This window comes from Phocoena sinus, chromosome 15, assembly GCF_008692025.1.
Source record: "Phocoena sinus isolate mPhoSin1 chromosome 15, mPhoSin1.pri, whole genome shotgun sequence".
In the NCBI taxonomy this organism is placed as follows: domain Eukaryota; kingdom Metazoa; phylum Chordata; class Mammalia; order Artiodactyla; family Phocoenidae; genus Phocoena; species Phocoena sinus.
In genome coordinates, this window is record NC_045777.1 from 6233795 (window position 1) to 6295166 (window position 61372).

At 46.2% G+C, this 61372-nt stretch overlaps 2 protein-coding genes across 5 annotated transcripts; one reads left to right on the top strand and one right to left on the bottom strand.

The window, feature by feature from the left end:
• Positions 1 to 14791: 14791 nt before the first annotated feature.
• LOC116740116 (replication termination factor 2) lies at positions 14792 to 59333 on the bottom strand. 4 transcript variants are annotated; one of them, XM_032605364.1, is made up of 9 exons: positions 59159 to 59333; positions 55368 to 55462; positions 54436 to 54529; positions 52569 to 52708; positions 48825 to 48903; positions 23204 to 23317; positions 20364 to 20418; positions 20161 to 20256; positions 18967 to 19350 (listed from the first exon to the last, which is right to left on the bottom strand). In XM_032605364.1, exons 1-9 carry the CDS (start codon positions 59225 to 59227, stop codon positions 19172 to 19174), a joined length of 921 nt encoding a protein of 306 aa, XP_032461255.1. In that variant the 5' UTR covers positions 59228 to 59333; the 3' UTR covers positions 18967 to 19171. The 4 variants fall into 4 exon arrangements, with proteins under 4 accessions (XP_032461258.1, XP_032461259.1, XP_032461255.1 ...); XM_032605366.1 differs by having other exon boundaries at positions 18967 to 19347; positions 59159 to 59328; XM_032605367.1 differs by lacking the exons at positions 18967 to 19350; positions 20161 to 20256; positions 20364 to 20418 and adding an exon at positions 14792 to 15145 and having other exon boundaries at positions 59159 to 59318.
• LOC116740117 (beta-1,3-galactosyl-O-glycosyl-glycoprotein beta-1,6-N-acetylglucosaminyltransferase 7) lies at positions 33385 to 42215 on the top strand. Its single transcript, XM_032605369.1, has 3 exons — positions 33385 to 35067; positions 36000 to 36095; positions 39902 to 42215. Exons 1-3 carry the CDS (start codon positions 34098 to 34100, stop codon positions 40123 to 40125), a joined length of 1290 nt encoding a protein of 429 aa, XP_032461260.1. The 5' UTR covers positions 33385 to 34097; the 3' UTR covers positions 40126 to 42215.
• Positions 59334 to 61372: the final 2039 nt, after the last annotated feature.

Genomic DNA, 61372 nt, shown 5'->3' on the forward strand with positions numbered 1-61372 from the left:
GAGGTTCCATTATGTAGGTACGATTGAGTAAATCATTGGCAGCCAGCTAGTAACTTCCAGCCCCCCTCCCTTCCCCAAAGGTCAGTGGGTGGAGCTGGAAGTTCCATCCCTCTAAGCAGGTGGTTGGTTCCCCTTGGCAACCAACCCCACCCGAGCCTCCCATCCTGAGGCTACCCAGGAGCCCCAGTCACCAGCCATCTCATTAGCATACAAAAAGACATTTTTCACTCCCGAGATTCCAAGGGTTTTAGGAGCTTTGTGCCTGGAAATGGGGGGCAGAGACAAAATATGTATTTCTTATTATGTCACAGCATCTTAAAATGAGTAAGGAGGTATTTGGAATAATCGTTTATTTACCCAGAATTCTCTGGCAGGGGGGCATATTGGGGTTCTCTCTCCTTGTCTCTTCCATGTGACCCAAGCTGAGCCAATCAGAGCGCTTCCCTGGGATTTTTCAACTTGAACTCTTGTAGTTCCTCCCTCCTACCCTTCAGGGAGGAAGACTTACAAATTTAATAGGGTCAAATTCTAAGACGCTTGAGTATGATTTACTAATGGGCCAGGTCACTGTCACTTAAAACAGCAGCTCCTGACCCCAGCAGTTCTAGCTTTCAAGTTCTACATCCTTGTTTCTCATCCCTTGGTGTGATTCACCCCCGGTGGCCAGGTGAAGTTGACTGGTAGTTGGCAGGAGATGAAAGGCTATCCTCTTTCTCCATCTTCACATCTAAGCCAAGAGGTACCCCCCTATTTATCAACAATTAGAGTACATTTTATCACCAGAGTTCTGCCAGAAGTCCAGTTAATAATAATGAAGCTGGTCTTCCCTGGCAGTCCAGTGGTTAAGACTTCATGTTTCCACTGTAGGGGGTATGGGTTCTATCCCTGGTCAGGAAACTAAGATCCCACATGCCACGCAGCACCGGCCAAAATAATAATAATAAAGCTGACTTTTAATTTGCTTTTGCCTCTTGTAGTGGGTGGACCTTAAGGGGAAGGAGTGGATTGGGCTAAAACAAGATTTAGGCGTTCCTGGAATGACATGCCCAGTAGGGGCCCTTGCCACTTCCTTTGGGGAAACACTTCTCCTTGAATCTGTCGTATGATTCAGCATTGCTGTCAATCACAATAGCCCATCCTCTTGGCCATGGAGAAGGGCATAAGTCCCAGATCTGGCCAATCACAGTGTCTCATTTCACTAGCCATAGTGGTTTGTCCAGGAGTGGGACATGTGACCCAAGCAGAGTCAATCAGATTCTTTGAAACTGGGGAAGGAGATTTGACTTTGAGGTAGACACTAAAAGGATGGTGAGAAAGGATGTTGACACTCCATACTGATTATCCTCAGTCCTGGCTGTATATAAGAATTACCTCATGGGCCTGTTTAGAAACACAGGTTCCCAGGTGAGATCAACTGAATCTGAATCTCAGGTGAGGAAGGAGGTGGGAATCTATATTTTTTCATCAGCAACCTAGGTGACTTTTATGTAGCCCTCCTGGGCTAACCTCAGAATTAGGAATCATTGATTTATGATGCAAAGAAGCCTAGCTATAAAATGAAGAATTCCATCACCTGCCAGAATATCTTTCTTATAAGGTACCAATCACCCATAGAGTCCAGGATTGGCCGAATTTCCCTCTGGATCTCTTTTTGTTGGACAATTACTTTTAAAATGGTTGCATGGGGGTTGCGTTACATGTGTATTTCTCCACATACCTGTTGTAACGACAAGCAACAATATTCCTGTTTTTCATTTCTCTTGAAAGACTCTGTCTTTGAACACCACACTGCATGGAGAATGCATGATACGGGGCCCAAGTTCGTCCTACACGGTTATTCATGTTTACCTCCTTGACCGTGGGCTGGTGGCTATGTTTGTTTTTTTGCCCAGTCTAAGATTTCCTGATTCTATAATGACCATGCATCATTTTACAACCACAGGAAAAAAAAAAAGTTTAAAATGAATTTTAAACACACTCCAAAGCCCCCCAAACATTTTTTTAAAAGGCAAAAATGCTGTAAGTCTGAAAAATGATTATAATGATTGCCTCTTACTTCTTTCTGGCTTTTCCAATCCATCTAAAAGTTGATTGGGAGATGACACCTGCAATTGGGATGTCTGACATGATAAATGCAGGGGTATAGCCAGGCTTGAGAGTTTGGGCTTTTCAAACACCACTGTTGGTACAAGAAACACTCTCCTGGCTCAGGAGGGGAAAGGCTTATCTTTTTCAGGTGAAAATGCTATGAGGAAACTTGGCAGAAATCCAAGGTTATAGGACCCAAAGACTCTAATTCCTCTTTTATGAAAAAAAGAAATGCCTAAGAGGCAACACTTCCCAAACAATTAACTTGCCCGTGGGCCCCTGAGGGATCCTGGATGACAAAGAGCCCCATGTTCTCTGCAAATCCAGGTAACGTTTCTACCTAAGAAAAGTAAACCCAGAGGAGAATCTGGAGGGTGCCTGGGAACTAGAAAAACTGGTTCAAGCTTCTGTCTTGAATCCACCTCCTTGATTCAACAAGAAGACCCCTGCCCAGCTTGATGTATCATGACCCTAAGCAAGCAAGTGATTCTTTAGCACAGCTTAAACTGTAATTAAGGGGGAAATTTTTCAAGGAGCTCCTTGTAAACAGCTTGATGTGGTTGGGACCAGGTTGCAGGGACCAGCGGGGACTGTCCTGTACTATCAGGACAGGGCCAGTGGGGTTCCTGAGTAGGTGGCCCACTTTATGGGTTTGCAAAGTTGCAAGTTCTTGAGTCAGGAGACGGACCTGAGAAAATGTCCGTTTTTCAGCCCTTCAGAGCTTAGAGACCAGGGCTGGGCCGGGAGAGAAGTCAGGCGGGGCTTTGGGGACACTTGTCCCACTGCTTCTCAAATTCAGGTGTCTTCCTTAACAAACTCATTTTTGAGAACATTTGCCAGGGAAATAAAGGTCCTCAGCAGAGCAGCTTTGGAAAAGTCTATGGAAGGGAAGCAAAATGCAGTCACTAAACATGGTGGTGAGGAAGGGTGTTTACTCCCTTGGAAGACGTTCCTAGTATATGACAGGGTTGGCAAACACTTTCTGTAAAGGGCTAGATAGGAATTTTAGGCTCTGCGGTACATATTGTCTCAAAAGCAGCCACAGGCAGTATGCGAATAATATGGCTGCTGTCACTACAACAGTGAAGTTGAGCAGATGTGACAGAGACCAGATGGCCCTCAGAGCCCCAGATATTTACTATTTCTGGCCAATTACACAAAAAGTGTGTGGACCTCTGAGTATACTGGGTGGATTACAAGTCAATGAAGGAAGGAACTCAGAAGAAGCAGCATTTCATCGTTGTCAAGATGGAAGAATTGACTCAAAGATGGAAACCATTGGCCACCATCACCCCCTGAGCCAGGCAGCTCACGGATGAGACTTGCTGTCTCCGGGATGCTGGCTCACATCCTCCACACCTCCCCACCCCCGCCCCCTGCATCTAAGCTGCAAGCACCTCCCTTTGGGCCCTCTCTGATCTGGCCCCAGCTATCCCTGAGTACGAACCCCACCACGCCAGGCTTTCACTTTACATTCTCATAAAGACGGTATTCGGTGTCCCTTCCGCATTTTCCATCCAACCTTCCTCTGGAAACAAGTGCCCCCGCTTTCCTCCATGCCTCTGCCCCCAGTCCACATGTCTCCCCAAGTTGAGCATCCAGGCCGAGGATGGGGCTTGTGACCTAGGCCTAAGCCAATCAGCACTCTGCTTTCACCTCAGCCATTGCGATTGGTCGGGGATGGGCAGATGATCTAGAAAGAGCCAATGAGAGGCCATGAGACGTTTGAAAAGGAAGCCAAAGGAAAGATCTCCACGGCGGTGGCCTCAGGAGCTCCTGGCAGCCTTTTCGCAAGCACGGGGGAAGGCTGGTCTGAGAATGAAGTCGAGATAATAGAAATTGGGCTTCTCTGGTGGTGCGGTGGTCAAGAATCCGCCTGCCAACGCAGGGAACACGGGTTCGAGCCCTGGTCCGGGAAGATCCCACATGCCACGGAGCAACGAAGCCCGTAAGCCACAACTACTGAGCCCGCGTGCCACAACTACTGAAGCCTGAGTGCCTAGAGCCCGTGCTCCGCAACGAGAAGCCACTGCAATGAGAAGCCCACACACCACAACGAAGAGTAGCCCCCGCTCACCGCAACTAGAGAAAGCCTGCACGCAGCAACAAAGACCCAATGCAGCCAAAAATAAATAAATAAAATACATTTATTTTTTAAAAAAGGAAATAAAAATTTCCTTTTCCTGGAAAGAGGGTATATTTGGCAAATTTCCCCCAAACTACAAAAATAAAATAAAATAAATGCTGAGCAGAGGGGATTATCAGCATCCTCATCTGGGCTAGGACAGCTGATCACAGGTGGGAACCTCCCTCCATGGGGTAACTGTCGAAACCACTGCATGGTTGGTGTCTCGGCAGAACCAGCAAGTTTCAGGAATCGGTGCCCAGAAGATAGGGGCCCCGCCCACCCCAGTGGCCCCGCCCACCCCAACTACCCCCACCCCGCTCCCCCCAGCGCACCCGTTTCCACCACTTGTCCCAACACCTCCCCTTTACGTGAAAGGTTCAGAGGAAGATAAAGTTGATGGTGCAGACTCTCAAAGCAGAGGTCGCGGTGGCCAAGAGAAAAGCAGCGTCTCCAGGCCACACCTGGAAACTATGAGAACTTTCTTCTCCCTGACCTCATGACGCCCTCACTTCCCAGAGGCCTGACTCGGTGGGAGCAGGCCCAATTCCAATCACTCATTTATCGTTGTGGGCCAGGCACCCAGCAGTGATTCAGACAAAACTCGGTGCCTGCTTGGAGCTTCAGTGCCGTGAGGGAGGGAGAAAACAAACAGATATGGGTAGACAAGTAGGATGATGGTGTAATAACGATGAAGGAGGTAAGGTGATATGATTAAGAATGAGAGAGCTAATAGCCCAAAGGTGCAAACAACCCAAATGTGGTCCATCCGTGCAATGGAATATTATTCAGCCATGAGAAGGAACATGATACATGCTACAGACACAAAAGGCTGTACGTGTGTGACTCAGTTTATGAGAAATGTCCAGAAGAGGCCAATCCAGAAAGACAGAAAGTAGACTAGTGGTTATCAGTGGCGGGGCGGGATGGAGAGTGAGTGCTAATGGGTGTGAGGCTGTTTTTTTTATTTGTTTGTTTGTTTTTTTGCGGTACGCGGGCCTCTCCCTGTTGCGGCCTCTCCCGTTGCGGAGCACAGGCTCCGGACGCGCAGGCCCAGCGGCCATGGCTCACGGGCCCAGCCGCTCCGCGGCATGTGGGATCTTCCCGGACCGGGGCACGAACCCGTGTCCCCTGCATCGGCAGGCGGACTCCCAACCACTGCCACCAGGGAAGCCCCTGTCTGCCTTTTTGATGACAGACATCCTAGGGCGTACAAAGTGGTGTCTCGCTGTGGTTTTGATTTGCATTTCCCTGATGACTGATGATGAGCACCTTTTCACATACTTATTGGCCATTTGTACATTTCTTTGAAGAAATGTCTCTTTGAGTCCTTTGCCCATTTTCAGTTGGGTTTTTTTCTTTTCACTGTTGAGTTGTGAGCTCTTCATATATGCTTAATACTAGATCCTTGTCAAATATATAATTTACAAATATTTTCTCCCATTCTCTGAGTTGTCTTTTCACTTTCTTATAGTTTCCTTTGGAGCGCAAAAGCTTTTAATTTTGATGAAGTCTAACTTATCTATTTTTCTTTGGTTACTTGTGCTTTGGGTTGCATTGCCTATGTAATCAAAAAAAAAAAGGAAACATTTTTTACAAAAATAGGCCCAGACATTATGCAGGTTATTTAGGTGACAGCATTCTTGTCCTCAAGGAGCTAACACTCGGCTGACATTCCTTGGGACTCACTGTCAGTGGTTAAAAAGCGCTGGGTCTTCATCTTGGGTTCTTTTCCAGGTTGCTGGGCAGAGTCTTTCATATTCTGATGAACCAGATGGCCCTTTAAACAGCTCAGAATTTAAGTGGGATGAGTCACCACTTAACTGTGCTTAGAAATTCTAAAATAAGTCACGTGTAAAAAGCCACTGCAGGGTTTTTGTTTTCAGTGCCTTGGCTGGCTGCGCTTTCTGTGTTTGCTGACTGTGGAATAAACCCAAACACTGGCAGATGGCGGTTGTATGGCCTGAAGTGGGAAGCATCAAATCCTGCCCGATCTAGGGAAATAGGTACCATATGTGTTCGTAATAAGAAAACACTGGAGAGCACCCAGACATCCACCAGTAGGGAACTGGTTAAATTATGGTACATCCAAACTCTAGAATAAGAAGAGCCAAAATCTATTAAAAATAGAGAATTTAAAATGTTGGGGAGAAAAAAAAAGAAAACTGAAAAAAAAAATAATTTTTAAAAAGACAAAAAAGTGTTGGGGAGGAAAGCTTTTCCTCTACTCTCTTATGCTCAGTAAATAGGGGTTTATGAATTAAACTAATAAAAGGTGAACAGAAGACAATTTTTACTGTTTGTGTACACAGGAGTTCACAGAAAAGAAGTGACAATCAAAGAAGCAGGTAGACTCAGGGGCTTATATACCATTTTAACAAAGGAAAGAGGGTTTAGGGTTCAAGAGACAGACTGTGGGCAAGTGACTAGGAAATACATGGGGGAAACTAATGGAAAACAGGACTGTTCTAGTCAGGTCTGTTTACGCAAATGCATCTCAGTTTCGACTTCTAGTCTTTGATGATAAGAGTCACTGTTCTCCCCCTGGTGTGCGGGGAAGGGGGGCACCTTCCTCAGTGCGAAATTTATGTCCTGCTTTTAGGCAGAAAAGGGGAGGGTGGAGAACTCTTCCTGCCTCAGCTGCCTTCAGCTCAAAATAATCCTTATGCCAAAGTGGCACATTTGGGGACAGCATATCCGTTAAGGACCCAATGACAACACAAATGAAGGTATAATTAAGGATGGAGGTCAGCCCTCGAAGGAAGGGGTGGGTTTCTAGGAGAACCTCAGGGCCTTTGCACTTGCTTTTCCCATCACTGGGTCCTCACCTCCCACAGGTTTGTTCAAAGTGTCCTCTGGAAGGTCTTCCCTGACCATCTGGCACAAGAGACCCCTCCTCTGGAGTATTTTTCTTCACAGCACTTACCCACTCCTGAATGCTGTTGTATATTTTTATGTGTTTGTAGCCACTGTCTGTTTTTCCTAATTGTCTGACAGCCCCCAATAATACTGTAGGATTTGATTACCTTTGCATTCCTGGTGCCCAGAGGGTGCTTGGCCTTTTTGAAGCCGAATAATACTCAACGCATGTATAAGACACATTTTGTTCATCCATTCGTCCATCCATGGACACTGAGGTTGCTTCTACTTCTTGGCTGTTGTGAACAACACTGCTGTGAGCCTGGGTGTGCAAACATCTCTTCCAGATCCTGCTTTTAATTTTCGGGGTTTTATACCCACAAGAGGATTTGCTGGATCATATGGAAATTCTATTTTTAAGTGTTTGGGGAACTTCCATGCCGTTCTTCACAGTGGCTGCACCATTTTACAGTCTCTTTCTCGAGAGCGGCCTCTAAGGTGTGTGAGGCGGGTCTCCTTGTGGTCCACGTTCGCTCATCCCTGTATCCTCAGCACCCACTGCCGTGTCCGCACAGTGAGATGCTCCTGAGTCCTGGCTGAATGATGGGCAGATAAATGACGGAAGGAAGGATGAGTGAGTGGAGGGGAGAGGGTGTTTCTGGAAGAACGAAGTGGCCGGAAGGCACTGGTCCGAGTGAGAGGCAAAGCTCCTGCAGCGTCTGCCTGATGTCTAAGTCCACACACGCCGGGGAGGGAAACGTACTGAGCAGACTCGCGGGCTCTTCAAGTTAAAGGAACCCGGAGGTTTGCCCAGTAAAGGCAGGCGCTTTCCTGAGGGCGCCAGGAGTGACCTCAGGGCTGGGGAGGCCTCCCTCTCGCCTGCACGGGCAGCGAGGGTCTGCTGGGAGGAGCGGGGGGTGCTCAGGGTGAGACCAGGCTCTGCCCTCAGGAGCTTAGAGCCTCCCCTTTGCCTCCAGGGTGCTGCATCTCCCGGGTCACCACCCTCGGGCAGGTCCCCGCTGGGCCCCCTCCCCTGGGTGTCCCTGACACCTAGAGAATGGAAGACAGGAGAGCCTGGGCCGCAGCGGGTCCTCCCACAGCCACTGCCCCCTCCTCTCCATCACATTTCCTTTTTATGGGTTTTCAAAATGGAAGGGAATCTAATTTCTTCCCCTCCTGGGGTAACGTGCTAGAGGTGCCTTCAAGTCCACACCATGGCTGAGAAGGGCTCAGGGCACCGGGAAAGGGAACTTTTGAAGGGGCAGACTCACGACTCATGCAATATAAGACGATCATGTGTCAAAAATGTGACTCAACTCATTGGTTAAGGCGGGGCCGGTAGGACAGTACAGCAGGTTCAGAGGAGGCTTCAAAGGACCGGAAGCCGACGGGAGGACAGACAGACAGAGAGCTGCACAACTAACGTCCCTTACATGAGCTCCACCTGCATTTTGATAAACACCCGAGGCTTCGTGTATTACCCATTTTCTACAGTTTATAGAATTGTTAAGTGGCCCAAAGACAATGGAAGGCAGAGGTCACACAGCAGGGCCCCTGAAAGGTGGTCGTCTCCCACAGGAAGCCTCATCTCCCCCCACCTGTCGTCCCCATATCCCCCACCCCCAAGGGCCCCTGAGAACAGAGACCAACAAAGCCCACATCAGGTGTGGCTGGGGCTGGGCAGTTTGGAGACACCTGGGGGATGGGTGCATCTCTGTCTGGGGAGTGGGGGAAGGAGGGTTTCCACAGTCTCCCCACAGCCCTCATCTCTCTAGGAGGGAAACTCGAGTCCTGCCGGTGGCCTGGGAGGCACCCACTCCTTGTGTCCCACCTCATCTCCTCCCTCACTCGGCCCCAAGCACGGGACCCCCAGCAGCTCGCCTTGAGGCCTGGCGCTCCTGCCTCAGGGCCTTTGCACTTCCTCTTCCCACGTCTTCTTCATCTCCTCGTGGGTCCTCAGGGCTGACTCCCTCCAGTAAGGGCTTCTCAGCAACCCTTCCCCGACCACACTAAGATCCTAAACAACCATTCACTCACTGACCCCCAAACCCTGCTCCCTTTCCTTGTTTTACCTTTCTCTGTAGTTCATGGGCCCACCTGACAGCCTACATGTTGGACTCTGTACGTGTTTCTTGTCTCTCCCCCAGTGGAATGCAAGCTCTGTGCCTGCAAGATGTTTGTTTCTTTTTATCGCCTCATGCCCAGAGCCTGGAACAGTGCATAGAACAAATACTTGAATGAATGAGTGACTAATCAAACGACAAATGTTCATTGTTAACACAAAGTAATGTTTTCATTACTACCAGTACAATGAATGCTAGTTGCTAACTGGGATACAAGTGTTATGACAGCTACTACTTCAACTCACACGTGACTGTTATCGAGGGCCCTTGGAAACGAAATCTTCGGGAAGCTAGAGCGCTCTTCCCTGTGACAGGCTTTGTCTGCCACCTAGTGGAAATCTTCAGTAACTGCAAGCCATGCAAAGCGTTCTAAGACCGGCGTTTCGGGCAGCTGAAACGCTGTGTTGGCATCCCTGATGAGAACGCGACTCGGCACCGCCCTTCTGGAGGGAAATTTAGCAATGCCTAACAAAACCACACATGCGTTCACCCTTCTCCCCACCAAACCCACTCCTAGGAACCTACCCTGAAGATACATCTCCAACACCATAGCATAAGGTTATTCACTGCATCATTATTTGTCATTTCAAACTCCTGGAAGCTACCTGAATGTCCGCATATAAGACAGGGGCTGAACAAACACAATGGCGCACTCTGCAGCGGGAAAAAAGAATGAGAAAGACCCCCTAAGAGCCACTTCGAAGGGATTTCCAAGAATCTTCTGTTAAGTGGGAAAAGCAAAGCCCCAAAGAATTTGGAAAGCTTGCTGTCCTTCACGTCGGAAAGAAGGGGTATAAGAAAATACACACGCATCTGTTCGTTTGTGCAAGAGAAAGGAAGGACAAAACAGAAACTAAGAGGCTGATCACATCACTACAGGGCTTCGTGGAGGGCGGGAGGGTGTGGGATCCGGGTAGCCGGGATGAGGAAAGAGCGGCAGTTCCCTGGGTGTATCTTCTTCTAAATCTTTGACTCTTAGTGGAAGCCAAAACATGCATTTCCCATGTGACCCAGCGACCGCAACCCGGGGCATTTATACCAGAAAGATGAAAATGCGTGTTCATGTAAAAACCTGCACACGATTCTTTGTAGCAGCTCTGTAATTATAACCGAAACCTACAAGAGACCAAAACTTCCCCCACACGGCAGGCAGAGGGTTCCATGGACTCAGCAGCAGACAGGCACGAAGTGCTGGCACATGAGACTCTACCTGGATAGATCTGAAGGGCCTTATGTCGGGTGAAAGAAGCCAGCCTCACAGGTCACACACTGTAGGGGACTTCCCTGGTGGTCCAGTGGTTAAGACTCTGAGCTCCCAATGTAGGGGGCTCGGGTTCAATCCCTGGTCGGGGAACTAGATAGATCCTGCACGCCGCAAAACTAGGCCAAGCGTCTAAGGAGATACTCTGCTACTTTTGCAACTTCCTGTGAATCTACAAATTTCAAAATAAAATGTTAGAGAATATGATTATGGGCGAAACAAACATGCTGTGGTGGGGGGAGGTTTGGTCCCTGAGCCAACACTTTGAAACCTCTGGTTTCCAGGAGCAGGGTAGCCCTGTTCGTGACCCTCTGCCAGTATTTCCTTTGGTCCCATTCCCCTGGTTCAGAGGCTGGTGACTAGGCCAGAGGGAGCGTGGATGTGTCATCCAAAGCATCAGAAAGAGCAGATGGAAAGAGTGTGTGTGTCCTGTATTGATTTTCTACTGCTGTGTTGTAAACTACCACAAAGCCACTTAGTGGCGTCACACTACACACATTTATTACCTCACAGTTTCTGTGGGTTGGGAGTCTATGTTCTGGTAGGTGGGCTCATATACTCAGGGTCTCACCAGACTGGGATCCCCTCTGACTCGGGGGCCTCTTCCAGGTTACTGGTTGCTGGTAGAGCCCATGTCCTTGCAGTTGTATGGCTGAGATTCCGGGTTTCTTTTCTAGCTGTTGACTGGGGACCATTCTTGGATCCTGAAGGCTGCCCTCACGTCTCCGCCCCGCGACCCATCACCTCGCGTATGGCAGTGGCCTCTTCAGGCCCCCAGGAGAGGGGTCTTGTCTACGAATTCTGCCAACCACCCGAGTGAACCTCCTCTGACAGAGACAGCAGGTGCAGACAACTACAGCGATCCAGCGGCTACGATTTGCTGAGTCACTGTGGAGTGTGGTAACAGTGGGGTTTGAGCTGACCCTGGAACAACAGAGCCGAGCAGCTTTGTGGAGCTCTGGCTTCTCCATCTATATCTAATGCATTTTTGCCTGAAAATATTGCATGAAATGGACTGGGGTGAGGAAACACTGTTTTCCAGGCAACACCGAGGTCTGCAAAGCTCTGTGTTAGGGCGAGGCAAAGACCCGGGACGCTATTTTATGGGAATTGCTAAATCCAATTGTACAGCAGATTTCGTTCTCATTTATGTCCTCGATCGACTTGCTATGAGGCATTTTGATGTTCTGCTCTTAGGATTCCCATCATTAGCTGGTAGGGACCTGGACAAAAGTAGACACAAAAATATGATACGAAATTACATTTTTGCCCATCAAAGAGGGGCTGCTTGTGAAGGTTATTGAATACACTGGTTCTCGATGAACACCTTTTCTGGTTGTTAACATATAAATAAGATTAGCATAAACTAGGATTGGCAAACTTTTCCTGTAAAGGGCTAGTTAGTAAATATTTTCAGCTTTGGGACCAAAATGGTTTCTGGGCAGTAATTCAACTCTGCCACAGAGCACAAAAGCAACCATAGGCAATATGTAAATGGGTACAGCTGTGTTCCAATAAAAATTTATTTATGGTCACTGAAATGTGAATTTCATGTAATTTTTCGGTTTTTTTTTTTTTTGGCCTCACCCCGTGGCTTGCCGATCTTAGTTCCCTGACCAGGGATCGAACCCAGGCCCTCGGCAGTGAAAGTGCAGAGTCCTAACCACTGGACCGCCAGGGAATTCCCGAATTTCATGTAATTTTCATGTCATGAAATACAATTCATCATTTGATTTTTTTCAACCATTTAAAAGTATAAAAACCATTATTAGCTCATGGGCTGTACAAAAACCGGCAGTGGGCTGATCTGGCCTGTGAGCCATGGTTTGGCAACCTTTACATTATCTCTATTCTAATCTAAAATGTGCCCCATGTTGACATCACAGGTTAAAACCAAAGTCTTTTTTCCTTATCTGCATTTCTTCAGAATGTGCTGTGAAAATAACTCACATAGTCCCATTTGCTTGAAAACACCCAGAAAGAGAACAGAAGGCACAAAGGAGGCGTCTCAGCTCCTTCCAGTTTTTCCACATCCTGGAAGTTGAAGTTTCGGCAAAAACTAAAGGGCTCAGGGACCACTTTTCAAAGGTAGCGTCACAGTTACGAGAGGGGAAGAGATGGCCGGCTCTGATCTGAGGTCTCTTCCTGAACACGTATGTGCGACTGACCCTGAGGACTGTGCTCCGACGATGAAGGATGAACTCTTTGTGGCTGGGAAGGGAGGTGATGGAGAGTCAAGCCCACTTTAATTTGGACTGAAGTGGAAAGAAGGGAATTTCCATGGTCTCGCATAGCTGACGTCTCTGCCCAGGCCTGCACCTGCAGGTCTTTTTTTTTTTTTAAGATTTTTTTTGATGTGGACCATTTTTTTTAAAGCCTTTATTGAATGTGTTACAATATTGCTTCTGTTTTATGTTTTGTTTTTTTGCCACTAGGCGCATGTGGGATCTTAGCTCCCTGACCAGGGATCAAACCCGTACCCCCTGCATTGGAGGGCGAAGTCTTAACCCCTGGACTGCCAGGGAAGTCCCTGCATGTCTCTAAACTACTAGATTAGGGGTCATGAGCTAACAGAACAGCCTGGAGTAAGTGTAGTTTCCATTAGCCATACAAACATGCCCAAATACCCATGTTTTAAATAAGTATTATAAAGAATATTCATACTGACCAATTTGGGAACCCCTGGTTAGCTCATCTATATCTGAATTACATTAAAAACATGGTTTGATTCTCCATTTCTCTGAATCCACTTAGACACATGTAACTGTTAGTTTTGTAGTAGAAAAGTCAATGCATGGGACCCATGAGACAGAATGAATAAGATGACTTTTCTGGTGGTAAGAAAATGAAATGATTCTAGAATCCACCATCCCCTTGACACACACACCTCCTAACAATAATTTTTTATTTTATTTCATTTTAAAACCTATAAAGTTGTCCTTTGTAATATAATAAATCATAAAGATAAAAAAAGGTTCTGTCTTTTGCAAAAATAGCTACTGTAAAGACAGTTATTAAGAAAATAATATCAGCATCTTACCCCAAATTTCCCAAAAGCCTTATTCTACAAGGGCCATGGCACAGTGGCCAAGAATGTCACCCTACACTAATGCCACTGTCCATGCACTTCTCACCACCCTCAGCTCTAGAGGAAGTGAGGAAGGCAAAAACAATAACTGCTGTAAATGCTGGAGAGGGTGTGGAGGAAAGGGAACCCTCTTGCACTGTTGGTGGGAATGTAAATTGATACAGCCACTATGGAGAACAGTATGGAGGTTCCTTAAAAAACTAAAAGTAGAACTACCATACGACCCTGCAATCCCACTACTGGGCATATACCCAGAGAAAACCATAATTCAAAAAGAGTCATGTACCAAAATGTTCATTGCAGCTCTATTTACAATAGCCCGGAGATGGAGACAACCTGAGTGCCCATCATCGGATGAATGGATAAAGACGATGTGGCACATATATACAATGGAATATTACTCAGCCATAAAAATAAATGAAAATGAGCTATTTGTTGTTGTTTTTTTTTTTTTTTGCGGTACGCCGGCCTCTCGCTGTTGTGGCCTCTCCCGTTGTGGAGCACAGGCTCCGGATGCGCAGGCTCAGTGGCCATGGCTCACGGGCCCAGCCGCTCCGCGGCATGTGGGATCTTCCTGGACCGGGACACGAACCCGTGTCCCCTGCATCGGCAGGCGGACTCTCAACCACTGCACCACCAGGGAAGCTCGAAATTGAGCTATTTGTAATGAGGTGGATAGACCTAGAGTCTGTCATAGAGTCTGTGAAGTAAGTCAGAAAGAGAAAGACAAATACCGTATGGTAACACATATATATGGAATTTAAGGGGAAAAAAATGTCATGAAGAACCTAGGAGTAAGACAGGAATAAAGACACAGACCTACTAGAGAATGGACTTGAAGATATGGGGAGGAAGAAGGGTAAGCTGGGACAAAGCGAGAGAGTGGCATGGACATATATACACTACCAAACGTAAAATAGATAGCTAGTGGGGAGCAGCTGCATAGCACAGGGAGATCAGCTCGGTGCTTTGTGACCGCCTAGAGGGGTGGGATAGGGAGGGTGGGAGGGAGGGAGACGCAAGAGGGAAGAGATATGGGAACATATGTATATGTATAACTGATTCACTTTGTTATACAGCAGAAACTAACACACCATTGTAAAGCAATTATACTCCAATAAAGATGTAAAAACAAACAAACAAACAAAAAACAACAGTTAAACAAAACAATAACTGCTATGGCTAATGGCCTCACACTTTTTTCAAGCTTAAAAAAAGAGAAAGGAAAAAGGCCCCAAATTCGAGAGTTCTTTTTCTTCAGAATAGTTTTACTAGTTTGCCTACGGTTTGTAAACACTCAAATTTTTCTCTCCTACTCTGACACACAAGTCCACTCACTCGGAGTCTTCTTCTCCCCATATCTCATATATTGTAATATTACTGTGTGGGGCTGCAGGCGTCTCTGAGTTGAGAAGCTTGAGGTTACTGCCTGTTGCCATGGCGGCTTTCAGATTCTGCACCTTGGACATGAATTTCACAAGGTCCATCTCGAGCTGGGTTAGGATATTGAAGGCATGGTCTTCGCTGGGGGAAGCATTTTGGTTTTTCTTTGTTGGAGAGCGTAATGAACAGCCTCGAAGGGCCGGAGGATTCTTCTGCTCCTGTCAAGAAAGATATTTGGGGTGAATAATACTGTTGATGTTGCTGGTTTTGACACAATTCTAAGAGAGCTAGGCTCACCTAAGAGAAGTTGGCTCTAGCATTGATCTAGCCCAGGGATTGGCAAACGATGGCCAAATCTGGCCCACCAGCTTTCCTTGTTAATAAAGTCTTACTGGAACACAGCCAGGCTCGTTCATTTGCATACCGTCTATGGCTGCTTTCATGCTCAAACAGCAGAGTTGAGTCCTTGCAACACAGACTGAATGGGCTGCACAGCTGAAAATATCAACTATCTGGCCTTTTACGGAAAAGGTCTGCCAACCCCTGCTCCCATCAGTTTGGACACAGAATCCTGAAGCGGTGGGTTTGTCCAGGAGCAAACATGCTGCCGTATTTCTCTCCCTTCCTCTTCTCAGAGCTGTTCAGCCACTTTATGGACAGGCTGTTACCTCTTTACACCTCTGACGCTTTACGACAGGTCTTTTCCTTTACCTGGGAAATGATACCATTTCCATTCAGTTCAGCAACTTGTAATGATTCAAACGCTAGGGAAATTAAAAATCAGGGGCAGTGAGTCTGCCTCCATAAATAATGTTGACCTGAAACACGCCAAGTACTTGAATCTATCCTCAATTTGAAACATCTGATTTAACAGGATAAATATTGAGCCAAGGTTTTAGTTGCCCAGTAAACAGAAGGTGGTCTTCAACTATGAGTCCCCACCTCTGTGAATTAAGATCTCCCATCCTCCCTAAGGACACGTTGGGAAATGAGTTAGCCAACGTTTCTCAGGACCAGAAGTAGGTACTCTGTATTGAATCTCGTTGTACTTAACCGTCTTGCCTGTAACAACCAGAGTACGTGTTCCTCTGAGTCTAAGCTTTCTGAGGTGGAATCAATGTGGTGTGAAAAACGGAGCCATCCTTACCTTACCCGTCTCACTATCTCCTCGAAACTTTAGCATCATATACAGCATGACAACAAAAAAAGGCCAGAGCCACTTGCTTCCAAGCCAGCCTTGGGCATGGTCTGGGAGATTCTGCCGAATTCGAAAGTGCCCTCCGCAAGGCACCTTCTCCTGGGGTTCTCTGGCTTTATCTCTCAGAGAAGAAAACGTAAAGGCATAGCCGCAGGAGAGGCACAGAGGAAAGAACAAGAACCATTTCAGTGTCTGCATGGTGAGCAGAGATGGGGGACAAAGTGGCTCATGGTGGGTTGGTCTGCCCTTGCACCCGGAGACTGGGAACCAGGGCTGGGCTGGGCGGTTGGTGATGTCACAGAGGCCCTGAGCCAGAACCAGCTCTGGCCAATGTGATGACTTCAGGGCAGAGGATAAAGAGGCTCGCAGGGGTTGCCTGGGAGTAGGGCTTAAAGGGAAATAGCGAAATTTCCAGAGGGCGATAAAAAGAGAGGCGGGGGAGTGATAGAAGGCCATCTCCTTGCCACTATGTTCTTTCTGACCCTCATGCTCTACTGGGAGAGTCCATCTATTTTTGTTTTTCTATTTGTTGACTGCAGACGCTGTGGTGAGCAGAGCAGCCCAGGCATGTGTCCCTGTGGAGCTGAGAGTCTAGTGGGAAAGATATTAAACCAGAGGCTAAAAAAAATCCAACCAAAGAAACAGAGGCTACAGACTAGGAGCCACTGATGTATTTTGGCCTACATTGTTTCTGAAAATGATTATTTGCCAATATTTAAATGTCGGTGGGGGGAGGGCTTCATTTAAAAAGGCCAGATTTCAAAGGAAACTAAGTTTCCTTTGAAAAGTATGGACCATCTGGTAACACGGGGGCCCCTCTCTGCTGGAGCTGAGTAGCAACCGCCCCTCTAGGTGGCCATGTTTTCTCCACAGTCCCCACCACTCCCTATCGCCTCACAGTTACGCTCACTGCCTTCACCTGAGTGTGCAATGCCTGAGTTAATTAAGAGTTTCATTTATTTCATTAAAATTGTGATAAGGCTGGGCTTCCCTGGTAGCGCAGTGGTTGAGAGTCCGCCTGCCGATGCAGGGGACACGGGTTCGTGTCCCGGTCCGGGAAGATCCCACATGCCGCAGAGTGGCTGGGCCCGTGAGCCATGGCCGCTGAGCCTGCGCGTCTGGAGCCTGTGCTCCGCGACGGGAGAGGCCACAACAGTGAGAGGCCCGCATACCGCAAAAAAAAAAAAAAAAAAAGTTGTGATAAGGGGACTTCCCTAGTGGTCCAGTGGTTAAGACTGCACGCTCCCAATACAGAAGGCACGGGTTCAATCCCCGGTTGGGGAACTAAGATCCTGCATGCTGCACAGTGTGGCCAAAAAGAAAAAAATAACATTTGTGATAAGAACAGAGAGCTTTAAGAGAACACAAGGGGGCAGCTCTAGGCTGGTTCAGGCAGGAAGGCTTTTCTGAAAAAGACATTCAGGTGGAACGTGTGGGATGATCAGGAGCTGGCTGGGTAAGATGGGGAGGTGGCTGACGTCCAGGCAGGTGTGAAGACTCTGAGGCGAGAGGGACACAGCCTGCAGGACAACAGAGGCCGCTGCCAGGAGTACAGCCAGGGCTCAACGGCCAGTGCACTTGAAACCATCAGTTTCTAAAAATGACATGAAACAAAAAGTCCCGACTAATGGAACACAGGGCTTCTTATACCTGTTCCGCTGTCACCTGATTCACACTTATTCCCGGGGAATAAAGCCTTCTGCTGGATATAACCAAGGGTCCACTGGGTGCCTCCCCTGTGCCTCTAACTGTGTTGAGTGATGAAGTTCTGTGAGATGGTTTGAAACCAGGAGGAGAGACGGAGAGTGGGATCCGGTGGCACAGACTGCCCTTGCAGTCTGCACATGCTCCCCCAGCTTGGGGTGGGGACGTGGGGCTCCCTGCCAAGAGCATCTGTGCAGGGCTTACGGAGGCACGAGGCCCAAGAATTGATTAGGAAATAGGCACGGCTATTATAACCAGACTTACCTGTATGTAAAGGTATATAAATGCTGATCTGGGAAAGAAAATAGATAATTTTCAGGTTTGTTCTGGAAAAGTCCACAACAGAAATTCACTGATGTTAGTGTCATTCTGATAAAACTCCTCTATATTCACAATGTCAACACGTGCTCAGGTCCAACTTCTCACCCCACTGAGGCACAGGACCCGGGACGGAGCAGGCTGCGCTCGGCTCTCCGCCCCCTCCCCAGAATCCTCCCTCTCTGAGGCTGCTCCCTCCCGCCTCCGACCTTCCTTGCCCAGCTCCTTTGCCTGCTTTGTCATGGAAACCAGGGCCCTGGATCTGGTATAAAGAACCATCTGAATGATACAACTGTCTCCAGAAAGGCAGTGTTGAACCTGGATGTTCCTGATTCTTAGTCTCAGAGGAGAATTTCATTAATTATTCACTTCAATATACTTTATGGATAAGATACACCAATTTTATGCACAATTTCCCCCTTTTATAATCTTCTGCTGAGAGAGAAAGTGGAATTGACATGATGTCATAGAACTACAATCGCTATCAGTGCAATGGCTGCAATTCTCTTACTCAACGTTCGGGGAAGAAAGGAGAAAAATACAGAGATGAGAACAAGAGCAGACTTTAGACTTACTTTATTTTCGTACGAAATCATCGGGTGCCAACTAAACCTCCTCTCTCATCAAGGCGATCAGCAAGGAAGCCCCCTCAGTCCCCTCCCTGGCGCCGAGACGACCCCTCCTACAGCCCACAGCCCTGCAGGCGGAATGCACTTCAAACTCGCCCTTCCTCAAGTTCGGTTTCACTTGGCTTGTTTAATTAATTAACCACCGCGAGCAAAACCGTGAGAGTCTGAGTCAAAATGAGCCAACCACATACCCGTGAGGAATCTGGCATCTTTAATTATTTTAAGCATAAATAGTGCGGCCAGCGTGCTTTCGGCCGTGGGCGGGTCCACGCACACTGGGGGAGTAGGTGAGTGGAGAGGGTGACGGGGTGGGGCCGGCAGGGTCACCGAGCCCCCGTCTTGCCCTGCCACGCCGGCTCCGAGCTGTGGGGTGCGCCGAGGCCGCGCCCCGGGCCTCAGAAGCAGTAGGATGTGTGGGTGACCCAGTGGGCCGACTCCTCCTTGGAGCGCTTGGCAGAGCTGTGGGTCGTGAAAAGGGACTTGTAAGCTTCTGACTCTCCGCTGTCGGCGATGGACCTCTTCATGGCTCCACACGGAGGCTTCCCGGCTTTTCCGGAAGAGCTCCCCTGTGCTGCTGGAAAAATGAAAAGCCCAAAACTTTAAAGCTGGGACTACAGATCATTCCAGACGTCACATCCTCAAAAATTCATTAATCCCAGGAATTTCCCTCCTGCTTTCTGGGGCTGAATGTTGAAATACGTTATCTCAATCGCCAAGTCCTAAAGACAAATGAAGCTACTGTATTTAAAACCACACTCATCACGACCTGCTATATATTCTCGGCACTGGTCCCAGCTCCGGGCATGACGTACATCAAATCCCGAGGCCAGGTGGCTGAGATGTGTGTCGGGGTACTGGAACCCATGAACACTCTGGAGGGCGATTACACCACAGGATTACACACTCCTTTATTTACCTCTTCAATCTGTGCTTTTCTTCTTTGTGAAATACTATTTTCTTTGCTAAAGGTAGTGAGTTTCCGGAGAAAGGCACTGAATTCTGGACTATGCACCAAATGGAATGGCTCTCGGTCAAGAGCAGGTGGAGGAAGGCCGGCTCGAGTGCACACGTGGTGCACAGCGAGCCCCAGCCTTAAATTAGGGAACGCCTGAGTCAGGCCTTGGCGCCCCTTGTTAGCCTGGCACCAAGTGCAGACTCCACAGGAAAACTGGCATTTGTGCCCGCACCCCTTCCATCCCGAGAGGGCTCCTGCTCTAAGGTGAATCAACTGTTTCTTAGTTACCCGCCAAGAGAGCTCAGTCAACTATTCAGAGACACCATTAGGACGAGCTTGAGTTCTCGAATTTGTGCCAGGAAAACCGTGACGCACGCACGCAGGTTCCCAGCTGTCTAAGTGGCCCACTGCCATCTCAATAGGACCCACCTGCACTTCTGGGAGGCAAGGTGGTTTTCTTCTCTTGAGAATCAAGGCTGGTTTCTTCGGGCTTCCCTGTCTTCATTTTTGATGGTCCTGGGGCTCCTGTGAAAGAACAAAGTAAGCAAAACAAAACAACATCAGGAACTTATTTAGGAAACAGGCCTATGGCCTTATTTTTGCTAAAATAAGGACCTCTTTGAGCATCTTACCTTCACTGCCATCTGATTTTGAGAGAGACTCTGCCACCTTGGGTTTCTTTGTTTTCTGTGAAAAGAAAGGGGGTGGGGGGGCGGACACGTGCTCAGATGCACTGATTTCGGTGTCAGTGTGGCTCCCGCCAGTCCGGGAGCCCAATGAGAGGCCAGCACAGGTCACTCAGGGCAGGCCTCCCGCTGAAGAGGACTCTGATCCTCTGCCGTAAACCTCGGGCCTCCCCACGTGTTTCCAGTTGTGCACTCTGGCCCCACATGACATATATCCGCAGAGATCTGCTCAGCTGTACAGTTACATTCCAAAACCACATCCTCAAAAAATCTAAATGAGGAGGACAGGTTTCAGTGGTAACAGTCAGTGTTAATGGTGACGACTGCACACAAAAGAGCAGTTACCTGGATGATAACATAAGTCCAGCCAGTACCGAATCTCAACCTTTCCAGGAAGACTTCTTCAAAGTTGTCCAACTGCTTTGACACTTGTGTATTTAACTATAAGGACTTGAGGCCTGTACTAAAGAACACTTTAGCCAATTCTCCTCAGCTCTGGATCACTTCTGTTAGAATTCTGTCGCTCGTAATAGTTAAATTGGTCAGCAAAAATTTAAGAAATGAAACAAACCGTTCTAAAACCACACAGCTGATTCAATCACAGAAAGGACAAACAGGACTTATGTTCACTCAGAGAATTTACTTTACACGTGCCGTTTTCCTAAGCATGCAAAAGGTGGCATTAAAGATACGCAGCCTAAACGTTTCTGAAGGCTCCCATCACTAGAAAACATCAAAGACCTTGCTCAGGCAGTGGCCCTGAACCTGTAATATGTATATGCTACGTGATCTGTAACACTTGCATAAAACATAAACACATCCTGTTCATTTCACACATGCAAGACATGCATTCACATTTGTGAGGGTAACACGTCATCCTTCAAAAAAAAAATGCAGAAAGCTGCTTATTTCTAAGCCCTCCATTCAGAGCTAAGGTTATCTGAAAAGCACGAGCAATGAGGCCTTAGACAGGAAATGCTATGCCCTGTCTCCAGCTGCGGGTATACTGGGGAAATATTTTGGTTTCCTGGTAGCCGTCTCTAGGAAGCATTCCCAGAAGGTCTGGGAAGTATCCTGCCTCCGGAGAGGGGTGTGTTAGTTCCACCGGGCTTTGAACAACTTGGCAGGAAGCCTGGGACAGAGGAGACAGCTCACTAAAGTAAGAAGAAGGCGAATGACCATTTCAATGTCTCTAGGAGTTTCCATTAAAATACAATTTTCCCTTTTGTGCTTCTTAAAAACTGAACTTGATCAATAGTAGCAACAAAGAACACGTTGGTAAATGTCGTCAAAAATACCTCAAACTTCTATTCGCTTCTAAACCCGAACTCACCCCTTTAAATGACAGAGCGTCTCTTTCTTTCTCATGAATATTGCAATAACCTCGTACAAGACTGTTTCACGGAGCACTTCTACTGGTATTTGATCACAAAAGCTGGGCACAATTCCTTGTACTATAGAACCATCCACACATATTATCTATTTGCTACCTAGGTGAAGCTATCAAAGGAGGAAATGCCAGTGGTTTGGCTCTGAGAATTCTGGGCCCACACACAATAACGATACTGCTATCATATTCTCAGCTTTTTAAAGCCTCATGACCATGAATTATATATTATTCCAGGGTGATACGGTCTTGCACTTTCCTCTATTATGATTTTAAAACCTGAAAAATTTTTAGTTGTTGCATCACTGGTAAATGCACGCCAGTAGCACAAAACCAGGCAGGCTACTTCTCTTCACAATGTTATGTCCTCAGGATACTGAAACTCATTTCCTAATACTTTAGGCATTCTTTTGCCTTAGTTCTGATGGCATGAAGTTTCTCCCACATTTACCCTGAACCTTTTTTTTTTTTTTTTTTAAAGAAAGAGAAAAAGACCATGGCTATCATCTGTAAGTACTCAAGAAGTAACAAAATTTACTACTGGATCCGGAATCAATGACACATTGAATGATTTCTTAGCTGATCCACTGTTTTGAGCCTGCTCATCACATCAGATCATTAAGCACGGATTCCACTGCTTATGGAAGGTGGTTCTAAACCTGGGGTGCAAAGCAAAGCCTTCACCCCAGCACCCCTGACCCAGAGCGCCGGGCGTCAGCAAGCAGCGCCGGGGCGCCACTCAAGACCGCGGCCAGGGGAGGCTCCGGACGGCCAGGCGGCTTCCACGGGGGGAAGGCTGCTTGTCTCCTCGCTCCAGGGAGTGCAGGGAGGGGGTGTGCGTGCGTGTGTGTGTGTGTGTGTGCATGCACGCGTGTGCGTGTGTGGCTGCACGCGTGTGCGTGTCTGCATCTGCAGTCCCAGGGGTGGGTGGGAAGCACAGGCCCCGGGTTCCCCCCACATCTCTAGGACGTTCAAACCTGGGCCGCACAGGCTCTGCAGAGGTGCTGCGGGTGGTGTCTTTCACTCCTCCTCAGTTTTACAAGGTGCGACACCAAGCCTCTTACACTCAGTGCCCGCGCAGCAATCGTGGTGGCCGCCTTGCCCTCCGGACGCACTTCACAGGCCTGAGCTTTTCTACCCTCCTGCCCACACCCGCCCCCCTTCACCGATGAGGCAGCCGAGCGCAGAGCAGACCACTGAGCTTGACCCAGCGAGGCCGCCTGGAATCTTCTAGAGCCCAGGCCCGCCTGGTCATAAAAAACACCTCGATCGCAGAGAACCCCGAACCAGCACCAGCAGCACAGCTGGCGGGTTTGCAACGGGCTCTGGAGCAGAACCTGCAGACTTGACCTGCGCCCAGACTCGGGAAGGTGAGGAACTGAGCCTAGGACTCCGGTACCTTTCCCAGCTTGGATCGCAGCCTCCTCCCCTCCATCCTTCTCTTCAGCGTTTCCACGTCCTCCTTGGTGCCATTGAGCACGATGACGTCGTCCTCCTGGAAGGCAGCCCCACACTGAAGAGGACGAAAGAGAAGACGACAGATTCCGTCACCACGCGGAAAGCAGCTACCCTCAGGCCCTCACTCTTAGCCCAACCACTGGTCCTCAAGCTCTTGGGAAATTCCTGTTGTTTCCCCACCTGCACCTTGGCTTGGCCAGTTTTTGACCCCGAGCCCTGCTTGGGAAAGTTTCTGTGTACAGGGTAGCATAGCAGGCCTGCCTGCCAGACTGGCCCTGGCTGGTGTCTAGGAACTTCGATTTCTGCAGGGTTCCTCCCACTTCCTAATTGTGTTGGGTTTCTCTGCTTACAGGCCTCCCCACTGGACCCGACCTCCAGGGGCCCCATGCAAAGACCCAAGCACAGGGTGGACGTTTAGGAAATGCCTGTTTAAGGAATCATTAGCAATACTTATTGAGCACCTACTGCTGGCTCATCTCATGAGGACTGACTTAATAAGAGCCTGTGAGACTCACACACAGCCGAGCCAAGGCTAAAAGCAAGAGGCCGGGGGATCTCACATTCCAGACAGAGGTTTGCAACCTTGACCTTACATCAGCATCTCCAGGGAGATCCCCGAGACCCAGGCCGGTTTCTGATTCAGGAGTTCTAGGGTGGGACCCGGTAATTTGCATTTCTAATGTTTTCTCAGGTCATGCAGATGCTGCCTGTGGGGGAACCAGGCTTTGAGAACCACGGTTCTAGAGTTTAGGAAGTTGGCCAATTAGGGTAAATGGGCTAAATCCCAGCAGGAGAGGGGAAGGACCATTCGGGAGGCACAGCCTGCATTTCGGCTCTTTCCTGGGCTGCAGCTGCCCACAGGGGATCTGCATTTTCAATTGCTCCCTGGGGAGCCGGCCCTGCTGGGGACAGTGTTTGGGCCAGCACCCATTTCGGGGGTTTGTTTCCCTCTTCCTGTGGGTTCTCCAGAGTCCCTCTGCCTAGACCTTGGCCTCAGTTACCGCATCTGTTAAATGGGGATAAACTGAACTCCCAGCATGACCGGGTTGGGGCAAGAATTAAGGGTAACGCCGTAGGGAACGGAGCCCAGAGCTGGGCACTGAACACTCAACCATCACAAGTTTTGCATTTTCCTAACACAGATGGAGCTCCAAGTTCCAGCCCTCAGCATCGTGTCTCTAACTAGCTTCCCTAGGCAGAAGCATCGCATAACCTGAGTTCCTCATCCATGGATTCAACCAACTTCAGACAGAAAATATTTTGGAAGAAAATATTTTCCAGAAAGTTCCAAAAAGCAACACTTGAATACTATATAAATAGCTGCCACGTACCAGTGCAGGTCCTGGCAACTATTTACGTAACATTTACACCGTATTTACAACCATTTACATAGAATTTACATTGTATTAGGTATTATAAGTAACTTGAAGATGACTTAAAGTAAACGGGAAGATGGGTGTCGGTTATACGCAAACGCTACACCACTTTATATAAGGGGCTTGAGCACGTGCGGATTTCAGTATATGCGGGAGTCCTGGGCCAATCCCCCCAGCCACCCAACCGACAGGGAGGGACGACAGTACGCGCTGCTGCATTTTCCTCGCTGGGAGTTGTGCCCCCTCGTGGAAGGGAGAAAGCATAAGGAAGCCTCACGTGGATTCCTCTAGACTCTGCCTGGGTCTCTGCCCCTTACCATCTGAAGGCTACACAGCCCTGCTGGATCACTGGACAAACCTGGGCTGTGAGGACGGCCGTATGCCGAGTCCACGCCCAGTATCTCTCTCATACAAAACATTCTCAGCACAAGAAAAGCCACGCAGCTGCTCTCTTTTTTTTTTTTTTTTTTTTTTTCTTTTTTTTTTTTTTGCGGTATGCGGGCCTCTCACTGTTGTGGCCCCTCCCGCTGCGGGGCACAGGCTCCGGACGCGCAGGCCCAGCGGCCATGGCTCACGGGCCCAGCCGCTCCGCGGCATGTGGTATCTTCCCGGTCCGGGGCACGAACCCGCGTCCCCTGCATCGGCAGGCGGACTCTCAACCACTGCGCCACCAGGGAAGCCCTGCTCTCTTTCTTAAAAGTTGCCACAGCTTTCACAGTTAAGCACCTCTTAACACACAGAGGAGCCGGTCACCGTCTGCTGACTCTCCTTGGCCGCTGCCTTAGCTGGGTTATTTATTGTGGTTCTGTGTCCAAAACCCACAGCTCTAGGTCAAAGTCGGCTCTTTTTCTAAGGTGGTAAAGACCCACAAAGCCTGAGGTCGGTGCCACAGAGAGGAGTTCTGTGCACAGACAGGGGGCGTCTGGCCAGGGCTGCCTCTGGAGAACAGAGATGCCAGGAGGCCAGGGGAGGGGAACAGCCCCTCTGCAGGGAAGGCCACCTGGGAAGCCCCGGGCTGTGGGAGACTGGGGCAGAGCCTTCCCCTGGGGGCTGTCCTCCTTGGAGAGAGAAGGAAAAAGGACCTGCAGGAACAGAATCAGGTGGTAGATAAGGCCCCGTGGGGCTTGGGGCTGGGGCTCTGGCGTCAATTACCCTCCTTAGCGTATCTGCTCCCCTGCCCCGTCACAGCCCTCACTCTCCTCCCCCGCGGGCTTTCTGCGCCTCTTTCCACCACTCTTGCTGCCCGGGTCTGACTGATCGTGCCAGTGGTCCGCAGCCTCCTTCCCTGCACACGACTGTTTAGTTGTCTACGTGTGACGGTGGGCCCTGTCCTGCCTACAGCTGCGGTGTGTTGTACCCGAGTTGTAGTCCTAGAGTTGAATCAGGTGCTAGTAACAACACTGAGCCAGGAACCTTGCACGTTAAAACTTGAGATATTTTGCTCTTTGTCTCCAAAATTCAAAAAATCCACTAATACCAAACCCACCCCTCAAGGCCTCAACTGCATGGACCTGAGCGGGCAGTCCCTGGGGACGGCAGCACGTGGCCCTCCCTCCAGCTACGGGCCCAGCACCTGTTCTGGGGTCATGCCTGACCTCACCAGGCTTCTGCTGGAACCCAGGGCCCTGCATGGAGCGGCCCGTCCCTGGAGGCGAGCAAAACCAGGGCAGGAAGCAGGTTTCTGCCACGATGTCAGCTGCCAGACAGGGGCTCTCCTCTGTGGACTAAAGGGCGCGGGGGGGGGGGGGGCTTTAGAAAGGGAGGGGGGCTGCTGCAAAGGCCAGAGGCCCAAAGGGACTGACCCTCTCTTTGCTTATAAAAGTAATAGGTACACAAAGTAGAAAACACCTGGATTTCCCATTTTTCTATGTGTACTGTTCCCGTACAGGTGAAATCACATATTCATTTTCAGTTTTGCTTCCTTTTATGACTTGTACCTCAGATGTCCAAAAAAGGTGGGAAATGGCTAAATAAATCATAATACATTCCAAAAAAGGAAGTGTATACAGTTATGTTAAGAGTTTTCGACAACACAGCATATGCTCAGTATATGTTAAATAGAAAAGCAGACTAGACGTTGTATATTTACATGACCTCTGGATGTTAATTTTTTTTAAATATTGAAAAAAAAAAGGCCAGTAGGAAAGTGCTGAAGGAAACAGAATCAAGAGTAATATGCTACTATGTCTGTATATTTATATCACAAACAAGTGGAATAGTGGTTTCTCAATCTTTGTTCCTACAAATAATAATTGTGATGAACAACTGATTACATGCATCTTTGACCCCCAAATTCCACTTCTGAGACTTGCTTGTTCTCTATCACAGAACCCTGTTTCCTGTATTCATGGCTTATGATAAATGAACGTATGCCTGTATGTGTGTATTGACTTTTAAAATAGGGCTTCCCTCTGTCACACTGTAAGTTCCAAATGGGAAGGTTTTGTTTTTATCTTTCATGGCTGTAGCTGAGTCTTAAGCCCAGGGTCCTGCACACAGTGGATGCTCAGTAAATAATTGCTGAATGAAGGAATGAGAACATGACCTAAAGAAATATTTCAAACCAGGATGAAAGGGAGTGAAATTTTAAAGCCAAATAGCTCCTCTAGAAGGTCATGAACTTTACACTCCTTACAACATGTGAGAATGCCCATCATACCACGTAAAGGAAGGAGAAAAAAAACTTATGCTAATCTAAAAAGCAGAAGACAGCTCCTTTTTGGCTTTAAGAAACATAAAACACCCCACTGTATTCACAGCGCCTCTTTTGTAATTTACATGTTTACGCTCTATGCCTGTTTTACTTATTAGGATTTTCATCTTTCAAAAATTTTAGTTGAATCACATCAGTATAAGGAGCTGATACAGGGCTTCCCTGGCGGCGCAGTGGTTAAGAATCCGCATGCCAGTGCAGGGGACACAGGCTTGAGCCCTGGTCTGGGAAGACCCCACATGCCGCGGAGCAACTAAGCCCGTGCGCCACAACTACTGAGCCTGCGCTCCAGAGCCCGCGAGCCACAACTACCGAAGCCCGCATGCCTAGAGCCCGTGCTCCGCAACAAGAGAAGCCACCGCAATGAGAGGCCTGCGCGCCGCAACGAAGAGTAGGCCCCGCTCACCGAAACTAGAGAAAGCCCGCGTGCAGCAACGAAGACCCAATGCAGCCAAAAATAAATAAAAATAAAAGAAGCTGATACATTAAGCCTGTTTTTTTGTCCATTTATTACAACACTCCGTTCAGCATGGTTGGTTTTACTGTGTCTCCCTTAGAGCTATGGGAGTACAAAGCTGCACGCAGGCAACTCTCCGCATCCTTTTCTCAGGTTCTTCCACTGCTTTTTTCCAGGTTAAGCATGTGAGGTCCAGGTGAAATCCAGCGCCAATCCTCTTCCCCCAGGGACGGACCTGCCAGGCCAGTTCAGCAGCACTCACAGGACAATTTAAAACAAGCCCTCGGGGTTGGGGCAGAGTTGGAGCAACACTTCAGCAGCTGACAGGGTGGCCTTTCCTTTCCTGACTCTTGTCTGATAAAATTAGTCTCTCAACTCACAGAATGTGAACAACCCCATGCAAACATATACAGGGTCTCCCCACTAAAAGGCTGCACGGACCTGTTTTTACATAAAAGGCACACATGTCACATGTGCAGCAATGCTGCGTCCCCTTAAGACTAAAGAGACTAGGTTCTATCTGCCTAGTTAAGAAATCTTTCTAGGGCAACAGCAACATCTGTTCTGCAAAAGAGCAACAGGTATCTCGAGTCACCGCAGCAGGTGAAGAAAAGCTGAACTCGGCTGACTAAATAAAGAGCTCAGGTGTCTGGACACCCACGAGGGTGAGAGTCTCTGCAGGGTGTGATTCACGTCTCTTGGCTTCACTATTCTCCACAGACACATCTGGGATAAACCTAAAGAGAGGTCCAGCGAGCGGGAGGACCTTTTAAACCAGAAAAGGAAGGATGTTAGGAGGAAAAGTATCCATCGGAGAATAATGAAAGGGAGTCGTTACTAACCAGGCACAGACGGCCGCGGGAGGACGGGGCACGGCAGGGCGCACCTGCCTCCCGGAAGTCAGGCCTCTGGAGAGCCACACTGAAGCACTCCGCATGCTACTTAGGAATCAAATGAGATTTTAAAATGACTTTTATTTATCCCTTTAATGAAAAAGTGTCCGATAACCAAACTTGGCCTCCTACTTTTAAAGACATTTAAAGAATTTGACCCAGGACTGCCAGGATTTCATCCAGCTTTCAGAATCCAACAATCACCCCGCGCTGCCCTTCACCTGGGCTGGGTGTTTTCTGCTGTTTGCTTTGTAAGGCAGGGAGCCAGCCCTGAAGAAATAAGCAGGTTCTATTTTCCAACCCATGCGTCAGGATCAACAAGAATAAAATCCTCCAGGGATGAAAGGGTAACAAAACCTGCCAAGCAATTCTGTTCATGTGATTTCAGCCAGAGCCACAGCAAGGAAGCAACTGAAGGAAAAAAAAAGCCAGGCTGGGCGCGGACACGGCCAGGACCTCTACCCCGTATGCGAGCCTCTCCCGGTAAGTGCTTCGTTAACTATGCAGAGATCATGAATGGCACAAGCTGAGCAGGTCTTACTACTAAAATATGTTTTTCTGTGCCTCCTCCATGGTTTTAAAATAGAACTATTGGAATATCAGTAATTTTATAAAATGCAGAAGTAGCAGGCATCTTTTCCTCTCAAAAAACAGTCCTCTAATAAAAATGTTGTTTTTGTTGTGATTGTTTTAAATAGATATCCTAAAATGTAGTTTTCCCCTTCACATCAAAGTGGCTGAAGAAACGTATACACATTTTAGGAATAAGCAGGTGTGATTAAGACATCTATTTTACTGGACAGCTCTGACGGTCTGAATTCGAAATCAGTCTAACTACTATGATAAAGCTCAAATAGTTCAAGAAAAAACTGTTCACTTGTAGGGTGCTCTGGACATCATTCTGAGCCCAGAGACGACAAAAATAACAGACACAAAATTTTCATTGCTGCAGCTACAGTGACTTCTTTGGTCTGAGGGTCTCACTGCTCCGGGACTGGCGGGTACCGAGTAGCCCCACCCCGCTCAAGCACTGAGCACTGCCCCGGGCCAGGCTGAGCGGGGAAACGCTCAGCCATCTGCTCCACACCCCTAGCCCGGTGTCCTCATGAGGCAGGTACTATCATACACCCCCATCTGCAGTCCAGAAAATAAAGACTAGATTGTTTAATCTGGTTAAGCTAATGTTAATACTCTAAAACAGTAATAGTCTATAGAATATATGGCAAAATATTACAAGTTCATCTTTAAAGATGCCCATTTTCTATTTACTAACAGGAATTACCTTTAAAAAAAAACCAGAGGGACTTCCTTGGCGGCGCAGTGGTTAAGACTCTGCACTCCCAATGCAGGGGGCTGGGGTTCGACCCCTGGTCAGGGAAGTAGATCCCACATGCATGCCGCAGCTAAGAGTTCACACGCCACAACTAAGGAGCCGGTGAGCCACAACTAAGGAGCCTGCCTGCCGCAACTAAGACCCGGTGCAACCAAATTAAAAAAAAAAACAAAACCCACAAAGTATAAAAGATTTAGCAAAATAATTAATTTATCCAGGATGTTGCCAACTCCCCCTGAAAAGCCTATATAACAAATTAAATCCCATCATAACAAATTCAAAATGACTGCCCTTAAGTGTTCTAGTGGCAACACATAGTACCAGACCCATATTGCTGACTTCTGTTCTTGGCTGTTAAGGCCTGCAGTAGGGGCGGTGGGAGAGGGGCACTACAGACAGATAAAGAAGGCAGAAAAGAAGAAGGAAAACATGCTTGCCGGCTCTCATAATTAGGACAGTAATGTATTTTGAAACAACTCCTTGGCAATATTTTATGCTTGGACAAAAACCTAAATAAAAGGTAAAATAATTCCATTCTGAGAACTGTAACTGGGAATCATCTGTGATTTCTAGTACCACGAAAAGGAAAAAATTTTAATACCATCCTTAACCGTAACTTTGGTAATTACTGCTACTGAAAGATATTCTACAAAATCCCTTGGATGTCATATGTCCTCAGTCAACTGAACGTGTAATCTTCAAAACATTATTCACTGTCTGGAAGCTATTCAATTCTACTGTACACTATACATATTTTAATGATGCTACTCACCAAAGGCTGCAGATATGAGGAGCTAAAAGATTATCAAAATATATAAGGGCCAGGAAAGATAATTTAAGGAATGACACTATACGAAAAAAGCCTTAAGATGTTCTCTCACACACACAAAATAATAATTTTAGAAATCATTTGTGATTTCAGTAGTACATGAGGAAAGAGAACACTGGAATGGTAAAATAATGGGTCTGGTCTGAATAAAGAACTTTTGTATCTGCTCCATGATATATAATGATAACTGCCACTCTTTCTAAAGTCTTTAAAATAAATAAAAATTTAAACGCTTTGTGGAGGAAAAAAATTGCTCAATAATCAGTAAGACTGCACTTTTTTTTAACGGGCTGCATGTTCCTCTCACTTGGAAAATATCACTTACATTTCTTGGAAATTAATTTAGTGATAAAAAGGCACATGTTTAACAATTACAGTTTCATTATGACTACAAAAGTTGATGTCACATTATAGCCACAAAACCACGACAACAAATCACCAAGGACTGAAATGTCTGCAAAGCTGAAACTGATGCTCATCGCGACTTAAACAGGAAAACCTGCCAGAGGCCCCAGAGAGCTGATTCCTGCGGGAGTTTTCACACTGTCCACCAGAAGCAGGTTAAAGCCACAGCAAGAACTATGTAAGATTCAGCAGCAGTGGAGTCTCCAAAGGCTTCATTACAGGGCTGTCCTGACTACCTGGAAAAGCTTGTACTGAGACAATGAAAATAAAGCTGGTGACCCTTCCCACAACATGGCATTCTAGCCACACCGATTTCTAAATTTCACAGTGAACCGGAGCCAAAAGGAAGATTTAACCGGGCAACCATGAGCACTGCACTCACAGAACACGAGGCAGAAAGGCAGCAGATTAACTGTGAGCAAGCTCCTGTGCCTGTCTCTCTATAAGTAAGGGAGGGAAAGCATTTAGCCGGCGTATTGCCCTGAAGGACAACGCACTACACGTGGGACGTGTCTTCACTTAATTATCATAAAACACTGAAAATACCCAATCCCCTGGGCCCTGCATGGGGTATATAGTCTGTCAGTGAAGTGGGGCTAACATTTCTGTGATGAGACCAGCATGTTTTACACTTCGACCATAAGCTTAAAACCAACAACCAAGACAACAAACCAAAAAACCCCCCAAACCCCCTTCCCATGCAAAAGCTAAACACAGGAGAAAATGTAACCAACTATGGTACATGGTTTACCTTTCACCAAAATTCTTTTTTTTTCTTTTTCTACGGTATGTGGGCCTCTCGCTGTTGTGGCCTCTCCCGTTGCGGAGCACAGGCTCCGGATGCGCAGGCTCAGCGGCCATGGCTCACGGGCCCAGCCGCTCCGTGGCACTTGGGATCTTCCCAGACCAGGGTATGAACCCGTGTCCCCTGCATCGGCAGGCGGACTCTCAACAACTGTGCCACCAGGGAAGTCCCAGTAAATGGGTTTTTAAAAACAGGAAGTAGGGGGACTTCCCTGGTGGTCCAGGGGTTAAGAATCTGCCTTCCAATGCAGGGGACGCGAGTTCGATCCCTGGTCGGGGAACTAAGATCTCACACGCTGTGGGGCAACTAAGCCCACACGCTGCAACTACTGAGCGCAAGGGCTACAACAGAGAGCCCACGCGCCACAACTACAGAGCCCATGCACTCTGGAGCCCTCGTGCCACACCTAAGACCCGACGCAGCCAAAAATAAAACAAATAAGTATTTTTTTTTAAAATAGGAAGTAGGAACAAGCAACGATGTGACTTTTTTTTTTTTTTTTTTTTACGCGGGCCTCTCACTGTTGTGGCCTCTCCCGCTGCGGAGGACAGGCTCCGGACGCGCAGGCTCAGCGGCCATGGCTCACGGGCCCAGCCGCTCCGCGGCATGTGGGATCCTCCCAGACCGGGGCACGAACCCGCGTCCCCTGCATCGGCAGGCGGACTCTCAACCACTGCGCCACCAGGGAAGCCCCTACGATGTGACTTTTTACAGAAACCTAGAGACAAAATTCATAAACAAGGGAAAAAACTACTAACAATATAGACATTTTACCTGATCAATTTTCTTCCCTAAATTCCAAAGGATGGTCTTTGCATGCCAATAATAATTAATTAATTAAAATACTTCTTCATGCATCTCTGTAGAGTTCAAGAGAGGAAACTAAATTATTGTCAAATAATTTTATTAGATAAAGATATCTTGTTTTTAATCACTGAAGCCTTCTCTAAAAACAATTCATAAACTCATTTCAACAAGTTGAATTATGTGATCGCAAAATTTCTCTTGATTTGTTGTTTTCTTTATTGGAAAGATATATTCTCATAACACGATACAGAATAATGGCGTAAGATAAATTCTGAATAACGCAGAACACGACAGTATCTATGTCCAAAATAAATATTTGAGATTTTTATCTGCCAATAAAAGGGCAATAACACACGAAAATTAGTCATCAGGGAAATGCAAAGTTAAACCAAAATGAATTACCACTATGCACCTATTAGACTGGGTAAAGTTTTTTAAATTGACCGTACCGAGTGTTGGTGAGGATGTACAGTAAATGGAGCTCTCATACACTGCTGGTGGGAATGTAAAATGGCACACCCACTTTGGGAAAAAAACCTGGCAATTTCTTAAGAAGTTAAACATATACCTGTATGCGAGCCAGCCATTTCACTCTTAGGTATTTACCCCAGAGACACAAAAACAAAGGTCTACACAAAGACTTGTGCACAAATGCTTACAGCATCCTGTAATATCCTAAAACTAGAAGCAACTTCAGTGTCCTTCAACAGATGAACAGATAAACAGATTGTGGCTCGTCCATTTCATGGAATATTGCTCAACAATAAAAAGGGAAAAATGGTGATAAATGCAGTGATGTGGATGAAATCTTAAAATCATTATCCTAAGTGAAAAAAAATCCAGGCAAAAAAGTACATACGTATAACTTTGTTTATATAAAACTGTAGAATATGCCAACTAGTCTACAGTGACAAGAGCATATGAGTGATTGCCCAGAGACAATGGTGGAAGGAGGATGGAGTAAAAGGGGTCCAAGAAAACTTCTAGGGGTAAAAGAAATGATTGTTATCATGACTGTGGTGACAGTTTCATGAGTATACACATATATAAAAACTGATCAAATCATACACTTTAAATACGTGTACACCAATAGAGTTAGCAGGGACGGGGGGTGGATAGAGTTAACAACACCCTAAATTCTGCCTGTTGTTCTTTTAGGAAGCTTAGAGGAAAACATTTCAAACCATGGTAATAAGAAGGCGACTGGAGCTCAAAACATGAGCCAGCTGCGAGCCACAAAGCCAGGTCTTCTCGTGTGCGTAGCCATTTGCGTCTTCATTTTTCTTTATTTAAGGAATCCAGCTCCTGAGGAACCAGAGGAGGAACCCACCTACCCAGCAGTAGTGGAATGTGGCTTTTATCCAGATGAACTGTGTTCGGCTTTGTTTGAAGGGAAAGAGGTGGCTCCCCAAATTGCAAAATTCTGTAAAAACCCTCATGGATCTGAAATACTTGCTCATTTACACAGACCAGGAAATTGTTCCAGGATAGCCCAGGAGCTGTATTTCCTAACCAGACCCCTGTCTGCAGAAGAGGGCACCTTCCCTTTGGCATATGTTATAACTATTCATAAGGAGCTGGCTATGTTCGCGCAGCTTCTCAGAGCTATTTATGTGCCTCAAAATGTTTACTGTATTCATGCTGATGAAAAGGCCCCCAAGAAGTATAAGACTGCTGTGCAATCCCTGGTTAATTGTTTTGAAAATATTTTTATTTCATCAACGAGAGAGAAAATGGCTCACACTGGCTTTAGGAGACTACAGGCAGATATTAATTGTATGAAAGATCTAGTCCATTCCAAATTTCAATGGAACTACGTCATTAATCTTTGTGGACAGGATTTTCCAATCAAAACTAACAGAGAAATCATACACTACATCAGAAGCAAATGGAATGATAAAAATATAACTCCTGGAGTAATCCAGCCACCAAACATTAAATCCAAGACGAGTCAAAGCCATTCCGAATTCACCCCTGAAGAAGATATCTATGTACCTCCAAATGAAAGATTCAAAGATGAACCACCCCATAACTTAACAATTTATTTTGGAAGTGCTTACTATGTACTAACAAGGAAGTTTGTGGAGTTTGTACTAACAGACACCCGCGCAAAAGACATGCTTCGGTGGTCTAAAGACATCCACGGCCCAGAGCGACATTACTGGGTAACTCTGAACCGACTGAAAGGTAAGAACAATCCAGCAAAACAGTGTCTGTTCAGGCCAGGGGCAACAACAGGAGAAGTGTGTCCTTAACTGAAGATTCTTTCTATTTCGGCTCTTTGCCTTGGTAAACAGCTCTGCGTTCTGTAAGACCTTCCACTGGGGTAGTCCAGGAGGGTCTTTGCTTTTAGGGATCTGAGGTTTGCCGAGAGAGCGCCGTGTTCCCACATCAGGCTGGCTGCTTTTGCTCCCTCTCCAGAAGGAAGTACCAGCACTCCTCACATAGAGCCCTTTGAAACTTCTGAGCACAGATCTTTGGAAAGTTCTTCCTTTCTTCCTTCACTTATTAGATACTGCTGGATACCTACTAGTGCCAGGTATCGTGCTAGGGGCTCGTTAAGAATGGAAAATATTAAAACTAGTAATTTTGTTTGTGGCTAATATGATACTTCAGATAGGTTTTCTTAGAGGTAGAGGGAAATCTGATGCAGTGCTTTAAATGGGCTTATTTGCTCTTTCTATAAAGCTGATTGGCTCTTATTGCGAATGTGGCTTCAAGCTTGAACAGCTAAGTGAATCAGTCAGTCCAGGCGACAGTGCAAACAATGAAATCCAGCAGAAATGGGTTAGGAGCTTTTTAAAACCTCTCACATCCACTGAAAATCCTTTCAAATCACCCCCAGAGAGCTGTTGCGGAGAAAACGCGATCCAAAGAAACCCAACATAACACGTTGTCAATACTAGGTGAGTTACTAGGGATGGTGGAAGGGATGAAAAGTGAAATCTAAGCACAAAGACGGAATACGGGACCTCGCTCCACCCTGATACTACCACAGGGGCAGCACACACCCCGCCCCCAGAAGCGTTAGCCTTTCATCAGATGAGAACATGCATTCGGAATGAGGCTGGGCTTCCCCTTCATCTGCTCACTGTATGCCCGCACGTCCTTTCCCTTAGATGCTCCAGGTTCCACCCCAAACACTGGATGGGAAGGAAACGTTCGAGCCATTAAATGGAAAAACAAGGAGGGAACTGTTCATGATGGCTGCAAAGGTAAAAACAAAACCCACGGGGGTTCCCTGGTGGCCTAGTGGTTAGGATTCTGGGCTTTCACTGCCGGGGCCCGGGTTCAGTACCTGGTCTGGGAACTGAGATCCTGCAAGCCACACAGCGTGGCCAAAACAAAAATAAAAACAAAACCCAAGCCACAAAACGGCTTCAAATTTTATAAAAACTGTACAACTGCTGCCTCGAAAACAGTGGGAGAAGACTGACAGTCATGTTTACTGCAATCTGGAAGAATTAGTGACGATCCAACTAGCACGGTGTCAATTTTTAAAAAACTTTCCTTTGAATTATAATATCCAGACAGAGAAGTAGACAAATTCTAAGTATTTGAGTCGATAAATTTTCACAAAGTGAACACACAACAGGGCTGCAACTTTTAAAGTTTTAAGATGAAAACACATGAGCTATCTGGCTTGTCCCACCTGCTCCTAGAATTCAAACCCTAACATTTATTTAAAATGAGTTCTCTGTCTCCCTGGGTCTCTTTACTAGAACAGACGCCTGAGTAACACAGGTATATGCTCCTTGGTGGGGTCAGCCAGCTGCCCCCATACTTCTTACGCAGTTCTTGCTAAAAAAAGGTCTCTTTGCTTTGCCCTCAGGAGATTCTCCCTGAGGGACTGTGAATTCTTTTGCCCCTTTGTCTTGTGTGCCAGAGGCTTTAGTGACCAGGGCAATACACAAAAGCCAGATCTGGGGTGGAGGAGAGGACATCTCTGTTCTGTGAAGAGTCTGGAAGAGAACTAGCTGGCTGCAGAGCAGCTCTCAGGTGCATCGGTTCGGGGAAAACACCTCCGGAGTCGAAGAGCTAGAACTTGGCTCCCGGGAAGTTATCCGTGCTTCCTCTCTGGGGCCGGCGCTCTGCACCCCTGAACCCCCAGGGTGAGCAGACAGTCTCAGGGAGGAAACGATGGATGATAGACAATTCGCAGCATGATACGGACGAGTCCAGTAGAAAGATGGCAAGTTCTCTGGTGTACTCCGGGGAAGGAAAACAGAGCGTGCTTGACGTCTCTGGGGCCACAGCTGGTGGTGGACAGAGAACACGGGAAGACTGGAGCAAAGCCGTGTGTGAAGGCGGCTCCGGCAGAGCACGTGCTCTCCAGGGATACCTGGGCCCTGCGCTGTCTGTCTACAAGCAGCTCCCTAACCACCACGGGAGCTACTGCAGAGATACATAACCTTTTTTCACAAGGCATCTGGGTACAGTCCTCGGGTCTGAATACAGTATATCAGATAATGCAAAATAAACTAGGTTCGCCCAGTTTCCAAGCTGATTTAAAGACTGACCTAAAAGAAACAGGTTGTGGACAAACAAAAAATGGAAAATCTAATACCAGAACAGTTCAAAGACAAACAATTCCCCCTGCCATGTGCACAGCCATCCTCCTGAACAGGTACCAGGTCAGAAGGACTGGAATAATTTTCTAGTATTTTTTAAAAGGTAGATATGATTCAGCTAGGGGGATAGTCACATAGAAAGAAGGTAACAGTTAAACGACAGACTAACAAACAACCCTGGCCTTTCTTCAGACAGTAAGTGGCTCACAGGGGTTGACAGGACTGGCGGATAAATGCTCAGAAAAGGAGAGGCTCAGATTCTTCCTGAAAAAGTGATTCACCAATGGTATATAAGATGTCATGGGGCTTCCCTGGTGGCGCAGTGGTTGAGAGTCCGCCTGCCAATGCAAGGGACACGGGTTCGTGCCCCGGTCCGGGAAGATCCCACATGCCGCGGAGCGGCTGGGCCCGTGAGCCATGGCCGCTGAGCCTGCGTGTCCGGAGCCTGTGCTCCGCAACGGGAGAGGCCACAACAGTGAGAGGCCCGCGTACCGCAAAAAAAAAAAAAAATGTCATGAAGGGTTGTGGCTGTCAATGATAAAGTGATTCCAAATTCTTAGAGTAGCAAAATCTGAGTATTTTAATAATGTTTGCAAGAAAACCTAGTCACTGTGAGTCTTAACGAGAATCATTATTCCCTACAAGTAAACACTTCAGAAAGTTCTTGCCATCACTAGCTTCACTGTGCAAATGGTTCTACTAGCAAAGCAGTAGTACAGGGCCAACCCTGGCCAGCATTCAGTCAGTCCCGACTTAGGCCAAGCACTGTTGCAGGGTCTGTGGTAAACCCTTCTGGAACCCGGCTCTGGGCCTGCTGTCGATGCTCACAGCGATCTGCAGGTAGAAACTATCATTATGCACACTTTACAGACGAGGAACCCCAGACTCGGAGAAGTGAGGTCACTCCCAGAGTCACAGGACGTGGCACAGGAAGTGGCAAAGGCAGTGGCAGAGCTGGGTCTCAAACCAGGTGCGGCTGCCTGATGCCACGCCACTGGGGGAGCATATGGCCCAGCTCTGCACACAGTGCAGAGCCATCCCATTGCTATCAGCAACAAAGAGTTTGTTTATTTTTAATCACCGAAACAGCATTAACGCAATTCTGACAACGTTCCATTTATTTGTGTTCCCTTCCAGTTCGTACGTACATAAGCTACAGAGCATGCAGTTACGGTCAAGGAGCAGTTGATTCCTCTTTCACTACGTCCTAAGCTTTTCATACTATCTTCATACTTACACTTTCAACTGGTTAAATGTAATACTACTGAGATTCTGTGACACTGCACCACGAGTCTATCAGTTAAAAAGATTCTGATCATGATAACAGCTTTCACGCATACGATGCTCACCATGGGCCAGTTCTAGGCCCTTCACTACACGAATGCACGCTTGGCGGGGAAAAGATTCCTTTTGATTTTTTTCAGTCTTACAAACAACACTGGACATTTCTATGCATGCAGTTCCAACCCTTTTAAATAATATTTCCTTAAGATAAGTTTCTGGAAGTAGGATTACAGTATCAGCAGAGGGGAGAGAGCATGGCAGCACTGAGCAGAGAAAAGAGCAAGGTCTCCAAAATGAACAGAAATTTCCCTTACACGCAAACTGAGCACTCCTGCCTCTCCAAACTGAAGGTGATGACAGAAACCACCTCCCAGTGTTGGTGGGAGGATTAAAATAGAGTAGGAGGGGGCTTCCCTGGTGGCGCAGTGGTTGAGAGTCCGCCTGCCGATGCAGGGGACACGGGTTCGTGCCCCAGTCCGGGAGGATCCCACATGCTGCAGAGCGGCTGAGCCTGTGCTCCGCAACGGGAGAGGCCACAACAGTGAGAGGCCCGCGTACCGCAAAAAAAAAAAAAAGAGTAGGAAGAGTCAAGCACAGTGTCAGACACATAAAACGTGCTACTGAGTTCACCTCGAAGGAGTCCAATCAGTACTGGATTCAAACTAGAATTCCAATTTTAATTACTTTTATTTATATCAAACTCACTCTGCAAAACCAAAAGAAGGTTGAACCAATAGAAGGCTGAAGCATTGTGTTGGTTGTTAAAACCAACACAACTCTTATGAACTACCCACAACCGAGGAAAATAGTTGAAAAGTTCATGGAACTTAAAAGAGCAGCTATCAGAACTTAGGTGTTATCTGGCAAATGATGGCTGTTACTTCCCCCTCGTGCTCATGACTAGCTAAAATTCTACAGTATTCACCTAAAGTAGCCATTAAACATTTCAGAAATCACTAACCAAACAAATGAAAGCTTCCCTTCCATCATGAATTCAAAATTCAACATAAAAGCCCCTGTCAAAGCGATCATGGAAACCCCATTTAATCTGAACTGGCATGAAGCAGAGAGGCCTTACAGATGACCTTAGAAGTGCATCACTTTTCCACGTGGATGTAAACTGATGAGGAAACAAAGGCAGCTAAGTTTCTGTGTTCCCTTTGCAGGCCACTATGTCCAGGACGCCTGTGTGTATGGACCAGGAGACTTGCCCTGGATCATTCAATCACCTTCTTTGTTTGCCAACCAGTTTGACTCGACCGAGCCTCTTGTGGTCTCATGCTTGGAGCGGTGGCACAGACTTAAAGTTCTAGGGCAGGCGGAGGTCCCTGTGGAACCACACTGGCATTTCAAACGGGAGAGTCATTTTCATATGAAATTGAACCGCTGAGCTGGAAGTTATAGAGAATGTTTGCTTTCTTACTGGTATAATTCTGTTTCCCTAACTTGAAATCAGAGAACATTCAACCAAAAAGAATGGGAAAATAATTCCTTGACACAAGTTAGTCCTGAAATGAGTTTAGAAGCGTGCTACCAACAAGACTCTGCTATTGATTATAGGCCACTTTTACGGCTTTGAGAAAGAAATCACAAGAGAAAAAATAACTCAAAGTCCCACTGGTGACTGGGTAAGTGACCTGGAGGCTCGACTGCCTCACTTAACAGCTGCTGAAAATCAAAGTCCCCCAAACACTTAGATTCAGGCTCAGGTCAGAATAAGAACATATCTTGTCGTAAAGATATACTACTGTGGATGAGATTCTAAAAAAGAACAAACTCCCACAGAAAATGGGAGAAAATATGCTTATCTCTGGCTGGGAACAATGTAACTTTGTTCTGGAAATCCTAGAAAAGCATGGAAGAGTCTATTTCCTTTGGGTAAAATAAAATTCTGGAGTTGAAACACAACTTCCTACAAAGGCCGCCCTAGGTCCCTGCAGCCGTGCAGCTGTGATGATGCAGTGGTCTACGTCTGCACAGTCTGATACCAGACACAACCACGGGGAGAGCCGGGCATCTGAAACGTGGCTGCAGTGGCTGTAAGTGAACCTTAACTTTTAAAATTTTAATTAATTGAAATCTAAATAGTCACATGTGGCTGATGATTACCATACAGAACAGCACAGGTCAAAGGCATGAATGGTCTTAATTCTCTCTACTCACAGATTCAGGTCTGCCAAAAGTCCGCGAATCTTTGTTGTTTTGTCGAGGACTTTTAATATACTCTCATTCTAAAAAAGAGCTCACGGCATCATACAAGGCTGGAAATATACAACTATTAAATAGCACAACTTAAAACAACTAAAATAAAGGAAAAGCAGGAACCACAGGAGAGGACACTAAATAAATAAATGTATAATTCAAGGGCGAAGTATAACCCCTCAGTGAACTGATGCTTCCCAAACAGAGAAATGAAATGAAATCCACTCAATGAAAATAGCCCTTGAAAAGGACGAAAACTACATAGAAGGAAAAGAGGCTCTGAAAGCACAGCCCACAAATCAAACCCAAGCTACCCACAGCATATTAAAATCTCTGTTTAAACAAACATTTCTTCCCCAAAGATACGTAATCCCAGGGAGAACACACAGTAGAGGGTTAAGACCGTCAGAGAAGGGCATGAGAGCCCCAGACAGCTCGGTGCAGCCTCCCTGCTCACAGGCAGACATACAGCTCACGGCCATGTTCCGACTGGCTGTTCCGAAAGCTCAGGTTCACCACAATCATGTCCCTTACGTTTCATCACAACTCATTTGCAAGTAAGTGCACACCCCATTGCATTTTTAAAATTAAATAAAATAAAAAATAAAGGAGAAGCTTACATCTTTTCAAATTACTTAAAAGATAAGCCTTCCTTCATTTCATTTCAATGTCAACTCAACGAACCCAAATTCAAACACATACCTACCCTCAGAGGGCTCAAACATTATAATGGAAGAAGTCATCTCAGTGAATCCTTTCAGTAACAGTGAGATAAAATAAAAATAATAAACTAACTAAAAGGCACGGTGGAATGAAGCAGCATGAGATTCAGGGAAGCACAAGCTGGGTTTCGGTGGAGCGTCAGGGGACAGGCCAGGGAGGCCAAGGTAAAGCAGCAGGCTCCGTGGGGATCAGAACCAGCGAGAAGCCGCTGCTCTCTCTACCCTGACTCAGCCTCTGACTGTTCTCATTCATGAAGTAAAAGAACAAAATTAAATCGTATGTAAAACACGTCTGAAATACATTGCTACAGACTGTAACTTAAAGGCAAACTGGAGGATATCAGGGATACTGGGATGATTCCTCTAACTTTCTGGGGAACAGAACCTTCTCGCTAACACGCAGTCTACTGTTCAATTTTTCTATTGTATTTTTCTTTCATGTAGAAGTTTACAGCTGCCTGTGCTGTATATGATTTCTTGAGGCTTAATATTCACAAAGACCATAAAGACAGTAGAAAGGAAAAGCGTGAAGGAGGCTGGGCCTGAACAGGAGAATTTGCCAACCGCTTTTTTTTTTTTTTTTTGTGTTACGCGGGCCTCTCACTGCCGTGGCCTCTCCCGCTGCGAAGCACAGGCTCCCGACGCGCAGGCCCAGCGGCCATGGCTCACGGGCCCAGCCGCTCCGCGGCACGTGGGATCCTCCCAGACCGGGGCACGAACCCACGTCCTCTGCATCGGCAGGCGGACTCCCAACCACTGCGCCACCAGGGAAGCCCTGCCAACCGCTTTTGAAGAGACCTCCTTCCTTATTTTCTCCCCTTTCCACTCCACCCCCTCCATGACAAGTACTCAAAACAAACAAACAAAAGGTATACAAGTGTAAATTTTTGTTTCGCTTCTGACTTTAAAATATCCCCACACCGCGCTCACCTGTCACAAAGCCTCAATAAATGAAGCCAGAAGGCTAGCAAGTCAAATACTGCTGCCCACACCTCTAACACCCAGATCAGCTTCTCAAGCTTTACTGTGCATACAAGTGCCCTGGGGCTCTTGTTAAAATGCGGTTTCTGATTCTGCAGGTCTGGGGAGGGGCCTGCGAGTCTGCATTTCTTAAAAAACAAAAATACAAAAACCTCCCAGGCGATGTCAATATTTGCAGGACCATGGACCGTGTTTTGAGTAACAAGCACATCATTTATTTTGCAACCTGTGATTACTCCAATGTGTTTCTTCTTATTACAAGAAGGGAAGAACATAGTGGGGAATACAACTAATTTTTCGGCTGGTGCTTTGCTGACAGTGAAAACAAAGAAACCTAGCAACTACATCTCTTTGGACTCTGTTTACTGAAATCAAGTGTGCACACCATGTGTTTTAGACACAGAACCAGAGCTACTTCAAAACCTGGAGTCTCTTCTAGGGAACTGAAAAGCCAAATGTCGATGGAACTACACAGGGAAAAGCAGAGAACGTGCACACCCTCAGTATCACGGAGGTTCCTGACACTGTTCGTTTTTTTTTTTTTTTTTTAAATATCACATTCTATCGTGTCTGTTTACTTGTTTATTCCTTTCTGTTTCCATGGGAAGGTGTCTTCCTTTTTTTGTTTTTTTCCTTTGGCCGTGCCGCGCAGCATGCAGGATCTTAGTTCCCTGACCAGGGATTGAACCCGTGCCCACTGCAGTGGAAGTGCGGTCTTAACTACTGGACCGCCAGGGAAGTCCCTGACACTGTTCTTATGATGTTGGTTCCTCTAAATTTCAGACATTACGTAAAACATGAAAATATTTGCTTTAGACTTTGACACTGTGGCCTTATCTTCCCTCATTCACATTTTCATGACGCACTACAGCTCCTGAAACTGCGCCATCACTCTTCCTTTTGCTAGTTTGGCAGAAGTGGCTCCTGTTCACCTCTTCTTCCTGGGCGTCTAGCTAGACTATAATCCCCAGGCTCCTGCATGTAGCTGTGGTCACGTGACTGAGTTCTGGCCAATGGAATGTGAACAGAAGCATTAAGTAGGCCTGGCCCATAAAAACCTCCTAAGCTAGATGCTTCCTTCTCTGTTCCCATCAGCCAACTGAACGGAGAATACTCTAAACACCAGAGGAGGTCAGACCTACAAGACAGAAGAAGCCTGAGTCCTTGAGTTTCCCTTAAAAGAAAGCTGCCTAACCAGGAGCTCTCACCGTTATTAGCCACTGGAATTGGGGGGCTGTTTGTTACAGGACGTAGCCAACCTTGACTGATATACTTAGTATTACTAAACTTTGGAGACTTGAAATTAGAAGTACGAGCTTGATTCCTAATGACAGTATACGAATTTGTCACTGGATTTTTTCTTCATTTAAAAATGTCATTGTTTGGAATTTAGGTCTAAAAGGAAAGCGTCCAAAAATTTACTACAATTCCTTTGTTTTACATACTAGAATCTGAAGCCCAGAGAGGTGAAGTGATTTATACTCCCAAGCCAGCCAGTGCTGATGTGTGAACCAAAACTGATATATATCAGGCTCTCAATGTCGGTCCTGTGAGTGCCCGAATAAATGACTCCCACTCAAGTGTGCCACTGACTGACTGTCCCATGCTCTGATTTTCTAAATTGTATAGTGTTATCGGTTGAATTATGCTCCCCCGGCCCCGGCAAATGTCGAGGTCCTAATCCCCAGTATGTCAGAATGTCACCTTCTGCAGGTGCAATTAGTTAAGGTGCAGTCACTAGTGTGGGCCCTAATCCAACCCGACTGGTGTCCCTATAAAAAGGGGAAATTTGGACACAGGGACAAACTCCACAGAGCGAAGACAATATGAACAGACACAGGGAGAAGCGGCCACCGACAACTCAGGCAGACAGGTCTGGAACAGATCCTCCCCTCACTGCCCTCAGGAAGAACCAACCCAGCCAGCATCGTGACTGCAGACTTCTAGCCTCCAGAACTGTAAGAAAATAAATTTCTGTTAAGTCACCCAGTTTGTGGTACCTGGTTATGGCAGCCCTAGCAAACTAATACGCAGAGTATTCAATCTAGCTACGTTGCAAAGGCAATTTTTAAGGAGATTATACAAGTGAAAAGAGTAAAATATTACTCTTCTGATAACAGATTTATTTTTAAGAGAATTTTGTCCCTGAGGTGTTCCTGGACTCCAGCCAGGGTCCTGTCTTGACTGCAGGTGGTCTCAACAGCCCTGGCAGCCCCCATTAGGAGGCTGGAGGAGCCGGTGTCCGGTCCTCAACTGGTCTTGGCTTCTTGCGCAATCCTGATGCAGTTGCTTCCCCTTTCCTCCTACTTCCTTCCTTTCCCTTGAAGCGCTCTACGTAGACTTTCAGACGTTTACTAGCACTTTGTTCCCAGACACCAACAAAATGATTTCAGAGTTCCCTTGCAATGTTGCACTTCCATGAAATAAAATCAACTTCTCTGCAGAGCTGTGAGCAGACACTCTTATTCTGCTTCAAGTCCGTCAAGATGCTTATGGATGCCTGAGGTCAGCCAATGAAGAGGACAATTGCATGCCAATCTAAGAAAGCTATCCCTGTGGGTCAGGGAAAGAAGCCTGACTGCTTTCGATCCCCGAGTCCCCCAGACCTGCCTGCCCCTTAGAATTATTCTGGGAGCTTATATAAAAGTGGAACTCCGTGTGGGCTCCACACTAACCCTGAAGATTCTCACGAGGGGTCTGAGGTCGGGAGTGGGAACTTAGCAAACCACTGTGGGGATTCTGCAGCCTGGGTTGGGAACCACTGATTCAGGACACTTGGCTGCTTTAATAAATTTCAGCTTCATTTCCCACCTTCTCATATTTATATCCTTTCAAGTAAATTTCCTCAGTGTGCCTGCGGATGTGTCTAACACTCAGACAACGCCTTGCGCACTATTTGTGAAAACACGCACACAGTTGGACACAGAACAAATGCGAGCGAGGTTCCTTTCCTGCTCGCAGGAAGCCCAGGCCAGCTGAGCCGTTTCCCTCACGATACTTCTCTCTCAGGCTCCTTTTCCTCACCTGCTGTCAGATTCTTGCTCTTGTTTAGTCTTTTCCCTCTGCCCATACTGCACAGACCTACACCCCGCTGCTCCCCAGGCGCTGTGCTGCTGCAAAGGCGTCAAGGGCCGCCTGCTGCACGCCCCCCGAGCTGCCCCTCTGCCTGGCACTCAGAGCTTCCGCCAGCAGTCTGACTCACATCTCTGGCCTCTCCCTGCTCCTGAGCGGCTGGGGCAGGACTACATCTTGAGGCCCCATCTTCACAGGCTGCCCCGGCACTTCCTCCCCTGACTGTGACAGCTGCTCTCCTCTCCCACACATTCCCTTTGCCCACAGCGCACCCACCATCACTGATAAGGGCGTCTCTCAAACTTCAGGTGTTCCCCTGCCTAAGGTACCGTCAATATCTTAATATTTTTCGTTAAAGCTACCCATTGTTGGGCTTCCTTGGTGGCGCAGTGGTTGAGAGTCCGCCTGCCGATGCAGGGGACACAGGTTCGTGCCCCGGTCCGGGAAGATCCCAGATGCCGCAGAGCGGCTGGGCCCGTGAGCCATGGCCGGAGCCTGTGCTCCACAACGGGAGAGGCCACAACAGTGAGAGGCCCGCGTACCGCAAAAAAAAAAAAAGCTACCCATTGTTTTTACTTAAATTTACTTTAAATGTTGACTTTATATTCATACCATATGTATAAAAACAGTACCCCTTGCCATAAATGTAAAGAAAGCATAAAAATGCAGAGAACACAAACATATCTCTCGAGGCCCTGCCTGCCAAAGCTCTGAGCGTAAGGTCCGCTCTCTCCTGGGAGCTCAGTGAGATGTATTGAAACCATCCAAGGACCAAACGGAGACTTTCTCCGCAAGGCAGGCAGGCACACAGGCAGAAGGTGCGCCAGAACGGGAGCCACCGTCCTGCTGTGCAATGTCCCACTGGGGCGTCTGGCGTCCTGTCTGTGGAGCCCTCACACCAACTCGCCTACACCCGCAGCCATGTCCCCCTCTCTGGGAAAGCCTGACCCGTGAGAACACGCTCTGCCTTCAAGGCCTAACAAATGTCTCCTCCCATAAAGCCATTTCTCACCAGCACAGCCAGAAAGTTCTCTGGCCCTTCAACTCCAGTAGCATCCTTACATCCACTTGGCAACTGGCCTCAAAAAACAAAACAAAATATGATTTTTCATGTAACCTGATTCCTGCACGACTGCAGTCTCCTTGAGCACAGGCACTGATTCCTTCACATCCCATCCTCCCTGGGAACACCTGTAGCATCGTCGTGAACACAGGAGACATAATAAATACTGGACAATAAACGACATGAATCAATTCCTCAGTGCATTCTTTGAATTCCTCTTTTTTTGGCAAAAGCTTAATGAGACAGATTCCAAATTCTCTGATGGCTTGATCCGTAATCACCCCAAACTGGAAACAACTCCACGCCCCTCCCTGACTTCTTCACTACCAATCATCTTTTGTCTGTCTTTGAGTCTCAAATAAATGGAATCACATTTGAGCGTATCCTCCTCCACGTCTGACTTCTTTACAGAGAAATCGTTCTGAAACTAAAGTACATCCGGCCTGGCCGAAAGCTGTCCCCAGCTTCCCACTGCTCTTAGGGTAAAATCCACAAGCCCCAGCGCGGCCACCTGGGCCCTACAGAAGGTGGCCCCTGCCTCACCCTCAACCTCATCTACTTCTCTCCTGTCCCCACTGTCCACCGCACTCTCTGCTCCTTCAACTAACGAAGTCCTCCGCCACTTCTGAGCTTTGGCTCAGACCTCGCTCGGCTGGCTGCTGTTCACCCTCGGGTCTTAGCTCAAGGCCCCAGAGGCGCCCCCGCCAACCCCCGCTGAGGGGGCCTCTCGCCCTCCGGCACCTCACCCTCTGCGCTTCCTTCCTGGCAGCTGTCACAAGCGGTACTGCCTTGTTCGGTTACCTGAGTGTCTCTCTCTCCAACTGGAATGTGGGTCCCATGAAGGCAGGGACTGGATCAATCTTATCTACAATGTACGCCACCCCACGTGCCTAGGACGGTACTGCCCATGGCAGCTGTTCCACGATAGCTACTGGATCAAAGAATAATTCACAACAGGGAGAAACAGTACCGGGAGGCCTAAGGAAATCCAAGCAGAATTAATGTGGGTGAAAATGCAGCCAGGAGTTGTTGGTATCCATGACATTAAAGTAAATGCCAGGCTCCCCACGGACCGGCGGAACACCCAGACACGGACATCCTGGGCTGCAGCAGCAACCCCGTGAGGGCAAAGCCCTCAGTACCGCCCTCGCGTGAGCTGAGCAGGCGCGCCCCCACGTGATGGGTTTGCTCACTCCCGAGGGCGTCTACTGGGGACGTGCGACCTGCGCTGGGGAGAACAAGGCTGGCGGGGTGAAGGATGGACGAGCTTTGCCCTCGCTCTCAAACACTCACAGGCGGAGCACGGGATCACGAGGGCAGCGAAGATACACCACGTGAGGCTATAATGATGGATACACGTCATTATATACTTGTCCAAACCCACAGAATGTACAGCACCACGAGTGAACCCTAATGTAAAGGGGATGTGGGTGATGATGGGGTGTCAACGTAGGCTCACTATCTGGAACGAGTACACCGCTCTGGGGGGGATGCTGATAATGGGGGAGGCACGTGTGAGGGTAGAGGATACAGGGGAAACCCCTTACTTTCCTCTTAATTTTGCTGTGCACCTAAAGCTGCTCGAAAAAATATAAAGTCTTAAAAAAAAAAAAAAAAGAGCTAGAAGAAGAAACTCTCATGGTCCAGTAGGGAAAGCACCACCTAACTAGCAATTACACTGTGATGAGATCAGTAGGATAATAAGGTGCCCAGGGAACAGGGAAGGAGACAGCAGCAAGGTTCACACAGGAAGCAATGGCTCCGGAACTAAGGTTCGGGGAGCAGGACCCCTCCCGCTGGCAAGTCACGGTGGAGGGGACAAAGGCACAGGAGAGGACAGGCGGTCAGGGACACGTCACAAGAGGCGGTCTCAGTCTCTACTTCCGGCAAGGACGGGAGTAGAAAGGTTTTAAGCAGAGAAGCAACTAATTAGATTCATGTTTCAGAAAGAATTGAAAGATGCTGAAATGACACATGGAGGGGGGACCCCAAACCATCTGATTTCTTCAGCTACTGGGAAGGAGCAAATGATGTATGTCAACAACTCACCGTGTGACAAACTTCTGCTTTTATCTCTTTCAGGGCTCGTTCAGAAAACACGCAACCACAGCACCGCAGGAAACAAAATCTGGAGAAATAATCCAACATGGAGAATGACTTAAATAACAATTTAAAAATCATTACCCACATTATCAATTAACATTTGTTTTGTTTACACAAAGGCCAAGAACCTCAAAGAAAAAAATGGTTATATTTGATTCCATCAAAAAAAAAATTCAGTGTGTCCTAAATAAATAAAGTACTTAAAACACACACACACACACACACACACACACACACACACACACACACACACACCCCGCTTTCTGAAAGTCTGCCTTACGCCACTTCATTTTTACGAAAGACCTACATTAGTACCTATTTTCGCTAACGGAAAGAAATCCAAAGTGGATTTCTCCTTTTATGAAAAATGGCAAAAACTAAAAAATGGCATTCAGCATTTGTTTTGCAGCGAGCTGTTATACAGGCAGCTCGCACCCCAAGCTCCTTCTACAGGAACTACATCCAGCATCTCAGAGTCAAGCTGCCATAGCTTTGAACTGTGTCTGTGACCATCTGTGCTTTATCCCTATTTATTCTGTGCATCTGCTAGCAAGATGTGTCTTAAGGGTAACTGCTTCTTCGATTTACGCCATTTCAGCTTAGGAAAGTTTTCTTAGTCACTTAGGAAAAGCTCTACTTTTCAGAGAGAGGAGAAACTTGTGTGCTGAAATTAAAACCACAAACATAGGCCAAAGTTCCACTCCTACCCCCTTGCAATAATCCTTTAGAAAAAAGACTCTATCAATAAAAATAAATAAAGGCATTTTTTTAAAACACCACAAAAAGTCAAAAGACAGAATAGGAACTCAGGGAGAAAATATTTTAAACACATATGAGGTTCAGAGTTTATGAATATTCAAAGAGGTCTATAAAAGCAACAGTACACAATATAGAAAAATGGGTAAAGGGCATTAACATGCAGTTGACGAGAAATATAAACAGCCAAAACACATAAGAGATGCTTAGCCCCTACTTTTAATTACAGAAATGCATTTCAAACAGGACATACAGTGTTTTACCTATCAGGCAATAATGAAAGAGTCTGAAGGTATCCAGCTGGAAACTGTCTGAGGAAACAGGCACATTTGTTGGTGGGTGGGTACAACATCTCAGGACAATGGGCAGTAGTATGAGGTAAAGCATCACTCTGCAGACTTTCTCCTACAGAAACATGCCCACAAGTGTGCACACGCACAAGTATGTATTTATGAAGTTGTGTAGTACAGCAAGGAAGAAGAGGAAGCCACCTAAATGCCCATCAACAGAGGACTGGTTAAATAAATATGAACTCTTACACAGCTATTCAAAAGAATAAGGTGGGACTTCCCTGGTGGCACAGTGGTTAAGACTCCATACTCCCATGGCAGGGGCCCTGGGTTCGATCCCTGGTCCGGGAATTGGATCCCACATGATGCTGCAAGTAGGAGTTCGTGTGCCACAGCTGGGGAGCCCGTGAGCCGCAACTGAGGACCCTGTCTGCCACAACTAAGGAGCCGGCGAGTTGCAACTAAGAAGCCCGCCTGCCACAACTAAGACCCGATGCAACCAAATAAATTTAAAAAAAGAAAAAGAATAAGGAAATCTGTATGTATGGCCAAGAAAATGTTTAAATTAGACAGAGAAGTAGAAAAAAATAAGGTTACAAAATATGTGTAATATGATTCCATGCCGGTGGGAAGCATACATGTCTATTTGTGTCTCTCTTACAGAGGTGCAGGGAAGTGTGTTGTGTGTTGGGGTTGCAGAGGTCTGTAGGGGGCGTTAGACACCGAACAGCTAACAGTGCTGTCACTGGAGGCTAGGGTGGGGCAAAGGTGCAAAAAGCACTTTCACAATTTACTTCTTTTTAATTTACTTCTTTATTTATTTTTTTATTTGGCTGTGCTGGGTCTTAGTTGCAGCATGTGGGATCTTCGCTGCGGCATGTGAACTCTTCAGTGCAGCATGTGGGATCTAGTTCCCCGACCAGGGATCAAACCTGGGCCCCCTGCATCTTAGCCACTGGACCACCAGGGAAGCCCCTCACATTTACTTCTTATGTTCCTCTAAAAAATGTCACCATAGAAACTTTCTCCAAACTTTTCACCATAGAAACTTTCTCCAATTTCTCCATAGAAACTTTTAATCCTAGGGATTATAGCAGATGCAGATTGCTCTAATGAAAACCAAATTAATAACATTGTACTAATATTCATTAAATGTTGTTTAGGACTTAAAAAAACCTGCTTTATGAATGCTTACTAAGTATTAGTGATTTAGGAACTGGTTTTTCTTTAAACAAAGGCTAAATGTTTTTATTATACCAATAACCTATTTCTATTTTTCTATACACTTAAATCTTTATTATACAAACGTTATTAAATATACAAACTAACCCCCAAATCAATTTTCTAGTGTGGAGGCCCTATTAACAGCAAGAGGGCAAAGCCAAAACAGGCAAAGCTCAATTAACCGAGAAGAGAAAAAGGAGAAGAGATTCATCAGCAAATGAAAGGGAAAAAACCAGGGCAAGCCACAACTGGAGCAACAGGCTACAGGTAACCCCTGCTCAAGACACCAGAGTTGAGTCTGTTTCTGCTAAGTTCCTCTTTTGGGGGTGAACCATGGTTTTCTTAAAAAGAAGTGGGAAGCCAGATACAAAAGGTCACATATTGTGTGATTCTATTTTATATGAAATATTCAGAATAGGTAAACCCACTGGACAGAAAGCAGATTGTTTGCTGCTAGGGGCTGGGGGGAGGGGGCGTGGGGAGGGACTGCTTAATGGGTAGGGGGTTTTTACTTTGGGGTGCTGAAAATGTTCCGGAACTAGATGGAGGTGATGGTTGCACAACACTGAGAATGTACTAAATGCCACTGAAACATACACTTTAAAAAGATTGTGAATGTTATGACTTTCACCTCAAAATAAAGTGTACGTACACACACACACACACACACACACACACACACACACACACACACACACACACACACACAAAGTAGGACAAGATTAGGTACATGAATCTCATTCCCCAGAATATTCCTCTTGTGAAATTTAGTCTGGACTACCAGCTATTAAAGATATTTCTAAATGGTGGGAAAGAAGTTTAAAGCTTTGGCAAAGTGAGACATCCTATAAAAAGGCACCTACTAATGCACTCGACGTTCGTATTTTTTTAAGGGGGAAATATACTTACTTACTTACATTTGCAATATAAATCTCAAGCTTAAGATTTCTGGTGCTCTAGCCAGAGGATCTGTTAGCTACAAATTCAAAGCAAGTTATCATCATCAACCGGGCCTTTCACTGACCGATCAACCACACGTTCTGTAAGACCGTTTTCCACTGCAGAGTTTTAAGCAATTGTTAAGGAAATGGGATTTGTTTGATGGGAAGTATCTGTCCTTTACTTTCTTTCCCACAGGAGAAGACCAAAGAACTCAACTCAAGTCTCTTAAGTGTCACAAGACAAAATTTTAAACTCCCTCTTTACTTTAGGTTCTCCTAACCTCAAGAACAGAAAGCTGCAGACAACAAAGAGGCCATGTTACACGTGGCTGGTAGGGAATGAACATGGTCTTGTGCACTGCCCAAACCAAAAGACACCTTAAAGAAATCCGTGTGATTATTAAGCTTCGGCACAGATCCTAACAGCACTGGGATTACTCACCCAGACTCCACATCATCTGCCCACGTCCATTACTGACCTGTGTCGGCCATTCATCTCCAAGCCCACAACAGGGCAGATGAAACGTGCCCGCTGGAGGTCATCGTGTTTGTCACCTTTAGTGTTTCCTTTATCTCCTTCCCAGGCGGGGTTATCAGAAAGCCTCAGTTCTGTCACATTCTGTGAAAAAAACATGAATATTTTAAGAGTTCCTTTGACAAATGGATCATCTTTGGCCTTAATTATTATTCTAGTCCCTTCCCATCCAAACCTCTTTTTCTACTTTCCTTTAACATCAATTAACATGGAAATAAAATTAAACCATAAGTTGTGATAGAAAACAAAATTTTTTAAATGCACTGTCTAGCAAATAATTAATTTCTATTTTACAAGCATTTTGCTATATAAGGCAAAGTAACTTCAGACATGAGAATTTACCCCACTAAGAGAAGAAAGCTTTGTATTAGTTTCATCCAGAAAGGAACACGTTCTTCCCTGGCTGATGAAGCCTCACTGAGGCTGTTCATATTACTGACCAGCCACGTTTATTTAACAGATAACTAGACGGTAAAATCTGTGAGGCCATGGTCTAATGAGTCCAAGGCAGAATATTAGCTGGAGATTACTGTCACACTCCAAGATCCAGCTGTTCCGGTTTTCAAAATTCAGTTTTACAAGGAGTGACTTAACAGCCCCACTTCAGCATTAGAAGCATTTCTTCATATTTAACCACACCATTTGATTTCAACACTCCAGAGAGCAGCTGAGCACCTTGAAAGGAAAGCCACCACATACGGGGTCGGCTTCCTGCTTGTGTGTTCATCAAGTTCTCTGCTCAGAGTATCTGTGGACTATTAACTGCAGTAATAATAACCTTTGCATTGTTTTATGTGAATCCTTTTGTCTTTACAGTTGTGATTTCTTGGAAAAAAAAATTTTGCATTAAAATTAAAAGTTCAACCACATACATTATATATTGTATTTTAAGTATAGACTTGTATAAGTTAATTTCAGTGATAATCACATTTTTGAGATAAGATAATTATGCTACTATGGGTTTTTGAGAAATGAATTCTCTTCCCTGGCAACAGTCAGCATGGTTACCTCTACAGCACTACCGACAGCTACATCTCAGAATCACTAATTTGTCTGAAATAAACATATTCTGTAATTACCCCGAGAACTCAAACAAAAAGCCTATTATAATAATAAAAAAATTTTAAAAAGAAACAGAAGGAGGAAAAAACTCAAAGCCTTAGCCTGGGAGTCAGGGGCTCTGGATCTAGTTTAAGCGCCCCACTGACTAGCCATGAGGCCTCAACATGTCATACACAGCGAGTGTTTTCACCTGTCAAGCTTGGTGGTTCTCAAATTCTTCACTACTTTGATTTTTCTCCCACTGACCAGATTTGAAAGATTCTGTCCTCTCAACAAACTTCCTTTACTAAAAAGCTTGTTTTTCCACTTTTATGAAAGAACTTTCAGAACCTCTAATCAGCAGGAGATAACCACTATGATTGAATAGTTATCCACCTATAAAAATCTCTAATTCTATAAAAGTGTCTTCCAAACCAAAATTCGAGTGGCTGAGTTTTAACTATAAAAATAATGCCCCCCAAAACCTATATAGCACAATATACAAGTTTCGAAGTTTTGAAACTTGTATACTACAGTTTCGAAGTTCTTTCCCACATATGAACTCACAACAGATTTATAATCCAGGAAGTACGGGTGTGAGGACTTCCGGTTTGAACTTCAAGTGACTTGCCCCAAATCACACCTTTATTAGGTGGCTGGGTGGGACTGGAATTCCAAATTTCCAAGTTCAGTCTAAAATTTACATGAATTCTATAAAATAAACCCTAACCACTGAAAGCCCCGGAGCACTTCAGAATCACCTGTCTTACCTTAATGCTTTTAATGTGAGAGGCTGCCTTCCCAAGAGCCTTTTCAGAAGACTTGTCCAATAAAAACTCAATGATGGCATCTTTGTTGTAAAGTCTGCAACAATAAAGATCAGTCAAAACATTCTGGCAATAATCAACCTTCACCCAAAGGAAGGAGACTAAATCGAGTACAATCCAAAGTCATTTACGTCTGATAACAGAAATGCCCTGCACTCCTAAAAAAAAGTAAATTTAATCCTGTATCAACCATTTCCAAAGCATACAAAGAAAGAAACTAGTTTAAATAAAGGGCTACAAACTGGCAGTCTGAGGACTGAATGTGACCTGAACAAGGCTTTTTTTAAATTGGGAAGTTTAATATAAAAGTACACATTTTCAACTTTCCCTGAAAAAAAGAAAAAAAAAAAAACAGATGTTCTGGAATCAGTCTACAATCTTGAACTGTAACAACAGGCTGGAACTGAATAGCAGCTACCCTTAATTTGCCTTTTTTGTCGGCCGTGCAGCACAGCTTGTGGGATCTTAGTTCTCCAGCCCGGGACTGAACCTGGGCCCTTGGCAGTGAGAGCGTGGAGTCAGTCCTAACCACTGGAGCACCAGGGAATTCCTGCAGCTACCCTTTAGACAGGATGTGAACTCTCCAGTTTCCCCCAGTCCTCACCATTCCCTACTGACCCCACATGGGTCCTTCATGCATTTATCTTTATAACTTAACTCCTAACGGCCCCTGAGTTTTCAACCCATGGATTAAATAAACCAAACTGAATAGAAAAGTGCAGAAGTATGTTCTGAGACAGGGAATGATAACCGAGGCTTCACAAATTTGCTGGAGATCATTCACATTTGATGGATCAAGAACAGCATTTATACATTAAACTTCTTTTTAAGATCATTTAATAAAAACTCGTCTCCATTAAGTAAAGGAACCATACCTGCCAAGTTCACAGGCAACTATTGGTCGTCTTAATATTTCTTGACTTAGAGTACAGTAGTTCCACTGGGCCACTAACTCAGCATTCTTGTCAACCTGAGAAAAGAAAAAAAAATCCTGTCAATTAATTTTCACCTCTGAAAGACACATGGTCCACAGTTCCACATATAAAGGCTTATTCAGTAATACCACACTGTGACAATTTTTTTTTTGTTTGTTTTAAAAATATTTATTTATTTGGTTGCGCCGGGTCTTAGTTGTGGCTCACCAGCTCCTTAGTCATGGCTCGAGGGCTCCTTAGTTGCAGCATGCGAACCCTTAGCTGTGGCATGCATGTGGGATCTAGTTCCTTGACCGGGGATTGAACCCAGGATCCCTGCATTGGGAGCGCGGAGTCTTAACCACTGCACCACCAGGGAAGTCCCACGATTTTTGTGTTTTAAATCAAAGATAGTGACACACGAAGTTGGGATTTAAAAAGTCACACGTAACCGACACTACGTCAAATAAAGGCCTCTCTATACATGACATGTACAAAGAAACAGTTTACGTCAAGTCATTAATTGCTTATGCTAGTTACATATTAATATCTGTATCTTAACAGTAAGTTAGGAAGGCCATACAGAGAAAACAAGCAGTACAGGTTAATTCCTAACAATGGGAAAGGCTCCAAAGTTGTAGCAGAATTTAAGGACAAAGAATTGAGAAGATAGGCATTTTTTTAAAAAAACAGTTCAGCACAGACTGTATAATTCTTTATAAAATCAGCAATTTAACAGAAGTGTTTTTTGCCAACTGCTCACTACGTGGCATATGAAGCCATTACCCACAGTACAAAGATCCAGATCTGAGACCTTCCAGAGCCCTCAAATGATATTTTCTCCTATTTAATATTCCATGTCCCACTCTTTCCTCTTCCTAAAATGTCAAACCTGAATAATGTAACAGGATGGCACATTTGAAAGAAAACAGGAAGAAAAAATTTTTAATTCCCTTAAATTTAATTTTTGCAGGAACAACTACTTCAGTGTTTACTGTGTGCCGGGCACTGTGCCGAGCAGTTTCAGTGACTTGCCTTTTCCTCATAAAACCTTCTGAGTTAGGATGTTTACCCTTGTAGTTGAGGAAACTGACATACCAAGAAGTTAAGTTACACGTCAAGGTCACAAACACACAAGCAGACCAAGGAGCTAGGATAAAAAGCCAGGCAGGGGACTTCACTGGTGGCACAATCGTTAAGAATCTGCCTGCCAATGCAGGAGACACAGGTTCGATCCCTGGTCCAGGAAGATCCCACGGGCAACTAGGCCCGTGCACCACAACTACTGAGCCTGCGCTCTAGAGCACGCGAGCCACAACTACTGAAGCCCATGCCTAGAGCCCGTGTTCCGCAACTAGAGAAGCCACCGGAATGAGAAGCCCGTGCACCGCAACAAAGAGTAGCCCCTGCTCACCGCTCACCGCAACTAGAGAAAGCCTGCACGCAGCAACGAAGACCCAACGCAGCTAACAAAAAATCAATTTAAAAAAATAAAAAGCCATGTTCAGCAAGTTTAGGATCTACTTTCCAGATTACTCCTTGCCCAGGAATTTAAAAATTGGTCCCCCCAAAACTTCTGAAAACATTTATTCTAGGGTCACTCTTTTCAGGGCAAGGTATCAAATTTGAGTAATGTTTTGGGCCAGACCCAACATACCACATGAGTGATCAACAAATGTTATTATTTATCTATTTGAAAATGTAAGCTCTACAAGGGCTGGACTCTGTTTCCTGCTGCATCCTCAGGGCCTAGAATGGTGTATACGGTAAGCACTTAATAAGTGTTTGTTGAGTGAATAAGGATAATAAAACTCCATCCTGCCTGGGCACTCTAGTTGTTTCAGATCACCCTTTTTCTTTTCTATCCCCTTCTGACACCTATTCTTTGCCAAGCCTTTCATTAAGCTACTTCTTCAGCTCTGGGCACAAGTTAACAAAACTGAGCTGAATACTCTTTGGGTAAAAGCTTTCGCACACAAGTGGTAACTACCCAGCATTAATGTCTGCACATGTTGGTATGATTAGAGGGTACGCTCCATCCTCCTGGGTGTTCATTCACTCTCAAATTCCACATATTTGTTGGGTGTCTACTGTGTGGCAGACACATCACAGGGGTCACAGAAATAAAACATACAAGGACCCTGTCCATATAGGAAAGAGACAAGAACAAATATAGTGATAATCATTATAAAGAAAAGTAGGGACTTCCCTGGTGGTCCAGTGGGTAAGACTCCACGCTCCCCACACAGGGGGCCCGGGTTCGATCCCTGGTCAGGGAACTAGATCCCGCATGCATGCCGCAACTAAGAGTCCACATGCTGCAACTAAGACCCGGTGCAGCCAAAATAAATAAATAAATAATTTTTATTTAAAGAAAGAAAAATAAAGCAGCACAAGAGGATAGAGTGATCAGAAGTGAGATGTATTTTGGCTACAGTGGACTGAGATAACATTTGAGTAAAGAACTGATTGATGTTAAAAAAAAAAAACAAAACCCAAATGATATGACTATCTCAGTGAAGAACATATCAGGTTGAGGAAATTATACTCCAGGTTGAGGAACAAGGCCTGTGTAGCTGGAACAGAATGAAAGGGCTGGAGAAGGGCAGAAGATGAGGTAATTACATCAGACCCTGTCTGACCACACAGGGTCTTGTGGGATTCTTTTTCTGAATACAATGGGAAGCCACTGGAGTGGTTTAAATACAGTTGATATGTGGAGTTTATCTTTAAAAAAGACTTCTCTGGCTGCTGAATGGAGACTCATGGACCATCCACAATGTGCCAGCCACTTGTATTAGGTGCTTTACACACCTTCTATTATTAAAAAGTAATTACTAGTGCTAACTTTGAAATCCTGAATAACTGGATGTGAATCCTGGTTTCATTACCTACCAGTTGCATGATCTTGGTCACGCTACTGACTCAATTTCCCTGTTAGTAGCATGGAAATTATAATACATAATTTGCTCAATTACTGGTGAGAATTAGGGATTATTCACTCATTCATTTATCCACTATATCTACTGCACCAGGAGCTGTGCTAGTTGTAGAGGGGGGTAAAAGGTGCAGGCTCTGCCACCAGAAGCTTACCATCCTCTGAGATCAACATTAATCAACCTGAAAGCAGTCTACATGGTTGTTAGATAGTTTTAAAGAGGAGGACCTGAGGACTTCCCTCGCAGTCTAGTGCTTAGGGCTCCGCGCTTCCACTGCAGGGGGCACGGGTTCGATCCCTGGTCGGGGAACTAAAATCCCACATACCTCTCAGCGCAGCAGAGAAAAAAAAAAAAAAAAAAAAGAGGAGGACCTGATCTCATAGGTAACGGTTTGAGAAGACTTCACTGAGAAAACGAGGTTAGTGTGTACAAAACTCAACAAACAGCAGCCATTTGTATCACTGTTACTAGCAGCAGACAGACTTCAAATCCTGGTTCTGCCACTTACTAGCTTTACAACTTTCTCCTCCTGAGCCTCAATGTCCATGTCTTCTGACAGTATGTACCCGTAGAGCTGTTTTGAGAATTACACGAGATACCCCATATTATGCGCACTGCCGGGTGAATAGCAACAGCACGCACTCAATAGAGGCCCGTTATTAATACTGTGGTTAATCTTGAGTTCTCTGAAAGGGATAAATGAGCACAGTTGCGTGTGGAAACCCGCTGGCTCCCCCTCCCACCTCCTTTCGTCCCCTGGGGGCGTCCGCGTGCCCCACTACCCCCGGGCCCCACTGGACCCATGTCACTGACCTTCTCAACCTTCTTTGGTCCCTTCACCAGTTCATGCCTCTTGGGGATTGTTCCCCCGTCGCAACCCATCGCAAGCCGGGAGTCAGAGTCCAAAGTAAACCCCTACAGCCGCAACTTCCGGGCTGCCTAGCGACTGTAGCAGTCACTTCCGGCGCGCCGCAGTGACGCAAAACGCCCTTCGCAACGCGGCGGGGTGGGGTGGAGTGGGTGGGGCTTTTGCCCCGCCCTGGTTGCCATGGAGAACATCGCTAGGCGCTGGGCTTGGCCCCAAGGCGGGAGCTGCTGCAAAGCGCTGAGTGGGCCTCGAGTGCCAAGCAGGGTGCGGAGCGTTCTTCCACTCCCTCGCGGCAGCCCGTCGGGCCCCAGCCTGTCTGACTCTGGGCAGACATCCGTAGGCTGGGGAGCTCGTGGAGGGAAGGGCTGCATTTTATTCGTGCAATTAGTGATGAATATGGATGGAACTGTTATTTCAGTTAACGTTCATGTGTTCAAAAAGAGAACGTATCTTTTTAGTGAGCATCAGTTGTGACCTAAGCACTCACAACAAATCCTTTGAAGTGATATTATGTGAGATTATGGGGGAGTAAGATTCTCTAAGGCCTGAAACTTTCTGATACTGCCATGTATATTTTATACATATGAAATAGTGCACACAGTTTGTACATGTATACATTTCATTCACAGCAGACTGAAGCCCAGGCAAAAGTATTTTACTTATTAAAACGCAGGTATATAAAAAAATTAAAAATAAATTAAAGGATAAAGGAGGTATAATTAACAGACTCAGGTATAGTAATAAAACGTACACTGATGTTTCGAAGAGACAGGCTGTATCATATCTATAATGAGAACACAAATCCCTTGCAAAACCCCTGTTAAAATCCATGATTGTCTGCTTTCATGCTCTTGACCATCTCTCCATTTGTTCCTTTAATTATTACAAATATTAGGGGAAAGCTTATCCACTGCAAGTAAAGCCGACCATTTATGAATGGATGTTACCACGTTGACCAAAGTTAAACAGAAAATATTCCCCACTTGGGAGCAGAAAACAAAGTGTATGTGGATATGAAAACTTCAAGGGCTATAAGATTGGGTTATCTGTTACTGCAATTAATGGGAATTAAAAGAAAATAAACCCTTTAATCAGCTGGCCTCTCATTGGCTTATGATTTATCTTTATGCCCATGACAAGAATTGTAAACTCCCTAGGGACTTTGATTTATTCCCTGTTGCATCCTCAGTGCCTAGAAGAGTCCTTGGCACACTCACTATTCAGTAGTCAATAAACCAAAAGAAAGTACAGACTCATTCAGAGAGAGGTGACAAGCAGCCCCTAAAACTGGTGAGTACACCTAGAATCTCATTTCTAGGGCAGGAAACAGAAGGCTGGAAAGATCGAAGCACTCGTCAACGGTCAGACAGCTAGTCAGTGAGAGCTGGGAATGGGTTCTAAGATTAGTTTTCTCTTACAGCAATGGACAGAAAATCAGAGAATAGCAAAAACCCAAGGATCTTTAGACAGACTCTCAAACCAGTGCTATTTTCTGACAAGTATATCTACCCCTCACTGAATTCATTTGGGGCAGAAAAAACAAAAACAGCTGCTCTTGGGCTTCCCTGGTGGCACAGTGGTTGAGAGTCCGCCTGCCGATGCAGGGGACACAGGTTCGTGCCCCAGTCCGGGAAGATCCCACATGCCGCGGAGCGACTGGGCCCGTGAGCCATGGCCGCTGAGCCTGCGCGTCCGGAGCCTGTGCTCCGCAACGGGAGAGGCCACAACAGTGAGAGGCCCGCGTACCGCAAAAAAAAAAAAAAAAAGAAAAAAAAATAGCTGCTCTTTATCGAACCATGATTCTACCTACACTGGGAGATTTGGAAACATTCTTTCCTTCTGTCCTCACAACCTTAGTTGGGGGTGTAATGCCTTCTGTTTCCCAAAGGACAAACCTGAGGCTCAGATGTCCAAGGTGTCTTGGGTCAGGGTCACACATCAAGGAAGTAGGAGTAGGAGATGAGGAAGGGGCTTCCTCAAATGAGGCCCATCTAACCACAGATGCCAGGATCCTTGACCTCTCCCCCCAAAGCTGCTGATGACTCCCAATGGTGATGACTCTGAGGGCATTAAAGTTCAGGCAGCTGGATGTTTTTCCTCTTCCTCCTTGGTTTCTTTTTTTAGAGTATTGGTCTCTAAGGTACTTCTTGTTGCAGACT

What these genes read in the sequence shown, in the direction of transcription:
- LOC116740117 (XM_032605369.1), top strand. Translation starts at nt 34,098, where the DNA reads ATGAGCCAGCTGCGAGCCACAAAGCCAGGTCTTCTCGTGTGCGTAGCC. An exon ending in AACTCTGAACCGACTGAAAG is followed by an intron (nt 35,068 to 35,999) that starts GTAAGAACAATC and finishes CCTTTCCCTTAG; the next exon opens with ATGCTCCAGGTTCCACCCCA. An exon ending in TGTTCATGATGGCTGCAAAG is followed by an intron (nt 36,096 to 39,901) that starts GTAAAAACAAAA and finishes TTCCCTTTGCAG; the next exon opens with GCCACTATGTCCAGGACGCC.
- LOC116740116 (XM_032605364.1), bottom strand. Translation starts at nt 59,227, where the DNA reads ATGGGTTGCGACGGGGGAACAATCCCCAAGAGGCATGAACTGGTGAAG. An exon ending in GAGATGAATGGCCGACACAG is followed by an intron (nt 48,904 to 52,568) that starts GTCAGTAATGGA and finishes TTATTTCTCCAG; the next exon opens with ATTTTGTTTCCTGCGGTGCT. An exon ending in TGCGATCCAAGCTGGGAAAG is followed by an intron (nt 20,419 to 23,203) that starts GTACCGGAGTCC and finishes TTCTTTTCACAG; the next exon opens with AAAACAAAGAAACCCAAGGT.